The 56,229-nt window shown below is 42.6% G+C and overlaps 3 protein-coding genes across 5 annotated transcripts; 2 read left to right on the top strand and 1 right to left on the bottom strand.

Annotated features, from left to right (window-relative positions):
• Positions 1–10,611: 10,611 nt before the first annotated feature.
• Positions 10,612–13,103, bottom strand: LOC129775089 (uncharacterized). The gene is made up of 3 exons (XM_055779345.1): positions 12,973–13,103; positions 11,215–12,878; positions 10,612–11,152 (listed from the first exon to the last, which is right to left on the bottom strand). Exons 2-3 carry the CDS (start codon positions 12,824–12,826, stop codon positions 11,028–11,030), a joined length of 1,737 nt encoding a protein of 578 aa, XP_055635320.1. The 5' UTR covers positions 12,827–12,878; positions 12,973–13,103; the 3' UTR covers positions 10,612–11,027.
• Positions 13,104–24,622: 11,519 nt separating this feature from the next.
• LOC129775090 (DET1 homolog) lies at positions 24,623–26,883 on the top strand. The gene is made up of 2 exons (XM_055779347.1): positions 24,623–25,132; positions 25,191–26,883. Exons 1-2 carry the CDS (start codon positions 24,707–24,709, stop codon positions 26,478–26,480), a joined length of 1,716 nt encoding a protein of 571 aa, XP_055635322.1. The 5' UTR covers positions 24,623–24,706; the 3' UTR covers positions 26,481–26,883.
• Positions 26,884–28,941: 2,058 nt separating this feature from the next.
• LOC129775085 (DNA helicase MCM9-like) lies at positions 28,942–43,983 on the top strand. 3 transcript variants are annotated; one of them, XM_055779335.1, is made up of 5 exons: positions 28,942–31,352; positions 31,420–31,536; positions 31,598–32,078; positions 32,142–33,210; positions 41,905–43,983. In XM_055779335.1, exons 2-5 carry the CDS (start codon positions 31,445–31,447, stop codon positions 43,422–43,424), a joined length of 3,162 nt encoding a protein of 1,053 aa, XP_055635310.1. In that variant the 5' UTR covers positions 28,942–31,352; positions 31,420–31,444; the 3' UTR covers positions 43,425–43,983. The 3 variants fall into 3 exon arrangements, with proteins under 3 accessions (XP_055635310.1, XP_055635309.1, XP_055635308.1); XM_055779334.1 differs by having other exon boundaries at positions 31,417–31,536; XM_055779333.1 differs by lacking the exon at positions 28,942–31,352 and having other exon boundaries at positions 31,367–31,536.
• Positions 43,984–56,229: the final 12,246 nt, after the last annotated feature.

The following is a 56,229-nucleotide window of genomic DNA, read 5'->3' as shown; positions in this document are numbered from 1 at the left end:
CACTTTAACTGAGCTGTCGCCCTCTTCTGCCATCCCCGAGAGTGTCCAACCAAGCCGAGTTTTACAAGCAATCGGGTCGCCAAGTTGACCCTCTTTCAGTTTCAAGGCTGCGTTGTTGGAACCGATCAGGATTCCAGGAGAAACAGATTCATAGCTGTTTAAAGGTATTCCCTTCAAGTGGGAGTGCTGTTGAGCCAACTCTCCGAAATTCAAAGACTGCCTAGGAAGACCGAGATTCTTCACCGTATGGGTGTCGTTCAGCATGAACCTTGCCGAGAGGGATGCACCACCAATCTCTAGCGAAACTCGTTGTGAATTGGGTTCATAGCGGGTGACGTTGCCTGTCCAACTCATGCACAGTGGTAGATCTTCACCGTCGTCGATTCCCAAACGTTTCGCTACCCAGTTTTCCACAAGAGTAACGTTCGACCCATCGTCAAGGAACGCGAAAGTCTCCACCGACCTTTCCTTCCAGAACAAACGCACAGGAAGAAATTTGAACAGAACTGATTGCTTTGGGTTGTGGTATGCGTTCACCTTCTCAATGTTCTCGGTTGCAGCCCCTGCTAGTTTGGATTCTTTCCTTGCTGTTTTGTCCTGCTTGTAAAGCACCGCGTGCAGCAGTAGGTGATGACGCATACGACAGCATTCCACTCCACAGGTTGATTGTAATTTACACGGCCTACGACCATGCTTACCGAGACACGTGCGACAGAGATGGTTGTCCAGCACGAGCTTCCAACGACGTTCTGGATCAATCTTCTTGAAGATCGCGCAATCCTTCACCTTGTGCTGGGGGTCCTCGCACGCAAAGCAGAGTACCTTCGAAGCTAACTCCTGTTTCGGCTGCTGACCCTTTTTTGATGAGCCCTCCGCTGAATGAGCGTTGATGTAGTTCCTTTCCCTTGTCTTTTCACTTTTGTTTACCTTGGATGATCTGGTGTCAGCCAACACGATGACGTCAGACGCTGCTACAACAAGAGTGGACAAGTACGCCGAGAATGTACGAAGATCAACTGCGGGAAAGTTCCGCTTGTACAACGCCTAATCCAAACGAAGCTGCGCCGGTATTTTCTCAACCAATTACTGCAGCAATACCGGATTGCACATATGTGCCACTTGGCCCGCCGCGTCCAGGTGGTCGCAGAGATTCTGCACGGCCATCCCGAATGTTATTAATATTTCTAATCTATCCGGCTTTGGAGCCGGTACCTCCCGTACTTTATTTAGCAAATTATGAATAATCAGCTCAGGGCGTCCGAAAAGCATATATAAAGTGGACAGCACCTGAGGCACGCATGCCGGTAGAAGCAACCGACTCTTGACTGCTTCGTACGCCTTACCTTGCAGAGCCCGCTGGAGTCTCGCCAAATTCTCCACGTCAGTATAGCCGCAAGCCGTAGAGGAGTTGAGGTACGCACTGCAGAACAGTGGTCAGTCCTCCGAGTCCCCTCTGAACGGCCATGCCTGGCATGGAATGTGACGTCATAACCTTGCTCCTGGGAATCGCTTCTTGGTTTACATACTGTTCGATTCCACCCGACACTAGACCTGACGGCATGCAACTTTAGGGTACTTCTGGAGGGACGAACGACGAACAGAAGGTGTCGCGGTCATCTGGGCAGCTGTCATGCCAGCGCTATAGGCGGGAGTAAACGGTTGATGAAGCGAAACATTCGCGGCCGTTCCGGATCTTGGTGTAGAGGTCCCGTAGCAAGATGTAATGGGAGGTGCCGCTGCCACCACAGGCTGAGCGAGTGACAGGTTCGATAGCCGATTATCCACTCTTCCCATCCATTCTTCTACCCGTTCAATACCGGAATCTTCGACGATTGTCGTCATCGTTGTCAGGTCCACTTCCTCGCTTCGTATAATCTTTCCTATCGCATTCGAGATCGCCCAGGCCAAATGCTGCTTCTTCCTCTCCAACTCCATTTGATGCTGCATTTCCATTTCTCGCTCCAGAATATCCTGCTGTTCTTGCAACAGTAGAAGCCATACCATTATAGAAACATTTCTCATACCCAAAAACCCTCACATCTCTAATTGTGCTTGATTAGTTCTCGAGTTAAGCAGAAGTTTGTGTTTCGTTTGTATGGTAGTCCATCTTAGAGAGGGGGAGGAGTGTATTTACCATAGAAACGTTTCGTGCCCCGTAAAACCTACACATGCCAAATTTGGCTCCATTTGCCTGATTAGTTTTCAAATTATGCAGAAATTTGTGTTCCATTTGTATGACAACCCACCCTTAGAGAGCGGGAGGAGTATCTAACCACCATAGAATCATTTATTGCAACCTAAAACCTCCACATGCTAAATTTGGTTCCATTTGCTTGATTAATTCTTGAGTAATGATGAAATTTGAGTTTCATTTGTATGGCAGCCCACTTTTAGAGAGGGGGGTGGAGAGTCTAACCAGCATAGAAACATTTATTGCACTCTAAAACCTCCACATGCCAAATTTGGTTTCATTTGCTTGATTAATTCTCGAGTACTGTCGAAATTTATGTTTCATTTGTATGGCAGCCCCCCCTTAGAGAGGGGGGTGGAGTATCTAACCACCATAGAAACATTTATTGCACCCTAAAACCTCAATATACCTAATTTGGTTTCATTAGCTTGATTAACAGCCTTATTCTGTATTCCGACGGATTTTCATTTCGTTCGAAACCGTTATTTCGTTCGAGTTAAAGTTTCCCAATCGCTATTTCGAACGTTTCACCCATTCAATGTTCGAAGGTAAGCAGATCGAACGAAATGCAAAAACAACTCGAACGTAATACAGAATGGAATTTTATTAAGTCGTTCGAAATATTTCGAATCGATCGAAATACAGAATAGGGGTGTAATTCTCGTCTAATGTAGAAATTTGCGTTTCATTTGTATGGCAGCTCCCCCTAAGAGAGGGGGAGGAATATCTAACCACCGTGAAAACATTTATTGCACCCTAAAACTTCCACATGCCAAAATTAGTTTAATTTGCTCGATAAATTCTCGAGTAATGCAGACATTCGTGTTTCATTTGTATGGCAGACCAGCTGATATTTTGACTAAGCCTGTATCATGAGAGGCTATGTGAGCCGATGAAATTATTAATAGTGATCGGAAAAAAAATCGGTAGTGTGTCACATCAAATTGCATCACGGAAAAAACGCTGTAGAAATTGAATTTTTAGGAATTATATCTTCAGCTTTCGCTTATAATCAGTGTTGGGAACATGGACATCCCTAACAACCGGTATCAACATCAACACTGCTGAGCTCACTGGTGGCAGCTAAGCTGTCACCCGTAGATGCGCGCAACAGCATAATAGAGAGTGCAAGTCCGTCATCGTTCAATGTAGATAGTATGTTTTTAGTCCGTTCAGTAATATAGTTTTAATTTGTTATGTTTACGTCCGTCGTGTTTTATTTGTACTTCATGTACACGGCCACCCCGAAACCGCGAACGTAAAAGTGGCGACGAGGAAAACGGAAACAAATTGAGAACATTTTGCGCGAGTGAGTGAGGGTTTTTCACTATAGGGAAGAAGAGGAAAATTACCGACGACGGTATGTTTTCGCCCGAGAGTGACCTGCAACAACAGTCAGTGTCGGGAAATGGATTGCAACAGGATCCAGCAGTGCAAAATCAGCAACAGCAGCCGCAGCTACCGACATTCATTCGTCCACAGATGTTTCCGCCAACACAACCTCAACCTAACCTCCCGCAACAGCAGCAGCAACAACAACAAAATTTCACGTCGATCGATCCAACGATGTTGCAATTTTTGCAACAAATGCAACAGCAAATGCAGCAGCAGATGCAACAGTCATTGCAACAGCAGATGCAGCAACAGTTTCAAGCGCAGGTACAGCAGCAGCAAGCATTTTTGAAGCAGCAAGAGCAGATGTTTCGAGCGGTGATGTCGGCCATCAATGTTCAGGTGCCGACGAACCCGGAGCAGATACTTGATTCGCTGGCGAGCAATATCATCGAATTCCGGTACGATCCGGATCAACACATCACATTTGCTGGATGGTACGTGCGATACCAGGATTTGTTTGCGAAAGATGCCGTTCGACTCGACGATGAAGCAAAGGTGAGATTGTTGCTGAGAAAACTGGGGCCGTCAGAGCACGAGCGATATACCAGCTATATCCTACCGAAAAGCCCCAACGAAGTGAAGTTCGACGACACGGTGAGTAAGCTGAAGAATTTATTCGGCATCCCAGAATCCGTGATCAGCAAACGGTATCGGTGCTTGCAAGTCACGAAGCAAGCCACCGAAGACTACAAAACGTTCGCATGCCGGGTGAACAAGCTGTGTGTCGAATTTGAACTGGGGAAGCTTTCGGAGGACCAGTTCAAATGCATCGTGTTTGTATGTGGACTGAAGGCAGAAAGCGATGCGGAAGTCAGGACCAGGTTGCTGAGCAGAATCGAGGAGCGGAACGACATTACGTTGGAGCAGATTTCCGATGAATGTCAACGTCTTCTGAACCTTAGGCACGATACGGCGATGATAGAGGCAGCGTCTTCGTCAACAGCAGTGCAGGCAGTTAGACGAAAGCAGTTCGATGGGAAGCATTCCCGCGCAGGACGGGGATCGCCAGAGTCAAGATCTTCAAATCAGCGGGGTGCCGGTCCAGCAGCGCCTTGTTGGAACTGTGGTGCAATGCATTATTCGAGAGACTGTCCTTTCATCAGACATCGGTGCAAAGATTGCGGTCAAGTGGGCCACAAAGATGGGTACTGCGCTAGTGCCAAGAAGGTGAAGTCTCCAGGCAAGCGCCACCCATCCAAGCTGATGGTAACGAGAAGTGTGCAAGTAAATCCCCAGTGTTTCGTCCGAAGCGACCAGTGGCTTATGCCATGTGCAACACAGTCGACACAGAGTTGGATCGACTTGAACGAGCCAACATCATTACACCGGTCGATTTCTCGGAGTGGGCAGCCCCAATCGTCGTTGTTCGCAAGGCAAGTGGCGCGATCCGTATATGTGGGGACTACTCTACAGGCCTCAATGACGCTCTGCAGCCGCATCAGTACCCACTTCCTCTGCCGCAAGACATTTTCGCTAGGCTGGCGAACTGCAACGCCTACAGCCAGATCGACCTCTCAGATGCGTTCTTGCAGGTGGAGGTGGACGAAAGTTGTCGCGAGTTGCTCACAATCAACACACATCGAGGTCTTTATCGGTACAATAGGCTTCCACCAGGTGTCAAGGCGGCACCTGGAGATTTTCAGCAGCTCGTAGATACGATGCTGGCTGGACTAAGCTGCACGTCTGGTTATCTCGACGATGTTCTCGTTGGCGGGGTCGACGAAGCGGATCATTGGCGCAATCTTCAAGCCGTCCTTCGTCGAATCCAGGAGTTCGGATTCACCATTAAAGCGGAAAAGTGCTCGTTCGGTCAACATCAGATCAAATATCTGGGACATCTCATCGACGGGCAAGGTCTGCGTCCGGATCCGGCAAAAGTCGAAGCAATCTGCAACATGCCGGCCCCAAAAGATGTCACTGGAGTTCGATCGTTTCTGGGAGCGATAAATTACTACGGGAAGTTCGTCCCGAGTATGCGTACGCTGCGATATCCGCTAGATGACCTCCTAAAAACCGACAAAAAGTTCGTCTGGTCAGCGAAGTGCGACAAGGCCTTCTCCACGTTCATGCAGATTCTCACCTCAGATTTGCTTCTGACGCACTATAACCCACAACGCGAGATAGTGGTAGCAGCGGATGCGTCATCGGTTGGAGTTGGAGCGACCATCAGCCACAAGTTTCCAGATGGGTCGATGAAAGTAGTTCAACACGCTTCCAAAGCACTAACAGCCGCTGAACAAGCCTACAGTCAGCCAGATCGTGAAGGACTGGCGATTATCTTCGCTGTTACCAAGTTCCACAAGATGTTGTTTGGTCGGAAGTTCACACTGCAAACCGATCACGCTCCACTTCTTCGGATCTTCGGTTCGAAAAACGGCATCCCAGTTTACACGGCAAACCGGCTACAACGCTGGGCACTCCAGTTACTGTTATACGACTTCAATATCGTCTACATAAACACAACGAAATTTGGTAACGCCGATATTCTGTCACGGTTGATCAATCAACACGTCAAGCCGGAAGAAGATTTTGTAGTAGCCAGCATCATAACTGAAAACGACGTAAGATCAATTGCATTAGATGCAGTTACCGCTCTTCCTCTCAATTTCAGAACAATACAGCACGCCACCCGTTCCGATCCTGTTCTTAGCAAGGTCTATCGTTTCGTCCAGCAAGGATGGCCGCAGTCAAAAACGGCCATTCGAGATCGTTCACTTCAGCAGTTCTTCGATCGGAGTGGTTCACTGTCTACGGTTCAAGGGTGCGTGATGTTTGCTGAACGTTTAGTGATCCCGAGCGAGTTTCGGGCGCGTTGCCTACAACATCTTCATCGAGGTCATCCTGGCATCCAGCGCATGAAGGCGATCGCGCGCAGCTTCGTCTACTGGCCGTCGATCGATTCGGATATCGCTGCGCATGTCAAAGCGTGTCGTAACTGCGCAGCTGCAGCCAAGAGTCCACCCAAAATACCGCCGCTGTCGTGGCCCAAGTCAACGCATCCGTGGCAGCGCGTTCACATTGACTACGCAGGGCCTATCGAAGGAGACTATTTCTTGCTCAGCGTCGATTCATACTCCAAGTGGGTCGAAATCATCAGAACGAAGTCGATCACAGCATCTGCAACGACCGGAATTCTACAAAATCTCTTCGCTCGCCTCGGTATGCCAGAAACGCTTGTAAGCGACAACGGTACGCAATTCACTAGTGCCGAGTTTGAACAGTTTTGTCTTGAGAACGGTGTCGACCACGTGACAACCGCACCGTTTCATCCGCAATCCGACGGGCAAGCTGAACGGTTCGTAGACACATTCAAGCGAGCGATCAAGAAGATTCGAGAGAGAAGAGGACCAATCCATAACGCTTTGGATATTTTTCTGATGACTTATCGAACAACACCAAACGTGTCAGCACCAGAAGGCAAATCTCCGTCCGAAGTTATGTTTGGGCGCAGAATTCGTACCAGTTTGGACTTACTTCGTCCACCAGCTGTTCGGGAAACAATTGGTGAAACTGTTCCGAGGTCGTTCAAGAAAGGTGATGCGATCTACGCCAAGGTGCACTCCAAGAACTCATGGAGATGGGCACCAGGGGTCATTCTAGAGCGGGTTGGACAGGTGATGTTCAACGCCGAACAGAATCTGGCGCCAAAACTTCTAGCTCGATGCCTTCCAAGGTAGATACATGTCAGCTGCCTCTGGACATCTTGCTGCGAGCATGGAACCTGCACAAGCCGAGCCAATCACAATCAACGGGTCCGTCTACACCACCAGTACCATTGCCGCAAGCCGCGCCGGTTGCATCAACGCCGTCCATGCTCACAACTCCGGCTGAACATTCAACACCATTGAAGAGCTTGCCATCCACGCCAACTTCACCAAGCTTAGTCTGGGTTACACCAGAATCAACAACAGATAGTCGTCAGCCTTCTTCCACCATGCCTACATTCAAATCTGTAGTTCCTTTGTCCCCTGCAACGACTGCTCTATCATCCAGACCTACTGAAGTGGAAACAACTGTACAGGTACCTCGTCGCTCTTCACGTCTGCGAAGACCGCCGATAAGGTTTGACCCGTACCAGCTGTATTAAGAGGGGAGATGTTGGGAACATGGACATCCCTAACAACCGGTATCAACATCAACACTGCTGAGCTCACTGGTGGCAGCTAAGCTGTCACCCGTAGATGCGCGCAACAGCATAATGTGCGATTCACATAGCACGTTACGGAGAAGAACGTCTACGTTCCGTCAACGTCTCCACCAATTCACACATGCAGTCAATGCTTCCACCAGCACCGTCACGTCAAATGCCAAACGAATGATTTATTTAATTTTATTCATGGTGTCGCCATCTACAACAATTTTAAATTGCAATGTCCTCTTTCAAATCAGTATGCCTAGAATCAGTTCTAAATTTTGAAAAATTCAATGAGAAACATTGAATTCAATTTCATGCTTAAACCCCGTAGTCCGACCCTTATGCAATAATAATAATAAATAGAATAATTCTTTCAACTAGTCGCGAATGATTTTCACTCCGAAATTTGGAGCTATGAGATATGTTGGCATAAAAAGTACAGTAAGTTACTTATAAAGCGATATGCTGAGGTACCACTCAGTGTCGCATTGGAGTCGGTTTTGACCAGTAATTGGACATTTGCGACTGGTGGCGACTATCAATGTGGGGCCATAATTTGGGCCCCGAACTCAATGTTTACAAAAATGTCCAACTAGACTTAAAAATGTCTAATTAAACGTGTTGCATCATAGATCTGTTCAATTAGCTTAATGTCGATGTAGATGTAAATTACTGTATAACCAAATCAAAACAAAAGCCGAGACACAAAGCCCAGACAAAAACCAAACGAGCCGTCCGTCTCCGTCAATTATTCTTTTCTACAAACCCTGCCGGTCGTTTTCGTTGAACGTATGCTGACGGGTCGTTACGTTGCTGGTGTATGTGAATGTTTTCATGAGAATTGCATGGTAGAATCATTGACGTATCGTGACGTGACGGGACGTGAACGTGACGTGTATGTTGTATGTGAATCGCACTTAATAGAGAGTGCAAGTCCGTCATCGTTCAATGTAGATAGTATGTTTTTAGTCCGTTCAGTAATATAGTTTTAATTTGTTATGTTTACGTCCGTCGTGTTTTATTTGTACATCTTGTACACGGCCACCCCGAAACCGCGAACGTAAAAATCAGATAAGAGTGTATAGATCACGTTGGCCATGCTTCACTGTCAATTTTTCGTAAATTTGCAAAAATGTCGTCGAACGAAAAAGAGCGTCGTGAATTAATCCTGTGCACTCATTTCGAGAATCCGGAGTTGTCACATCGGGACATCGGTAAGATGCTGGGAATCGTCCAATCCACGGTCAGCAGAGTACTAAAACGATACTTCGAGAACCTAACCATCGACCGAAAGGATGATCCGGATGCTCCGTCAGTGAAAAAGATCACAAGCGCGTAGTTAAGCAGTTTAGACGTGATCCGAGAAGTTCGGTCCGGGATGTCGCCAACAAGCTGAATTTGTCAAGTTCATTCGTCCAGCGGACCAAGCAGCGGGAGGACCTGCGTACATACAAGGTTCAGAAGGCTCCTAACCGCGACGAAAGGCAAAACATGGTGGGCAAGACGCGAGCCCGGAAGCTGTACACCGAAATGCTGACGAAGCCGCATTGCCTGGTAATGGACGACGAAACCTACGTCAAAGCGGACTTTCGTCAGCTGCCGGGCCTGTTGTTCTTCTCCGCAGAGGACAAATTCAGCGTTCCGGAGGAGATTCGCAAGCAGAAACTATCCAAGTTTGCCAAAAAGTACATGGTGTGGCAAGCGATCTGCTCTTGCGGAAAGCGGAGCGCCCCCTTCGTGATGCGGTCATCACGGTAAACGGGCAGGTTTACCTTAAGGAGTGCCTACAGAAGCGCTTACTACCACTATTGAAGCAGCACGAGGGCCCGACCATCTTCTGGCCGGATCTCGCTTCGTGCCACTATTCAAAGGACGTGTTGGAGTGGTACGAAGCCAACGGGGTCACCTTCGTGCCAATGAAAATGAACCCGCCCAACGCGCCGGAGCTTCGCCCAATAGAGAAATATTGGGCGATTATGAAGCAGGCCCTCCGGAAGAACCCAAAAGTTGTCTAATCGGAGGCAGACTTCAAGAGAAAATGGATTTCTGTTCAAAAAAAACTACAACCTGACGTTGTACAGAACCTTATGGACGGGGTAAAGAGGAAGGTGCGAGCATACGGGCTTGGGCTCGAAGTATGAATAAAAAGAAAATGCCAAAAGTTGTTTAATAGTTTTTATTTTACTGTCTAAAATTTTCAAAAGGATCGGTCAACTGGGAGAATTTCTACACCTTTTTTTCCGTGATGCAATTTGATGTGACACACCCTTTATTATTTCAGAAATTAAAAAAAAAATAGTCACAATTAAAGAAAATAGAAACTATAGATCAATAAATCTTGACAAGTACTCATCGTATTTGCGTATAAAAAAACAGTTCAGCGTCAAGGTCGAATAAATTATCAAGATTACCTTATACTTACATGTGAGAGAAAGGGAGGGGAGAGACATATAGAGAAAGAGAGAAAGAGACAGTTCCTTGAAAACTGAAAGTTTTCTGACCGTGACCTATCTTAAGTGTATCGTCGAGTGTATATTGAACAAGCTTAATTCAGCTAAAACATTTGTTACGGACAGATAACAAAAGAACAAAATATAAAAAGTAGAAAAATTCGTGAAGAATAAATTTACAACCAGGAGACCAAATGTTGGGTTGGAAACAATAAGTATAATTAAGGAACCAGCGTAAAATTAGGGGAATAAAAGCAATGACAAAGAAATGGATTTGCCAGTTTATTCTGGCTCGCTAATACAGACAACAAGAACATCGAAATTCGCAAATGCTTTGTCAAGGATAAAGTTTCCACGAATTCTTAAAGTTCAATGACCATTCGCCATCCGCCATCTTTGGTTATGGCGAACAATATCTCTAGCATTCAATCAAAAACTCATTCTCTGCAATTTATTTGAAAACAATTCAAAACAGTATTCGTACAACGAAAACAACTAATAAAAAATGATATGACAATAGTGTTTTATACATTAAAAATCTTGAAGATCTTTCAATAGCGGCGAATTTAAATGAATTCTTTTCACATAACTTCTCGTAACATTTATCGAATAAAAAAAACGTTCGATCGAGAGTTTGGAATTAATTGATGTCTGATTGTAGTGTGCGCCATAATTGATACTAGTTAAGGGTCAATTATCTGCACGTTTAAATATTTATAATTTGACGTGGAGTATTTAGTATTCATTTTTTTTCGATAATCCTTCATTGAACGATCAATTTTTCAAATATCTTCTATAATCGAGAGCGAATCTTTAGATGAAATTTATCATGAATCGCATAAAAAGGATGACTTAATCAATAATCACGTCCTCGTTCCGTCTTGTAATGACGATTTACTGGAGCAAATACTGCCGGTGAATAAATGCTTGAATTCCGACTTCGTCTCCAATATTCGTGTCTGACTGCCTCATGAGCAACATCTAAAAAAAAATTAACATTTGTCTCAGTCAGTATATCTATTATCTTTTAGGGATATGCTTACCCGGATGTTGCACATAAAATTTGTCGTAGGAAATTCGATAGTAGCTCTGACGATAAACTTTTCCAATTGTTTCAACGAGCTTTTGTAGATAGGACTGGTGACACTGACCCTCTAGGTGATAATGTAAATGGCCAACATTGAGCCCTTGATAACCGCATACCGTGCAAGTGAGTCGCGACGGAAGTCTAGATTCGTCCACTCTTATTGCGTAGATAACCGATTCATTGTACAAGTGTCGATCTGATAGGAGCGCCACAGCATCGTTTGTGCAGATTTTCATAAACGCGTAATGCACTGGTGGATCACGTCGGTTGTCCGTAGTGTACAATTGGAAATCCATAACATCACCGAATTCACGAAAATAAACCGTTGTTTCATCCACAAAAGGAGCCGTGCCATGGAAACCGACCAAAAGGACATTCATAGTGCGATAATGGTCATTACGAGAAGGCAATACCTTAGGCTCGGTTTGACGGTAATTCTGTGCTTGTACCGTATTATATCTACGTCGTTTATCAATACGTTCTGTTTCATACTCATCGATACGATCGAGACGACGTTTGGCGGTCCCAATCTTTCCGGGCCAATTTTTCTTAGTTAGAAGCGCAGTGGTGCGACCCTTATTATCTTCAATCTTTAATATTTTTCTATTTTCCTGACGACCGCGTGACTCTAGGGTAATTTTCAGTGGAGTCTTCTGGTCTACATTGAATGGCTTAGAGTGCATCTGCTGATATTTATTCAGTATATTCTTAGATCGGCTCATCGATTCGGCTTTTACCCTTATGGAATTTTGTTTGGATGGTGGGAATTCTCTAGTTTCATCGGCATTTATACGGTTTTGTTTGTTTCTGATGCATTTCTCATTATTTTCATTTTCCAGATTCGATGTTGATGATACATTAGGTCCTGATTTGCATTTTGCACTAGTACTGGAACCAACAGGCATTAATGTGATTGGTGAATTGTTCTTCATGTACGACTTGGAGTATGGAGGACCAGGAGGTGGCAGAGGCGGATTTCGTATTATTGATGAGGAATCCGGAACCGTTATGCATTCTATTGTTGGTTCGTTTAATATAACGTCCGATGTTGAGGAGACATTCTCCAGCGTTGGCATCTTTCTAGAAAAACTTTTCGGAGTGCTTTGGGCTCCTCGCTTTAAAACGTTTTCCATGTCGAAATTCATGAATGTTCGTCCCAGTGCAGATTCATTGCTTTCCAGGTTGCAACCTCTCACATCCAAAGCAGGAACTGTAGCATTTCCTTCATCATTCGCTTCGATCAACGCCATAAAACCTTTAACATCATCTACATCACTGTAATAATACGCTATGAATCGTGTATTATTCATGTCAATACCCGCGGGGAACCGATAAAAACCATTACGGTATCGAACATATTTGGTCTCAACTTCATTCATCGGATTAATGCATTTATATTTCATACCAAAACATGTTGCATAGTAACCACGCAAAGATTTTAAACTAAGAGTTTTGTCGGGTTCTAACAATATCCAATATCCAATCTCGGAATATTCAGACTCAGCCACATAAACGTAAAAATACTCCAACTCCTGGTAGTGTTGTAAAAGTTGTTGCTGTGCCATCATTGAACAAGACCGTTGTTGCCCATAGACACCTGCCTTTTTTACATTGAAATTGCTAGCCGTATATGGATTAGAGGTGAGGAAATAGATTAATCTATAGTCGAGCGAAATAAGCAAAACGCTAGAAGTAGTTAAAAGTTTTAACTTACGTTTTTAGCAGTATGACGCAGAAATTCACTGGTAACCGATGCCTTCTACCGCAACATCTTCAACTGCAACCTCAACCGAAAACCGAATTAAAATTTGTGGCTAATCGTCGGATTCACTGTCGGAATTGGACTGCAAACAAGGAAATTAAATTAGAAGGTGGATCGAAGTCTTATGCAATTTAATAGCGAATTCGTTTTTGTTCAGTTTCAACCCCAGTTCCAATCTAAAGGCTGATTTAGACGATGCCAGCCAGCGCTCTAGTTGAAGTATCCAGTGAATAGAGAACAGACACTCTGTTCAGGTTAGAGGCCAATTACTTGTTCGATACTGGTACAAGTAACTTGAACAGATTGTCTGTTCTCTGTTCACTGGATACTTCAACTAGAGCGCTGACTGGCATCGTTTAAATCATACTTAACTGCTGTCGAAACCTAAGTGGTGCGGACTCAATCCACTTCAGTTTCAAGTAAATTCATGCATTTTTTCAAGCGATTTCTTGCAAAAAAAAATTCAGACCACCAGAGATGCCAGATTTATTTGTAAATTCACAAACATATCTGTAAAATACTTTTTATTTTTGTTGCAGACTTTTTGAATATACAGTTGTTTACATTCAATGCAACATTTTTTTTTGTCGGTGTATAAATTCTTTATTTTTCCAGAAGTTAAAAAACAGTAATTACAAAATAATTATTCTAAACTTCGTTTCTCAGCTCGAATTCTAGTGAATCTACATCAATAGCATTATTACTGTGCATAATAAAGATGACGTATTTCAAAAACATTTTCAAAATTAGAGTTTTTGTTGTTGGTATATTCCTTAACTGAGGTCGTAACAAATCTGCTATCTCGAGTCTGCGCCATCCACCAAGCAGCACCGTTATTTTCCGTTGCAGTATTCTCCATGCTAGCTCTACTCGTACGCATTCGCTGAGTTTATGCTGCAAAGTTTCACAACTAGTGTTACAAAACGCACAATTTTCATCATCGGCTCTGTTCATACGGTACATCAGTTTTCTATGTTCGATTTTTTCGTTGATCAGCAAGAAAAGGGTACTTCGCTCACTCGAGTTCAGTTGTCGAGCCGTTATGTTCGTCCATATTTTTTTCCAGTCTGCCGCTGGATACTCACGAGAAACCTTTGGGATTTCCGTTTGTGCGATGAAATAGTTGTGAATAGTATCGGCGGAGGGATTTTGTTGGATATGTGGAGGGAGTGTAGGAAGATTAGAAAGGATGAATTTTAAACAAGGACAATCAGCGGGAGGGGTGGGATTTCTTTGGGTATAAAAGGACATATAAAAGGGAAGGGAAACGATATCACTCACATGTCGATTTAGCAGCAGCGCCTTACATTTGAAAGCTGGCAACTGTAGTTTCAAGCCGCCTGCTTCACTTCTCCGCGCCAGCTGTTGCATTGGAACTCGTGCTACGAATCCCCGCCATAAAAACGTTCCCATCGTCGCAGTTAGCTTTGCCACATGAACGGCAGTCGGTGTTAGAATGGATGCAAGGTACCAAATTTTGGACGTGATGAATGTGTTCAGTAGTATTACTTTCTGGTGCAAGGTGAGTGTTCGAAGTGAGTGAAGATAAACCAGTCGAGAGAATGTAGAAACAAGCGTATCCCAGTTTCATTTGTTCATCAGCCGTATGGAGTTAGCGAAAGTCACTCCCAAAATGCGGACTGTGTTTTCGTTCGGCAACCACGGCATGGTGAGTGGCATGACGTCAGTATAGCCCACTGATGTCGAGATAGATTTCTCCAGACTCAGCCTTGCTCCAGAGACACGTTCGAAATGCTGGAATGTTTCTCTTATCTGCTCCATTCTTGTTGCGCTCGTGCTGATTACGTACGCAACGATGAGGTCTGAATCACATATCTCCTCCAGCCGTCTAAGCAATGGGTTTAGATAGACGACGAAAAGGTGCATGGAGAGAGGATCTCCCTGGCGAACAGATCTCTCGATGAGGAATGCTATCGACAGACGCCCGTTTAGCAAAAGTCGAGAGGTAGACAAGTTTCCGATTTTGGCGAGTAGACGAACGAAACTCGGATTGAATCCGAGCGAGCACATGTTTTGGAAGAGAAAGGTCCGATCGACGACATCGAAAGCGTGACGGAGGTCGAATGATGCCAGTAAGCCACGTTGTTTACTTTTGATCAGCTGGGCGATACGATCTTTAAGCGCGAGAGTGGCCTGGAAAATATTCCGGCCGGAGTTTGAGGATTTTTGACTTTCGGTTAGCACATGGTGAGCACTCATCACGTTCTCTAGACGCTGCTTAAGAATGCGTGAGAGGATTTTATAGTCGGAGTTTAGTAACGAGATCGGTCTATACGAGTGCGCTGTTTGACCATTTCCCTTTTTCTTCACGAGGACGATAACACCATCAACAAATTCAGCCGTGAAGTTTCCCGACAGGGCTTCGTTTAAAACGAGAGTTAGCTCTCTCCAGATGATATCAAATGTTTTAAGGTAGTAACTGTGTGATGGTTGTTTTTTTCCTTCGCCGGTCGCCCAACTGGAACATTGATATAGGCTCACCCGAGATGTATGATTCGTTTATACGGATGAATGATTGCGTAATGTTGCGCTGAAGAGTCAACATTTTCGCTTTTACCCGATTTATAGTGGTGAGCATTGCAGGATTGTGGTAGTAGCCATCGTACGCTAGCCGTAGTTCTGTGTACAGACGTTGATGTTGATGATTGAAGTCGTCGAAAGCGTCCTTCGACTTCCAACGGAAAAATGATTTTATTTTAGGTTTAGCGTACGACAGCCACCACTGAATCCACGATGGGTAATGTCTACGCCGGCGGGTCCAGTATTGCCAGCGCACGTGGAACTCGTGGATGTTATCTGGTGTTAATAGGTGAGGACGGAGATACCAAAAGCCACGACCAGGTTCGCGACCTGATTGCGGGAGGCAGATTCGCGCCGTAACGGCTTTGTGATCAGTAAAGGAGCAAACGTGGGTGTTGGTTGTTCTCAACATGCTCTGTAGTCCACGGCTTACGTACATACGATCAAGGCGTGAAGATGAAGTTTGTGTAATATATGTATGACCGGGCACATTCGGGCAGAGGTGTTCCCAATCATCGTGGAGCTGCAGTTGTTGCACGGATGATAGAAGAGCGGGGCTGGGATTGTATCCAGTCGCATCACGCTGCCTTAACACACAGTTGAAATCACCTGCTATCAATGTGTGTTCTGTGTTATGACAGAGATAGTAAGCCAGAGTGTTGGTGAAGAAGCGCTCTCTCTCCGCTCGGAGGTTCGTACCAGAGGGAGCGTAAATACTGCAAATAGTCGTATTTTGCACCCGTAGCGCAATCAATCGTCCGTCTAAGCTTTTCTCGACATTTGAGAAACGCAGATGCTCTTTAAGCGCTATTGCCGTTCCTCTGCGTGAGTGATCCACGTTGCAAACGACGTTATAACCAGGCAAGAGAAGTTGTTCGTTCTCTACCTCTTGCAAGAGTGCGATGTCGATGTCCAAATTTCGTAGAAAAGTCCGTAGTGCGTTGAGTTTTGTCGAGTTGGTGATGGTGTTGATGTTGATCGTGGTAATGTTATAGTTCGTGAGAGACATTATATTTCGCTGTCCATCTCCTCGCCCATATCGTCAGCATAGTTCTGTCGTTGCTTCTTGCCTGGAGGACGACTACTATTCTTTCTCCGACTGCTTCCCGAAGCTGACGAGTTGTCTGTTTCATTTCCATCGTTGTTTTGACGTGTAACCATTCGGCTGATTGAACCTACCAACAGCGGTGGTGCCATAAGAGAGGTACTTTGTTCGGGAAGGTTTGTTTTCGCGGACAGCTTCAGAGCAGCGAGCGAAGGTTGGGTTGGGTTTTGTTGTTGAGTCGGTGGTTGTGTCTGTTGTCTACCTCTCTCAGCGGCGCTCGCTGTCGAAGGTGCGACAGACATGGTCTTCTGTTTCGATGAGGTAGGTTTCGGAGCAGAAGGTTGTGAACCCTTTTGCTTTGCTACATTGGCATATGTCTTCTGCACAAGTAGTTTCTTGTTTTGTACACAGGAGATGCCATTGTGTGCAAATTCACAGCAGTGGCGGCATGTCTGCAGCTGGCCGGGGTACGTCACATTCGTTGTTTGACCGTCGATGGTGATGTAGCTCTCAATATTGCGCTTTACCATCATGCGCGCAATACGAGCACCAGTCGGGCGTCCAGCGAAGCGATATTTGCTGTCCCAGAGTTGATCGGTGACCGAGAGTACCTCACCGTAGGCGCTGAGAAATTCAGCGATTTGTTCGTTTGTTATATCTTCGGATAGGTCTGTCAGCTTCACCTCTACAGCCCCGTCCTCCAATGTAATACGAAGTTTATATGTTTTACCGTCCACTTCTGTCTCATGCTTGTTGTCGTGCTCTGCCACTATTCTCTGCGCTAGTTCTAGACCGATGACCTTTACAAAGGCACAGCCAAGTGCTCTGCTTGGCTGGAGACGAAGGACTTGCTCATACGACAGGCCCAGCTCGGAAGCAACAAAGTCGTGAAGCTCCTCATATGAAGGCTTCCTCGGCACGTTCGCATAATCTATGCGAAACGTGTTTTCGCGTCGAACACTCATCGCGGCGATATTCGCGGCGGGAGAACTTCACGAAACAAAATAATGATGAAACCAATATATATAACAATCCGAGAATCGATCCGAAAATCCGAAAAATATAGCTGGCGTGTGACTTCTAGCAGGACAATACGTCTGTTCCGCTTAGAAGTTGAGCGCTGACTGATTCATCACAACAAAGATATTTGACTCACCGTATGACATTTTTCCATAGTTTTAATACATAAAAAGTTTTAATATTTAGTTTATATCAATACACATTACGTTAGACCAATTTGTTGAGTTATTCATCAACACTTTGCCGTTCGGCGTAAGCACAGTAGTTATATGTGCATACTAGCGCCTAACTGCCGGTGTCACCACAGTGGTTACGTGCGCAAAATTGGTCGCACCGCAGTGATGTCTGAGCATAGTATCGCTCAGTGGCTGACGACAGTACTTCAGCATCTTTTGCATTCTGTTGGTGTTTTGTTTTGTAACAATATCTTGTACACGTCAACGATTTATGATTTCATAAGTACTTTTGCCCTGACATCATTGCAGACGAAAGAGACGATATGATTCTTCACGATGAATGAAAAATTGCATTCATTTTCTATACATACTATACATTAACTATACTATACTTCGAAATTCCATGTTAAAATAATCATAACTTTTGAACAACTGAACCGATTCAGATAATCGACATATCAAATTGAAGCCAATGATAGATCTTCTTTGAAAAAATATACATACTTTCGAAAAATGTGGATTTTCGCTTTAGTAATTATTGTGTTATCTTTCCATAGTTTTTTCGATTGAATATAAAGGGCGCTATATTTTTACATAATTTTGTTTGAAAGCTGAGGTTTTATACGTAATGTATTTCGAAAATAAATGAAGGGTTTTTTTAGTTTTTGAGTTATGGTTTTTCAAATTTAAGTTGTTTTCAGTATTCGTTCAATATTTATATGCAGCCAGACGAAATATATGCGGCTGGAATCGCAAGTGCAATAATGTTTTTAAATAAGACCAGTCCATTGGCTTCAATTTAATATGTCGATTAACCAAATCGGTCCAGTCGTTCAAAAGTTATGAATTTTTGAAAAAGTAATTTTTGGAAGAAAAGTCAAAAAAATGATTTATCGTACCATCGGTTCAATTTGAAAAATCATAACTCATAAATGAAAAAAATCACATTTCTGAGTTCTGGATATGTTATGTAAAAGACCTCAGTTTTCAAGAAAAAATTTAAAAAAAATATAGCGCCCTCTAGTCTGGAGCCATGAGAACATCAAAAATCAAATATAGTCAATAATTACAAAAACAAAATCCAATTTTTTTGCAAGTGTTTTTCTAAAAAATACCATTTAATTTTATTTAGTTTGATTTCGGATGACCAAATCGGTTCTGCAGTTCGAAAGTCATGAATTTTCGAAAAAGTTCTGAAAAAAAACAAAATGAATGAGTTTTTCGGACCACCCTAAAATATTGATTAGCACCATAATGAAAAAATGGAAAAATACGGGTCAAATATTTTGCGATAAAGGACAAATCTACCACTTTTCACGAAAATCTGGAAATAAATATACAGCCATTCCATGTGAATGCGATATAGTGGTTCTCAAGGGGCAAAATGATTTTTCGTATCACCGGTTAACTTTGAAAAACCATATCTCAAAAACGAAAAAAGAAGCATCTATGAAATCGAGATATGTCATGTAAAACATCCTCAGCTTTCAAGAAAAATATAAAAAATATAGCGCCAATGAAAACAATAAAAAACAACTACAATCGATAATTACGAAAATGATTTTTTTTGCTAGCTCAATATTTTTCAATAAAAAGCTAGCTCATTGGCTTCAATTATATATGCCGATAATCTAAACCTATTCAGTGGTTCTAAAGTTATGAATTTTTGAAAATGTCAATTTTGGGAAAAAGTAGGAAAAATGATATTTCGGACCACACTAAAATGGAAATGGTCACCCCAACGAAAAAATAAAAAATATGGGTCTAATGTTTTGCGATAAAGAACAAAACCATCACTTTTCATCGCAATCTGAGAACCACTATATCGGTTTGGCATGGATACAGCCGTTCCAAATATACAAAATATATAATACAAAATATATAATAATATACAAAAGACAATCTTACGTGCATCGCGATGTATAAAGTATTAATGAATCTGTGAAAAAGACATTTCTACAGATCCGCACTTTTACAGACATTTCCACATTTTCAATAGACTTTCACAAATTTTTACAGACCTTTTTTAAAAATCTTCTGGCAACTCTTCGTTCCACTTTTTATCGAATATTTTCAAATCGCAGGAGTAAACATTTACGTGACTGTGACTTCGTTTGTTTTTATTCCGTAAGGAAAAACATTATATTAGGGAAAGTGGACATTGGAAATGCGTTGCTCAGTGAAATGCTGCCCGAATACGAGTGAAAATGTTTGCGTAAGCTTTTATCGATTACCCTCGGAAACGATTTTAAAGACGTGCTGGGTCGATTTTTTGCGGAGACAACAAACTAGTTCCGAATAAGGGTTCCCGTATCTGTGGAGTAAGTACGATGTTTGAATTATTGAAAACCAAGTGTAGCAAACCTTTCATACATATTTTCAGGATCGTTTTGATAGAAATACATCGTTTCGTTTCAACTGGAAAGGAAACCTCGTGAAAAACTGTAATGCCTTCCCAACAATTAAACCGGCATTTGACTCGGAGGATTACGTTCATCATCAACAAGAAGTGCAGATTGCTTTATCGTTATATTCATCATCAGCACTAGCGGATCATAATTACGCGGATTCCATTCGGTCAGCTTCACTAGCAAGGCTGTTTTCACCAAAGTTAGAAAAAACATTTCACTTTTGCTATGTATTTATGTATCGAAATTCGTCAATGTCGAATTTTGCTCCCACATTGAAATCTTGGAGTGAACTAAGCGTTATTCGTATGTTGTTGATATCGTGTCAGGTTGTGATACCTTGCAATATGAGATGTTCTTTCATAGATGCAATGATCAATTAAACAATTGAAGGAAAATGTAGTTCATTCATTTTATAAGTTTAATTATTTTTGCCTTTGATAATAATACCTTTTTTATAGTGTTGCTTATCATAAGAAAAATAACACTCCTGATCGTTGGCTCTGTTTTAACATTTCAATTGGATCTTTTTTGACAGCCGTTTTGATTCAGTCCGCACTACCTAGGTCGAAACGTTTTTTTATTCACTCAGTTTCAACCTAGTTTCGCACTAGGTTCAACCCGAAAGCTGTTGGGTTCGCACTGATATGTTTCACGGGTTCGCACTCAGGTTCCCCAATACAACCATACTGAACTGTCAAGTTCCGAGTACTGTTTTGGATATTTAAAAATAAAAACTGTGAAAATGGAAATCCTGCTGCTTTTGCTTTTGTATTATTGGAATCTTAATCCAATTCGGATTCCGATTTTGAAGAGTCTATTCGCTTGGTCCATTTGATCTGACATAGAATAATTTACCTCCCAAGCTCTAATATCGCCACTAGACGTCGACACTGTGCATTTGTCATCGCAGATATAAACAAATCAGACTATGGGCCTGATTCTCAAATACACTTCACGATGGAAACAAAATGAAGTGTATCCGCTATGACAACGGTACGGTGTCGACATCTGGATACGAAATTATTTTCCCACTAAAACTTACTATAATATCAAATTATCTTCAGATAAAATTTTGGTATGAGATTATTATACCACATGAAGAAAACAACATTTTCCATTCACATTGAACACCAGTTTAATACGAAGAAGGTATTTTTCATTAATGATTTTTATTTGAAAAGTACTCATTCTGCCTGAAAACTCATTATTATCTTCGACACTCCACTAACTCGTGAAACGTAGTTCAATGGCGTGCCGTTTATTTCGTTTCCACCGTGAAGTGTATTCGAGAATCAGGCCCATACCGTTTCATGTCATGAAAATCTATAAAATAAAATTGTGTTGATATCAATACAATTATTATTGTTGCGTTCAATGGGTTTTTAGCAACTTTAACATTGGTTAAGAAAATTATATTGCAGAGCTCGGAACACTGCCACAGCTGCTTCTGCTGCCAAAAATAGTAAACGGAAAAGTATTACAATCATCCGGAAAACTAATTTCGTATGCAGATGTCGACACCGTACCGCGAATATGTTTCGTTTCGTTTCCACCGTGAAGTGTATTCGAGAATCAGGCCCTATGACTCAGGAATAACATTTTATTGAGTAGTTTTTATAGCTGTTTCGATGATGTTGTCTGGCATCAGTGTCAAAAAAATAACGGAAAATTGAAAAATGAAAATTTAACTTTCAGAGCACTAGCTCGAATTTCCCGACGGAGATGAAAAAATGAGCACCATTGTGGCAGCCATTTGTGGCTTCCTTCCACCTTCACCTTAAACGAATGAAATCTCGCGTAACTTTTGAAAAGGTCCTATGTAACAAATGTAAACAAATCGAGTTAATGGATGCACACTATCAGTTTTCAATCATTAAATGTATTGTAAAAACAATTGTTCAAGTATCTATCCTCTTCATCTTTTGATCACCGATACAAAAAATGTCCAATGTACAAATTCGGATTTTCAGGTGTACACAGACACCTGAAAGAATCTATCAGACTGATATTCACCCCTGTTCCAGGACCCGATCGGATTTGAAGTTAGCACGAACTGAATTTGGGCCTGATAATGTCGTAGAGAGTAAATTGACTAACTTGGATGAATTATTTTGATTACAAATGAAACGGATATTCGGTATCCGGCCTATCCGGCCAATATTTGCTATTCGGCTGGAATACTAAAGAAAAAAAACAATAATTTCTTAGTCATCGATTTTGTTAGCAATGGGTTTTTTTTCCTGAAGACGACGTTGACTATTATTTCCTTTGCCATTTCAGAACTTGCAATTTTTGTTATTTCTTCAAACGGTGTCAGAAGCCTGACTCACTGCTTCACTTTTGTGTCGTCAAATTAGTGGGTTTGTAGCTCCCTATGATAGTTTTGATAAAGTACCCTCTTTCAGATTATCATCCATGATGTTGTTTAGTCTTAAATTAAAATAATTAATTGATGTTATTTGTTTATTTAAATAAGTAGTGCAGTAGAGCCCCGATAATCCGTGAAATAGATTGACAAGCTCACCGTAGATAGCATTCGTGGATAACGGAATAAAAGACTTATAAGTGGTGCAAACTCGTAAAACAAATATTTTAACATCAAAAGTATGTTTTATCAATACAGAAATCATTAACCTACCCGTACACAACAGTTGTCAGATAATATGAAAAACTTGATTAAAACAAATAGCAAGAGCCTACCACTAGCTGACAAATTCCGGAAGGCCTATTATATTAATATGTAACTCACCTTCACAGATAATCGCACAGAGGTTCCATTTTCTTACTCTTACCAGGCCAGTTTTAACATTATTTCAATATATCCACAAAAATCTTATCAGAATGAATGTTCTTACTGAAATTTTTTTCTCAAGATTCTTTGCGAAAATCTTTAGCACTATTGCTGTAGTCTTAGAGCCCCCGTAGACTGCAGACTTTTTACCGGCCGATAGTTTGTAGTTTGGTAAGCTTCTTAATCAGTACAAAAGACTTATTTCGGCTTATGATGTAGGTGACTCGAGAGACCATCCTGGAGGAACCCAAATTGTTCATCATGGGAGACACTATTTTCATCCGCAAAGAAAAAATATTCGGCTTTGAGTTGATTCTTCAAATTTCAAAATAAATTTGAATATGTTTGTTCCTTGAACACTGTTCGAACTTAGTTCGAAACTCCTTGAATCGGTCTTGTTTATGACAGATCAAAGCTGGAATTTATTGCATTTAGTTTAGTAACAATTTGTTTTCAAATTTTATAATAAAACTTACAATTATAGTTTCGTTCTAAAGTTCCTTGCAGATGCCGCTCAAATAACGACGGATTATTTTTCAAACCTAGTTTGAGTTTAGTTTTGATTTAATTATATGAGTTTGGATGAATATAATAATATTTGAATTACTCACTTTTTTTTTATCCCATTTATTTATTAGACTCATTAGCATTTAGCTGTAACAGAGCCGGGTTTAATCGTGTACATGTACATATGTTTATGTTTCTATGAATTGTGAATTACACAGTAGTTAGTAGTAGCCATTTAGGCGTTAAGTTATCTGTTCCATTACATTATGGTAAAATACACAGTAGTAGCCATTTAGGCGTAAGGGTATTCTTTCTGTTCATCCATTGTTCAGCAGACCGAACAGCGGAGACAGTTGATATTGATCATTGTTGAGTTATTTATAGAACAGCAGCCCGATGTTTCTTGCAGAGCAGAGCACTTGTGTGGATGAATCGATCTTTGTTCCACCGTGGATCGATTTCCATCGCTGATGATGCTTGCGTGGACGTAGTTATTCTATAACAACACAAAGATGATCAATTGAGGGCCCTGAGTTTGAACTCATGATCGATCGCTTGGTAAGCGAACGCGTAACCAAGTGGCTACGAAGACCCCCAATTACTCACTATCAGCTTTTTAATAATCGAATTGAATTCTCGATTCTCCTGCTGCTATTCAATTTTCTATTGCTGTAAGTTAAGTTTGATTTATACATTGAATAGTGTAATAAATTTTATAATGATTACTTACAGCGATTTCAAATAATTAATCTACTTAATAAAAAATCTCTACGAAAACCTCTATATAATTTACTTCCAACTTCTTTTGACTTTGATTTCGAATACCTATTCTTTCTCTACTCCAACTTTTCTTTTGTTTTTCAAATTCCATTTGTTTACTTTCCTCCTTTTGTTTTGTTTACACCGCAGAACATATAGCTCCCGAAGTAGTCTGCGATCACTTAGTAAACATTCCTAATTTTCAGCGGCGGGATTTTTGCGCTCAGTGCAGTGTTCCCAGCAAACACGTTTGATTCACACCTTCATGTAATATTCTTTTGCTTTTCATGGGATGAGTGCATTCGATCACTTCAGCTAACCCTCTAGTGCTATCACTACAGTTTATTGTTTTGATTACAAACATGCGGACCCTTCACTTACTTTGACCGAATTTGGTGCGTGCGAACATTAAGTCTTATTTTTTTTCATTAAAGTTATGAATTTTTCTGCCGCTCCAAACATCGCCCGCGATGATCCGGCTAGTTTTGTTTGTGCGGAAAGTATTAAATTTCGTAAACTCCGACCACAGAACATTGTACATCGTCTACGCAACCGAGAGATGGGTTTCACCGTTAAACATCCTCAGCATTCGGCGCGCGAGTTCTATCAGAATGTTTACCCTAATGTGACGGTTATGCATGTTGAGAAACCGGCTTGTTATTTACGGAAATTTAGTCCGGACGGCAAATACTTGATAGCATTCTCGTGCGATCAAACTTCCCTGGAAATCTATACATACCATGGGTGTTCTGCGGCAGCTGTGTTATTCGATCGATGTGAGGACACAGAACTAATAGAACGATGTGGGGAAGAAAGTGAAAATTATGATATTCGAAGGTACATCTTTGAGAAATTGTTTAAGGTAAGAATTAATATCTCATTTTGAATTATCAGTATTGTAATCCTTCAATTCTGGCCAGCTCAAACACGTCGTCAGCATGGACGACAACGAGAAGCAGCTGAATCGCGAATGCAGTTTATTCACTAATGATGGCAAATATGTCATTGTTGGATCGGCTTTGTTCATACCTGAGGAGAATCGACCACACTTCTATGAACTGTATACGAACAATGAGGCTATAAAGCCTACGGCTAGTTGTCCACTTGAAGATTACACATTGTACATTGTGGATATCAAGAATGGCTATATTTCGGATTCGAAGGATTTCAAAGTGGATAAAATTATGCTATCGCATAATCAAGGAGTTTATCTGTACAACGATACGCTAGCGGTGCTCTCGATTCAGCATCAGACTATTCATATATTCTCGATTGCCGAAGGGACGTTCATCATAGAACGAGCAATCGGAAGATTTTGCTGCCCTGATGAGAGCTACTTGTATAATCTAGGCACAGCAGGAACAGAAGCAACGGCAAACATGCGTGCCTTTAGAGAGCCAACAATCAACAGTTTGAAGCACAAAATTTTGATTTTCCTCTTCCGACATGCACAGGCAAAAGTGGAAAGCGGGGAGGACCGTCATGCTCTACGCACGTTTTATCGTCGATTTGATGAATATAAAAATCTCCGCATGTGGAAAATGCAATTACTGGACGACGATCATTTGCTTATCAAATATGCGAATGAGGATGTTGTTACACTAAAAACGATGGAACCAAACCACACCAATTGTGTGTTCGTGTTTTATAATATCTGGAAGAATAAAGTCATAGGAATCTATGGAGGTCAATCGCCGGAGCTGCTTTATCTGTATGAGAACTTTTGCGACTACTTTCGCAACGCTAATCTAGCATATCAGACGCAGTTCACGTGTTCCCCTAGTAATAATATTTATAGTAATCTAATTCATCAGCGCTTCAAGCAAACAATGATCGGCGCTCGAGGTGGAGGTGTTCAGGAAGCTACCAAACGTATTCTTGCACAGCTACCAATCAGTGCCCAAAGCTACAGCAGTTCTCCATATCTTGATCTCGGTCTTTTTAGTTACGACGACAAATGGGTATCGGCAATGGAACGTCCGAAGGCGTGTGCCGAGTTTCCCATCCGATTCTTTGCCCGCGATTCGAGCCTACTTAAGTTCAAAATTTATGCCGGAGCACAGCTTCTGCCGACAAGTTCAAACTCTCGACGGCTGGTGGCCTTCACTTTTCATCCAACGGAACCGTTTGCAATCAGCGTCCAACGAATCAACGCCGAGTATATCGCAAACTTCCACATTCGAATCGCACAAGTGCGAATACAGCGGTGATTCACCAAAACGAGGCGTGAATTACATCTAGTTTAGTAAAGTTTTATAATATCTGTTAAGATACTTGAATAAGACATGACTGACATTAGCCACCTGTTTAACTCTCTGCTTTCTGATGCTACATCCCACGAAGAGATTGATTCTTTTTCACAATATTGTTTCGTCTATAGTTCTCCAACTCCGTGCCGCACCGATTCTTGCCAAATCCCGCTCCACCTGGCCCAACAACCTCGCTCTTTGAGCTCCTCTTCTTGTCCCCATTGAATTCGATGCGAACACCATCTTTGCGGGACTGCTATCCGACTATCTTGCAACATTCCTTGGCGATTTTTCTACATACTCAGTTTCTCTGTACATTGACACAAGTGATTATGAGTCCTCTTCGAACAACTTCGAACATGCTTCGTGTCCATAGAGGACAGCCAGTCGAATCAAAGCTTCATACATGATACTCAACGTACGGTTTTAGTTTGTTGGACCTTAGGGATTTCGGCAGCCTATAGTAGTCACGACTTCCGTTGACCATGCGTCTATACGGTTGTTGTAGCTGACGGTTCTCCTTAAGGCGACATTCCATCTATTCGATTTGATACATGCTGCAAGTCAAGTAAACAACAATGGATATTAGATTTGCGCAATTTTTCATTTCGTTTCCACCAGATATTTTGTTATTTCATTATTGTGGTGAATCATGGTAATCGTCAATAAATAACGTAGTTGCTCCAATATTGTCGTACACGTCGCCCGACCAATTATGTCGTAAAAAGATACACACCAATAAGCAAGAACCATTGACTTGTAGCATGTAGCAAGTCGAATAGATGGAATACTGCCTTTATTGTTCATCGTTGCCTGGATCAATCTTTTCTACTTTCGATCATACGGTATAAGGCATGATGTCGACGCCAACCTCTCTCAGTTTCTATTCTGTTTTCGCATTTTCGTATGACAATTGTCATGCTTGAATATAACGCAAACAAGCGCATAATAAATATGAAGCGCAACAGGCGCATTTGCATACGAATGTAATCACTGCCAGCAAAAAGGGACTATGTGTTTCTCCTTTCCGTCTTTCCTTAGCTTCCAAAGTCAAGCGCGCCAGAGTTTTATGACTCAACCCAAGCGAGAATTGATCGAAATAAATAGAACGCTAAGCGATAGGACGCTGGGCGTAGAAATAATATTTTATTGCTAGCAATAAGGTAAGACCCAAGGCGAGAGCGCTGTATGGGCCACCCGAGAGGTGATAAGAATTGTTTTCTTAGGTCTAGCGCTTCATCGCATGAGCGTGAAGAGCAGAGAAGAAATAGGACGCTAAACGCATGTGTTTTAGCGATAGGTGGTATATAATTCTTCTTCTTCTTTCTTGGATGGCACTAACGTTCCAGTGGAACTTTTGCCTTCTCAACGTAGCATTACTTGCGTCATTTTTATTAGTAATACTTGGTTGAGATTTCTATGCCGAATAACACGCCTTAAATGCACTCTGGAGTGGCAAGCTCTGGAATACGCGTGACCACAGTGCAACCCGGAAGAATTTTCTTTAATGAAAAATCCCCCGGCCAGAACGGGAATCGAACCCGAACCCCCGGCATGATAGTGTGGGACGCTAACCACTCGGCCACGGGAGCACCGGTATATAATTTATGACGCACAAATTTAGTATTAGGGCAATAAGCCATAGAGCAGCGCATAATAACGCGCTAAGCGAAGGAAAGGCGTAGATGGAAATAATCATGCATGTTTGTTTGGGACCCTACGCTAGGGATGCCAGGTGATTTTTTCAAATGTCTTCACATGGTACGTAAAAATGTCTTAGTTTCCCTGGTTTTCAGCCACGTTTTGATCAACGATCGGCACCTCTCTGATATCATCGGCCATCTGTGAACCTTTCTGTGCGGATGCATGAATATATGTGGGTAGCACTGCAGATTACCGACAGCTTTATGGCATCCGCCTCAGTATATAAACCCCGGTTATGGCGCCTCCCTTGGCAACGCTTTCACACAATTACGCTCGTGTGATACTGTTGTGTTCACTTTGGATACAGTGTGTACAAACGGTTGACGATAAACGTCATCAAAAGAGTGACATTAAGAAACGCTTGTTAACGCATAGGAGGTGATTTATAAATAAACATTGAACGAGTTAGGCAGAACGTTGTCGACCATAGAGATAACAACTTGTGTTTCTCTCCATCTACTCTGTGCCCTTATTCATTTCAGTTCGTTGACCCAGGCCAGAGTTCAGTGAACTCTTTTTATAAAACATAGTCCGAACTTTGTTTATTTTAGGGACGACGAGTAAAAAGAAGAGCCACTACGCGAGTGCAAAAAGTGCTAGTGGTAATAAAAAAAGCATAGTCGCTATTGCTATTGTTGCTGCCGCTCTAGTTGTTTCGTTGGCGAGACGCGTCCATACATTCCGTGACGCTTTCTGAGAAGATCTTTTGCAACCGCTAAGGGAAATCAGGTTGCGAGGACATTTTTCCTTTTCCTGGTGCATTTTCCTCCCTGGTACTGAGGCCAAAGCGAAGCGGTCTATGCTGGTACGCTGGGAGCTTCTGAATCCGGATAATACCATCGAACGTGTATAGCACGATGATTGGACGTAAAGGGTACTCGTTGGAAGTGTACAGGTGGCCGCTCATCGCACGCAGCTACGGAAAACCAATGACGAGCGACCACAGAGGCCGAACGTGTTTGTCGTTAGTCGGGATGTGGAACCCGAGCAGGAAGTTCAGAACATCGAGATGGAAGTCAATAATGATGATAATGAGAGCGAATGAGCTTGGCGAATGTTAAACTGTTGGCGATGGTTAAACTGCGTTCTAAACTACCTGTCATCAATAACACAAGACATTAGCGCTCACCACGGTATCACAAACGATGACTGCAGGAGCCGAACGTTGCTGACATCTCTGTCGGGAAAAAAGCACCGCATGGAAGAGAAAGAGTGAGGAGATGGAGCTGCTCTATCGTTCTGGAGAATCGCGGGAGTTCTTCAAGAAACTAAACGCTTCGCAAAAAAGGCTTTGTGCTGCGGGCCGAAATGTGCAGGCATCCTGACGAACAGCACTAGGATGAACACCTGAACAGTGCGCAGGCAGGAGACCAGGATGGCGTTAATGAGGACTACACCGGTGCAGTGAACAACGATGACGTACCGCCCCCGACAACGAGTGATGTTAAGGAGGTTATTAACCAGCTAAAGGACCACAAAGCAGCTAGTAAGGATACACTCGCAGCGGGGCTCTTTAAGAGGATTGGCGGAGCGGAGCTCACGATCCTAAATGGTGCCTTTCAAATTCTTTCGTCCGTTTTTGTCATCAAATGCTAATAGTAAACAAATTTGTGGGAGTTTATCAGATCGGATTCATGTGCGGTTGCTTGACGATGGACTATTTTTTTACACTGCGGCAGATCCTCCAAAAGTTCCGCGAGGATTAGGTCCCTAAGTTGATAACAACTGACAACAACAACAGCCGTGAAACTCGAAAACGCATAGTTAATGGGAGTCGTATTTACTATGGGCTCCGCAAGTCCTTGACAACTCCGACCTCGCACGAGGTGTACCATATACAAACCTCCGTGGGTCCCAGGAGAGCCTCACTCTTGCAAAAGAGGCTATCGTTGGTGTAGTTTCTGTCAAACGTGCTTCCAAGACTTTGGAATCCCCAGGTCTACATAACAGATTCACGTTTTGTGAAAGATGGTAAGCTCGAAACTAGGACCTAGATTCCATTGAATTTGTAATTGAATTGTGGTGTAATTTGAGGTGCCGCATGATAAATTTGCCTAATATGAAATTCCTTTCTTTTCCATATTCCATATTCACCGGAGCTTGCTCCGACCATATCTCCGGAATCAGTTGAGCGATTCGAACTATATTCGAAAGCGACATCTAGAATTAGAATACCTTCCATTTGGCGATTGCCACATTCAAACTGGTACAGCAGGTGTCAAGTATATTTACTGACACATTGAGGGTGCTGGTGTTACCCCCATGGGGTTCCGGTTTCACCCGCACTGGTTGGTGAACTCTGTTTTTATGTCAGCTTCGAAAATTGACCATTACTTGCAAAATTGCCGTTCAAAAGCACTGATATTTCTTATATCTCATGGAAAATAATCTAGACAATGATTCTGTGAGAGAAACATAACAATATGTGCCATCAGATCTCGCAAAACAATACTTTCCCTTATGAGGCCGGGCTTGCCCCCAGTTCCCTTATGGGTTTCTGAAAATGTACGCAAATATCGACAAAATAGACGATTTAACTATTCTTTGAAATTGTAGAGAAGTTTTTTGTACGGTTCGAGTTCAAACGGTTCCGAGTTCCAGACGTACTTGAGATCCATGCAGAAGCGTATAGCGCTCGTAAGCGAACGCGAGACTACCAACACGACTCATACGTGCCACAAACGTAGCGCGGTGGAGCGCATATTGAGTCGCAGTTTGGTGTAAATAACATGTCACTAGCATTCAATGACTGATTAACACAGAGTTGCGCGATATATTTATTTACTAACACAATAACCCGACCAGTACAGCCATACAGTGTCAAACCCACGGCTCTATATGATTGTTCACCAACACAACTACCACAACCGGCATGACCAGCACGAGAAACTGTGGTTCAGCCACAGCGTCGCGTGAGTCGTGTCTCACGAGCGCTCCACCATCTCGCGTCATTTGGCCAATTTGCGCCGTTCTATCTGTTTTCATTAGCCACAAAAACAAGCGCTATATCGCGCCAAGTTACTCGCGCTATATGCGTCTCAATTTGCGCCTTGCCTGATGCTGTTCTTGTTGAAATCGCCTACGAGCAAAATGATGTTTCGAACACCCAGACATATACCGCTATGCAACGTAAATAAACAACAGAGGACGAAACACGAACATCAAAACATAATATCGCATTCCATGATTTTAGAAGATATTCAACCCAAATTTGAAACGCTATGGAGCAATACCTGAAACAGTATTGTGATGAAGAAATTACAAACTTACTGAACAATGCGGATGATTTGGTACACGTTTCGGTGAACGTCAGGTGAGTGTGGTAAAGAAAAAGATATAGCCGTTATATATTATTCTCAATTGAACATTTATAGCCTTGCCCACCTTCAGCGGAAGCAACCAACCCTATATGAAGCAATTCTACAATGCAGCCGCGATGAGCAACCAAGATGGGATGCGTGTCTTTTGAACGCTCAAAAATCTCTGGTAGAAGGTAACATGTTTCTCGATCCAGGCTTTCAGATCAAACAGAACTGCCACGTTCGATTCGTTAACATGCCTCAAACGGCGGCAGAGGCGGTGAAAAGAACACCCTTCCCTAGCAACGATAATGTCGGTCAGTTTATGCAGATCAAAGGCAGCGTAATTCGTATGACCCAAGCGCGGTTTCTTGAGTTCAAGCGCGAGTATGTGTGCAGCCGTTGCAAGATGGAATTCCGTATCGAGGCGGAGTACGAAAAGAACTATGTGTTCGATCCACCTAGATCATGCCCATTGGCCACTCAGACGGGTTGCAAGGGGATTCCCCATCAGAAGAGTGCCCAACCGCAGGCGGATTACTGTCGGGATTTTCAAGTAATGTGCCCTACTTTGGACAAATCAGTTTTAAAGATTAACATTGTGGTTTAACGTTCCTAGGAAATAAGAATTCAGGAGCTTATGAGTGAACGCAATGTTCCCGCATCGCTTGTGGTTACCCTGGAGAATGATCTGGTGGATAGTTGCCAACCAGGTGATTGTGTGTCAGTGGTTGGACGGATTGAACGTCGCTGGGGTCCACTGCAGCCAGGAAAAATAACTGAAGTCACTGTGGCCATGAGCGCAAACAGTGTGTCGAAAGATGAAAACAAGATGAATTTGGGAAAGGATCTACCAGAGCATCTGGTATTCGTGCGAGCCGAGTGGCAGAACACGATTAAAGAGATCGGTGAGCTGGGAGCGCGGGATTTACTCGTGCAATCGATCTGTCCTGGTATTCATGGAATGTATCCGGTGAAGCTAGCGATTGCGATTTCGTTAGCCAGCTGTACAGAGCGAATGTTAGGATGTGGGGCAAATGTACGAAACCATTCGCACCTGCTGTTGGTGGGTGATCCTGGTTTAGCAAAATCCAGACTGCTGAAAAGTGCAGTTGAGATATCAGCTCGATCCATTTTTACCACCGGAATGGGATGTTCCGCAGCTGGATTAACTGCCGCCGCCGTCAAAGAAGACGGAGAATGGCAACTGGAAGCTGGGGCGTTGGTTTTAGCCGACGGAGGCGTATGCTGTATCGATGAGTTCAATCTCATGCGCGAACAGGATAAGACTTCGATTCACGAAGCGATGGAACAACAAACGGTCAGTATGGCGAAAGCAGGATTAGTCTGTAAACTAAGCACCAGATGTGTGGTTTTAGCGGCCACCAATCCGAGAAATCTTTTCTCCCTTACCGAAATGGTTGAGAATGAAAGTGCAAATTTAGGCGTTGGAGGACCACTGCTTAGTCGATTCGATTTGGTGCTAACTTTGGGCGATACTCGAGATTGCGAATGGGACATCCATGTGGCCAACCACATTTTGACACAATCAATGGAAGAAGAAGCACAAGAGGCATTCGAGGAAGTTCCGTCTGGGGGATATTGGACTTTGGAACGATTGAAAACTCATTTTTTGGCTATCAAAGATATCAATCCAAAAGTCTCCGATGATGCCAATGCTATACTGGGTGAGTGAATTTTGATTCGGGTTGAGCTCATTCTACTTATTGAGCAATTCCACGCCAAATAAGTCGACCGCTGACCCGACCTTCTACGATTTTTTTTAAACTTGGTACTTATGATGAAAGCTTCCTACAAACACAATTTTCATTATCATGTGACCAATTTAAATCACGTCTGTTTTTTTAAGAGGGCGTAATCGAAATCATCGATCTTTCTTTCAAAAAATCGTAACTCAAAATCCAGATGTCTGATTAAAATATGATGTTCAACAAAGTTGTTGGAAAATCAATGAACTATTTATGAAAAACTAGCTGACCCGGCAAACTTCGTCCCGCCCAAAATTTGTGTTTTTATATCAATACCTTCAAACATCCACGTTTTCTTACTATGAGCAAGTTCATGGGTCCAATCGCAGAACTGTTCATTGATTGATCTTCTAATTGACCCCGTTGAATTCACCTTTTACTATAAAATTCCTAGTATTTCTAACAAAACTGTTTCATTCCTATGGCAGACCCTCCCTCTTCAGAAAGGTAGGAGGAGTGTGAAATGTTTCTTGCTCCCTAAAACCTTCACATGCCAAATGTGGTTCAGTTTGCTTGATTAGTTCTTGAATTATGCAGAAATGTATGCTTCATTTGTAGGGCAGTAACAACCATTTGCTTGAATAATTCTCGAGTAATGCAGAAATTTGTTTTTCATTTGTATGGCAGCCCCCCCTTAGAGAGGGGGGCGGGGTGTCTAACCACCATAGAAACATTTATTGCACCCTAAAACCTTTAGATGCTTAATTTAGTTTCATTTGCTTGATGGATTCTCGAGTAATGCAGAAATTTGTGTTTCATTTGTATGGCAGTCCCCCCTTAGAGAGGGGGGTGGAGAGTCTTACCACCATAGAATCATTTATTGCACCCTAAAACCTCCATATTGTGGAACGAAGTGGATCGGAATACAAAACCACGAAAGAAAAAAACAAGCTTAATAGTTTAACTTTTATTAGCGACCGTTTCACTTGAGAATTAATCTTCGAATGATAATGAAAGAACACACGTTTTTACACATTTTGTTCATAACGGTTGGCAATACTTTGGCTCCGCTGTAAGATGTTGCTGCGCAGTCATGAATAACGAGGGGCGCACTGATAATTATAACACATATGCCAAATTTCGTTTCATTTGCTTGAATAATTTTCGAGTAATGCAGAAATTTGTGTTTCATTTGTATGGCAGCCCCCCTTTAGAGAGGGGGGAGGGGTCTCAAACTATCACGAAAACCTTCCCCGGCCCCAAAAACCTCTACATACCAATTTTCATGTTGATCGGTACAGTAGTTTCCGAGTCCATAAGAATCAGATGAACAGACAGACAGACAGAAATCCATTTTTATATATATAGACAACATCTTAAATGTACTGTTGAAAAATCCTTCTCAAAAATTGAATTTAATATTAAAAACTTTTATATCTCAAAACACCTCCCTTCGATATTTTTTTTGTATATTGTATATTTTTGTATATTTTCAATTTTTTTGTAAACCCCTTTCAATTTAACAAAGTTTGACGTACAGTGGTGCTGTGGTAAACTCGCCTAAACGGAGATATTAATTTTTGAAAATATATGAAATTTCAATACCTTGTAAAATTGTAACAATTTAAGAAAAGTAATATAAAAAATGAAATCTACATACGATTCAACATGAAAAACTATATATAACGTTTTGTCCTGGGACCAACCGTTCTCGAGAAATAACCATTTTTTTATAGTGAAAACGATGTCAGTGAAATTTCTATACGATGTCGGAACATTTATTTGTTTTTTTGTTTTATTTTTTGTTATTTCCATCGAAAATTCTTTCACATACCCTTTATATTTGCGAAGAAAAAGCAATAGATACAAAACTATGAACGACTTTCATTTATTTGAACTATGATTATTTATATCTATTCAACATTGCGCTAGAGGGTGAGACGAGCGGCATTCAACTTGCGAGGTACGATTTTCAATAAATCCTGTAAATTCATCTGCTTCGGTGATGACGTAGACATTGTCGGCAGAACATTTGAGACGATAGCCTTGTGTAATGTTCACACCAGACTTAAGCACGAAGCAGAGATAATTGGACTGAAAATCAATGCGTCTAAAATTAAATCCATGCTGGCTTCCGGATCCGAGCACGACAGGACCCGATTAGATAGTTCGAGGTAGTGGACCAATTTGTCTACATTGGCTCAATGGAAACGTCTGACAATGATACCAGCCGCGATTTCCCGAGACGCATTATCAAAGGGAGTTATACCTACTATGGTACGAAACGCTCATAAGACCGGTTGTCCTCTACGGGCACGAAACATGGACAATACTGGAAGAGGACCTGCGAGCACTCGGAGTCTTTGAACGACGGGTGTTAAGAACCATCTTCGGCGGTGTACAGGAGGACGGCGTATGGAAGGATGAACCACGACTTCACGCAACTCACCGGCGAACCCAGTATCCAGAAAGTGATCAAAGCTGGAAGGATACGCTGGGCAGGACATGTTGCAAGAATACCGGACAACTATCCTGCAAAAATGGTGTTCATCGGGAATCCGGCTGGTACGAGACGACAAGGAGCGCAACGAGCAAGGTGGTTAGACCAAGTGGAGCATGACATGGTGAGCACGGGTTGTCCGCGGAATTGGAGAGAGGTAGCCATGAACCAAGTTAGTTGGAGAAAAATTGTGAATCAGGCCATATTGTGAAGACTACAAACGGATGTATTGTGCACTGGGAATTATTCCAATGATAGCTCTGAACCTCATCTTGTAAAACGAAAGTATAATTTTCGGAATAATCACATATTATTATAACTTCTTCCGCCAAACATTGTTCTCTTGTTTTTGAAAATCTTGCTTGTCCATTTTTAATGAAATCGTGATGTATCAACTTATCAATTTTCTTGATGAAACATGAGCAAAATTCTTCTGAAGAAATTTTATTCAATTCAATTTTACATCTATCAGTTGACACCCACTGCTCAAAAGCCACCCCTATAATTTTTTTTATTCAATTGAACTTGAAAGTTTTCTTTTCGAATTACGATTACAATTCACACAAATACTATATCCTGGTGCAGAATTTATTGGAGTTTTCAAAACTGCCTTTCGATTTGTGGTGCGATGGTTGTTTATTGAATTATTCATCATCAAAGTGAAGGGGTAATTTTGCATTAAAACTGAAATACCTCAGTATGGGAAGGTCCTACAGGAACGTTTAAGGAACCAAATGAAAGCTGGTTGATAAAGTAAATTGGATTTGCTGTTGATTTGGTTAGCAAAAAATTGTGTTAATCCAGAATATTCTTGAAAATACAAAGAAAAATCGATTTTTCATTTCTTCCCAATATTGTTGCCCACTTCACCTACACACACCAACACAAAAATATTGTAATACCTTTTATCGGGTGTATATCGAAAATGAACAGTCTTGGGATAAGAACCTTTGAATAGTTATTCATGCAAAATTGCGTGTAGAATCGGTTTTTTTTCGTTACTTTTCTTGTAAACCTAAAATTTTACAAAGTACTGAAATTTCATAACGGCACCACTAGTACATAAAACTTTGTTAAATTAGAAGGGCTTTCTAATAAAAATATACAAAAAAGTATCGAAGGGAGGGTGTTTTGAGATATAAACGTTTTAAATATTAAATTCAATTTTTGAGTAAGATTTTTTAACAGTGCATTTGAAATGTTATTTTTCCTAAATAGTTCATTGATTTTCCAACAACTTTTTTTTTTTTTATTTAAGTCATTTATTTTTACAGGCTCAGTTACATAGGTTTAAAGGAGCCGAACTCTTAGCTATACTTTTATTAGTATATATCAACATGTTTCCTTAAATCTAGGGTTAATAAAGTAGGAAACCGATTACTCGCGGTCGACTCGAGATTAGAAGGGTGACATAGTTTCTTTTGGAAAAGGAGGGGATATAAGGATATTGTACAATGTTCACACTCGCATTCACACTCGCATTCACACTCACGCTCATCATACTCAATTCTTAAATCTATTATTATATCTATTATGTATATACATTTCAGCTTATTCTATAGTTAGTCAGAAGGGAAACAGTCGCTCGCGAAGGAAAAAAAAGGAGAGGATAAGGGTGTACGGACAATCACACACGAAGATCGATAGTTTTAAGGAAAACATATATTAGGGACATGTAATCGAGGTCTAACCGAGCCAACACATCTCTCACCGGTACATTGGGCTGTCTACCTCGGGTCCGAAGGGAGTTTTCTAAATTCGATCTGGCAACAAGATACACCTCGCACGACCAAACAACGTGCTCGATGTCGTGGTAACCTTGGCCACAAACACAGAGATTGCTACTGGCAAGATTGAAACGAAAGAGTAGCGCATCTAACGAACAGTGATTGGACATGAGTCGGGAGAAGGTGCGAATAAAGTTCCGACTCAAGTCCAGACTTTTGAACCACGGTTTGAGGCTAACCTTAGGGGAAATTGAGTGAAACCACCGGCCCAATTCATCTTCATTCCATTTACGTTGCCAATTAGCGATGGTATTTTTACGGACTGAAGAATAAAATTCATTGAAGGCGATTTGACGCTGATAAATGTCGCCCTCAATCGCACCTACCTTTGCTAATGAGTCAGCCCTCTCATTACCCGGAATTGAGCAATGTGAAGGGACCCAGACAAAGGTAATGACATAACAGTGTCTGGATAAAGCACTCAAAATTTCTCGTATTCTCTCAAGGAAGTACGGCGAGTGCTTTTCCGGCCTCACTGAACGGATAGCTTCGACAGAGCTAAGACTATCCGTTACAATGTAATAGTGTTCAACAGGTCGTGAGACGACGCAGTCCAGCGCCCAGTGTATCGCTGCCAATTCAGCAATATACACTGAGCAAGGATTCTGAAGACTGTGTGAGGTGCTAAAAAATTCGTTGAACACTCCAAATCCTGTGGACTCATTCATAGAGGACCCATCAGTAAAGTACATATTATCACAATTGATATCCCCATACTTTGCATCGAAGATCGTTGGAACGATCCTCGATCGTTGGTAATCTTAATATCCATGGATATCTTGCTTCATGGACAGATCAAAATGCACAGAGGAATTGATGTAGTCAGGAAAACAAACACGGTTGGGAATATACGAAGAAGGATCAACCTGCATGGAGATGAATTCATGATATGAACTCATGAATCCGGAGTGAAAATTTAGCTCGATCAGCTGCTCAAAATTTCCGATCACCAATGGATTCATAACCTTACACCGGATGAAGAACCGAAGAGATAATAAATTGAAGCGATCTTTTAGTGGGAGTAGGCCTGCCAAAACCTCGAGACTCATGGTATGCGTTGAGGGCATACATCCCAACGCGATACGGAGACAAAGATACTGAATTCGCTCGAGTTTAATGAGGTGTGTTTTGGCAGCTGATTGAAAACAGAAACTGCCATACTCCATCACTGAGAGAATAGTTGTTCGATACAACATTATAAGATCTTCGGGATGGGCTCCCCACCAGGTGCCGGTAATTGTACGGAGAAAGTTTATTCTTTGTTGGCATTTTTTACTCAGATACCTAATATGGGCCCCCAAGTACATTTGGAGTCGAAGGTTTACCCAAAAGTTGAAGCTTTGGTTTTGCTGGTCTATGCTTCCTAGAAAAAACCACCATCTCTGTTTTCTCCGTGGAGAATTCGATCCCTAGCCCAATGGCCCAGTTTGAAAAATTGTTCAAAGTATCTTGTAAGGGTCCTTGCAGGTCGGATTCGTTAGATCCTACGACAGACACCACTCCATCATCTGCAAGTTGTCTTAGGCTGCAATTTTGTGTAAGGCAATTGTCAATGTCGCTTACATAGAAGTTGTACAAAAGGGGGCTTAAACATGAGCCCTGGGGGGGACCCATGTAAGAGAACCGACTTACTGCCGAATCTCCGTGAGAAAAGTTCAAATGTTTCTCACAAAGCATGTTATATAACATATTATTCAATAGAGGCGGCAGACCCCGAGAATGTAATTTGTCTGACAAAACCTCTATTGAAACAGAATCAAAGGCCCCCTTTATGTCCAAGAATACTGAAGCCATTTGTTTTTTTTCGGCGTAAGCCATTTGAATTTCTGAAGAAAGCAACGCAAGACAATCATTCGTCCCCTTGCCTCTGCGGAACCCATATTGTGTATCTGAGAGTAGGCCATTCGTTTCAACCCATCGATCAAGGCGAAACAAGATCATTTTCTCCAACAATTTCCGTATACAAGACAGCATTGCTATTGGGCGGTACGAATTGAAGTCGGACGCGGGTTTTCCGGGTTTTTGAATAGCTATAACTCGTACTTGTCTCCAATCATCTGGAACAATATTATGCTCCAGGAACCGATTGAATAAATTCAACAAGCGATGTTTCGCCACATCTGGGAGGTTTTTCAGCAAGTTGAACTTAATTCTATCCGATCCCGGAGCAGAATTGTTACATGAAAGGAGAGCAAGAGAGAATTCTACCATCGAAAACTCGGAATCAAGATCGCACCTATCTTGTGAAATATCTCGAACAATTTTTTGTACGGGAACGGAATCGGGACAAACCTTCCGTGCAAAATTCAAAATCCATCGATGTGAATATTCCTCGCTTTCATTCGTTGGAGAGCGATTTCTCATGTTTCGAGCCACTTTCCATAATTTTTTCATTGACGTTTCTCGTGACAAACCTCCCACGAAATTTCGCCAATTAGCACGTTTTTTCCCTTTGATCAAATTTTTGAACTGATTCTCAAGGGCTAAATACGTTTGAAAATTTTCAGGGGTTCCACGTTTTCGAAAAGCTTTAAATGCATTTGATTCATCCTGATAAACTTGGAACATTGGCTATCCCACCATGGATTGGGAGGCCTTCGACGAATAGTGGAACCTGGGATGGGTTTCGTTTGAGCGCGAACCGCGCTGTTTCCAACAACTTTGTCGAACATCATATTTTAATCAGACATCTGGATTTCTAGTTACAATTTTTTGAAAGAAAGACCAATTATTTCGATATAAGTCATATGATAATGAATATTATAGGGGAACCCGGGGCAAGAGTGCCATACGGGGCAAGAGTGCCCATCTGATTATTTTGCCTATTTCCATCTTTTACAATTATTTAACTACAGAACTTTGTTTTATACAGATACTGCATACATCTCACATATTATCAGCCAGAACCTTAAATGTGTTTTATTGAAAAACAGATAAATACTAACTGAGCTTCTTACAACTGCAATCTATATAAGAACGCACAGGCGCAAACTAACGAAATACCCTCAGTTTCTATATGTTTGCATGACTCCACTCATAAATACAAATAGAATAATCATTTTTCTTCAACTTACTGTATGAACTAATTTAAATCGTATGCATTTATTTCAATCAAAAATAAATTTGTTATCTCTCAACTTCCGGGGCAAAAGGAGCCATTATTACCGGGGTAAAAATGCCATAGTCGTAACCTCGAATTCGATCTGTCAAACGCAAATAGTGTAATCGTGGTTGTGTTTGTTGTGGCCATGGATTGTAAATATGAACAGATTTCGTTCCGAAACCAGTGGCAGATGGAAACTATGGTTGTTGCCGTACATTCTGTAAATCATGGAGACGAGCTGCGGAGGAATATATGCCCAGAAGAACATTGGCCAAATATGTGCAGAAGTTAGGCCGTTTTGAAACTGTGTTTTCTAAACAACAGAAGGAGTAACTCGTGAGTCACATCCTTAATATGCAGAAGTTATTTTATGGGCTGACAACACACGACATCCCGAACCTAGGGTATAAAATCGCAGAGTGAAATAATTTAGATCACTTTTTCGAAAAAACGTCCAAATTGGCCGGAGAAGATTGGCTTGTCGGTTTTCGTGAACGCCACCAGAACTTGAGTTTGCGTTCTTTGGAACCACCGTGAATTTCACAGTGCTTTTTTCATCAAAAATTATGGGCCTGATTCTCGAATATACTACGAATACACTTCACGGTGGAAATGGAATGAAACGTATTCGCGATGACAACGGTACGGAGTCGACATCTGGATACGAGATTAGTTTCGCACTAAATTTATCATTATAATATCAAATTATCTTCAGATGAAATTATTACATCACAAGAAGAAACAAAGTTTTCCACTCACATTGAATAACAGTTTGATACGAAGAAGTTAATTTTCATTAATTATTTTTTATTTGAAAAGTGCTCATTCTGCCTGAAAACTCATCATTATCTTCGACACTTCATTAACTCGTAAAACGTAGTACAATGGCGTGCCGTTTATTTCGTTTCCACCGTGGAGTGTATTCGAGAATCAGGCCTTCTATTTTCATAAGATTGGTACTCTTGCCCCGTCGGGGTGGCACTCTTGCCCCGTACAGGAAAAATACAAGCCAAAAACATCATTTTTGTAAATGAAACATTTTCATAGTAAACATAACTTTTGAACAATTTGATGCATAGCTACACCTAAATAGGAGTATAAATGAACAAACCAGCTAAAAAAAAAAATGGAAATATAACAAAAAAGCATTCAAAAACGCGTATTAGCTTAAGATGGCACTCTTGCCCCGGGTTCTCCTAAGTACCAAGTTTAAAACAAAATCGGAGAAGGTCGGGTCAAAATTTGCTATTTTTTGTCTGATTTGGCTCTATTATTATTTACAGCTAGTTACTACAAGCTTTGCCGCTCGGACGCAGCTCGTGATCCATCCCGTACTACGGTTCGTCTGCTGGATAGTTTGGTGCGATTGTCCCAAGCCCATGCTCGTTTAGTGTTCCGCGAAGAGGTCACAGCGTTGGATGCGATAACGGTAATTCGACTAATGGAATCCAGCTGGGGTTTCGGAAAAGTGATCCAACCAATGGATTTGATTCGTTCGATGCCTCCACTGGAACCCAGCCGAAAGGAAATTGCCCATTTATTGCAACAACTGCGAATGGATAGGATAACGGACGGGATTGAGGTATCCCGAGTCGACAGTGGTAAGATGGAACAATACCGGAGAGAGTTAGCCAAAAAGCCCCAAGAGACGAATTTTGGCAACAAGTGGGATGAAATCCTAACACAGCAGAAAACTACACCTGACGGAGAATTGGAAGGAAGTGAAACCACCTTAAAGAGAAAACATCTGGAAGCAGGGGAGCTCTATTCGAAATATTCCTTTACACAAAGACAAAAGAATCATGTGAAAAAAATGAAAAAAGATATACCTAAAGACCTACAAAATATGAATGATATAAACATGAACGATCGTGAGAATGCCAAACCAAATGCGACGACATCGGATCCAATACAGAATGCAAGAGAAGACATAAACAATCAGCAACTGGATTGTATATTGAGTAGTTTGCGAAAGAATTTTGTGTCGGAATTATACAAAGCTACTCAACCGTCGAGTTCAAGCAACGTTTTGACCGAATCAGCTCTTGGGAGTGGCAAGTTAGATACAAGATTCCCATCGGCTTTCAGGAGATCCCAAGTGGCTCGTGAACAGTCGTTTCGATTGATGCTCGATGTCAGTTGCCTTGTGGAGGATCTCGACGACGATGCTGGATTAAACGAACAAATAAATTCGACTTCAACCAGAAAGAATCAACATTTTTCCGAAACTGAAAGAGAAAACCATTTGACTCCACCTACCCTGGAAAACGCGGAAAAAGGTGAGAACAATGATTTTTCTAAGTTCAGCTTTAAGAGGAAAGTTGCAAAAGATGTTTCGGAATCCTCGAAAGCGACAACGACAAACGCCATAACTGAAAAGAAAGAAGAATCTCGTTATCGATTTGAATCAAGGCGTAAAACTGAAACTAGCCAAAATAAGTCTACTTCCAATACAGTGAAAACAAGTGATGGAACGCGTAATCCAATAAACCCGTCTCTGTCTGATGATGATAGCTTCGATTCCACGTTCGGTACAGAGGATAACATTTTCTCTCGTAGCGAAAAGTGCGCACCAGCTGCTACGGTTTCTGGTGACCAGCCTGTATCCGAACAAACGCGTAATAAATTGCAGAGATTCCAATACGTTCCCAAGGATGTAGGTGCAACTGTAGCTGAGGAATGTGTAGGAAAAGAGCAGGATGATAGCGCTTATGAGTCTCAACGCCAAGGGTTTTCCAGCACACTAGGGGAATGTCCTGATTTAGATGCCGAATTAGAATATTTAGATAACATGAATTTTTAGTTCGTAAAATAAATTTGTGATCTTTTCCAAAAACATAGTTTGTTATGAAAAATGAAACGAAAAAAAGGCTTAAGCATAATTGTTAGAAATTATATGCGTTTTCTTCATTCTAACACGCTGATCCCCGTATCGGTCCCTAGGGACTGACGTTGAGTTTTTCGTTAGAAAAAAGTTGATCACTGGGACTGACATGAACAAAATTAGAAAATAATAAAAAAAATGTTTGTTTTCAGATTTCGATATGTAACTATTTTCTAGTCGAATTTTGGACTATTTTTTATACAATAAATATCTTCGGGACTGAATGGAAAGCGCAGCAAAAACAAACCGCGGCTCAACGTGTTAAATGTTGCTTCTTTTGCTCCATTCGGTTTAGAAATATGGAGAACTCAAACCGGTCAAACCCAGCAGGTTAAACCTTTCAGGATCATAAGTAGTCCAAGACTAAATATGCCAATACAACGCAATATTTTAGCTATTGTGGGTTTGAAGTAAGAGAATATCACCAGAAAAAACATAGCAGGGTGTAAAGGTTTCCTATAATTTCATAAAAGTAAATGAACGAAGAGTTAGGTTTATTATATCGGTATTTTACTTATTGCTTTGTAATACAAAAAAACATAATAAAAAATATCGGAAAAGTAAAATAAATAGTTAGCTGTGGTATTGTACGGAACAATTTCGTTTACTTGTGAAGCACAAGTGGACATTGCACATAACACATTTCTTATGTGGTCTTTGTTAAGTCAGACCGAACTATGTTTGACATTTCTATGTTTTTATTCGTTCAGAAACACATTTGCTGCTTTGGACATACGTTTTATTTCGACATTCAGTAAAAAATATCGATTCAATTGATAACGATTTTTTTTAGAAGGGAAAAATATTTCCTTTGGGCGTGAAAGCCCTTTCCCGTACAACATCGAGTCTCACTCGTGATGTACTTGCATAATATAGGGCGCTAGGACCGTTCTTGTAGAACGCTCAGCAGAATAGTGAAATCACTTGATATGTGACGTATTAAATAATACGGGAAGGGGTTAACTTATGTGTGACTGTTTTTTTTTTCTTTTTGGCAGACTTATCTCACTTCTTAACTAGGCGAACCTAGCCAGAATTTTCACCTGCCCCCGGGCTTCTGAATGCCAAAGGGGGACTAGGCTCTGCGGAATGCACGTATCTGCATGCTCGTGCTGTTTTAGCCCTGACCGAGGAATTGTCGGACAATCGCGCAGGTGCTAAGGATGACCGACTTTTGGATGCCGGCCAATTCTTTCTCGATGTTCAACACCTTTAGCGCTTCCAGAAGTGTCTTCGGGATAATTCCAGTTCCAGAGAGAACGACTGGAACAATTCTTGGGACCTCCCTTAGCCCCCACAGTTCTTTGAGCTCCACGGCCAATGGTCGGTACTTGCAGATTTTGCGACCGTGGGTCTCCTCCAGATTCTGGTTCAGTGGAATAGCGACATCGATGATGGTGACTTTGCGGTCGCTCTTGTCGTAAACCATTATATCTGGGCGGTTGTGGTGGATAGAGAGGTCGGTCAGAACAGTGCGATCCCAGTACAGCTTGAAACGGTCATTTTCCAGGACAGGTGCAGGCAGGTACCGGTAGTTTGGTACGTTGTCTTCCAGCAGAGCACATTGGAGCGCCAGTTGTCGATGAACAATACGGGCCACGTTGTTGTGGCGCTCGGTGTAGGCTGCGTTGGCCAAAACGGGACAGCCTCCCATAATGTGCTCTATGTTTTCACCTGGTTGATGACACATCCGGCAAATGTCATCAACGTCTTGATGCCAGACGTACCGCCTGCAGTTTCTCGTCGGCATTATCCTGTCCTGGATGGCTATCATGTCGGCTTCTACTACTGAAGAGAGTTCACCACGCGTTAGCCACAGATTAGATGCGGCCTTGTCGACGTGTGGCCGGTCCAGTTGATGGGGGTGGGCACCATGCACTGCCTTCTGCTTCCAAGCTGCAATCTTCTCCTCCACTGTCTGCAGATTGCAGTTTAGTTGGTACTCCGCTTGCGCCAAGTGCAGAGCGCTGTATCCTCTGTCAGCGGCGCAGACAGCCCGGTATAGCGCGTTTTGGTTGGCGCGTTCTGCGAAGTACTCGCGCAGTTGTCGTACCTGTGCAACACACAGTGCAGAAATGTCGACGATTCCAAGTCCCCCTTCTTTGCGTGGTAGTGAAACTCTCTCCAGTGCCGATTGAGGATGGTGCATTCCGGCCTCTTTGAATGCTTTCCTCATCCTCCTCTCAAGGTCCTCTAGATCAGTTTTGCTCCATTTGACTACACCAAAACTGAAGGTCAGCAGGGGAACCGCGAATGTGTTGATCGCGCGTACCTTGTTCCCCGCGTCGAGGAAAGTCCTCAGGACACAGTTCACTCGACTCAAGAACTTGTCTCGCAGCTCCGTCTTGATGTCGGAGTGGCGAATCCCGGTGAGCTGTCGGAATCCAAGGTATTCATAGGATTCGCCACGAACCATGTCTTGTATAAACTCGCCGTCATAGACCTCGTAGCCTCCGGATTCGGTAAGTTGTCCCTTCAGCAGGTGGACACAGCGGCACTTGTCGAGGCCGAACTCCATGCAGATGTCCCTGCTTATATCTTCGACAACCCGGATAGCTACACCTAGACGCTGACGTGAATCAGCGTAGACCTTGAGATCGTCCATGTAAAAGGTATGGGTCACTTCTTCGTTGGCGCCGTCCCCATACCTTAACTTATAGCCATGACCGTTCCTATTGAGCGTCCTACTGAGGGGGTTCAGTGCCAGACAAAACCAAAGCGGGCTGAAAGAGTCGCCTTGGAATATCCCCCTCTTTATCTGCAGCGTTCTAGACTGCAACACATTTTCCCCATCACTAAGGTACAGAGACGTACTCCACTGCCTCATCGCATGCTGCAGGAACCTAACGACGACGGGATCAATTTTGTAGAGCTCCAATACCCGGACGAGAAACGAGTGAGGTATGGAGTCATAAGCCTTCCTGTAATCGATATAGGCCATGCTTAGGTTCCGCTGGTTATAAACCGCCTGGCCGACTATGGCTGCGTCGATGATGGCCTAGTCTTTGCAGCCATGCGTATTTTTTCTGCATCCTTTCTGCTCTTCTGCGATGATATGGTGTTGTTCGCAGTGGAAACTTTGGCGGTTATGATGCTGCTTAATATCTTGTACAGACTCGATAGGCACGTTATCGGCCTGTACTTTGATGGGTTCAATGTGTTGCTGTCTTTCGGGAGGAGGAATGTGACGCCACGGGTGGCGAATTCAGGGAGGTTGTGTGGGTCACGTAGCACCTTGTTGAAGCACTCAGCTATCTTTTGATGTGCGACGGTCAGCTTCTTGTGCCAGAAGTTCTGAACACCATCGGGGCCCGGTGCTGCCCAGTTCCTCAGGTACCGCGAGGCTTCGCGGACATCGTTTTCTTCGACGATGATAGCTGGCATCTCTCCAATTTCACCACAACTCTCCTCCTCCCGTCTTAACCACATTTGCCCGTCGCGATGTTGTACTGGGGTCTCCCAAATACCAGCCCAGAAGTTCGTCACATCGCTAATATCTGGCAAACATTCGCGGTAGTCGGGCTTCTCGTCGCTAATGTGGTCGTAGAACGCTTTTTCGTTATCTCTGAACATCCGATTTTGTTCCTGGCGCTTTGCAGAGTCAGAGTAACGTTTCAGCCGTTTAGTTAGGACGCTCAATTGCTGTACCAGTGTGTCGAGTTTTTCCGTCAGCTGGTGAGCTCCCAGCTGGCGAAGTTCAGTAGGCCGCACGATCACAGCAACTTGGCGACATAATTTCGCCGATCTGCTGCCTCTTTTGTACGCCATCAGTCTTCCAATTGCGGCGCGCTTGTTTAGGATCCGTTGCTCCAATCTCCTTCGCCATGGAGGCTCACGCCTTTCACGGAGATGTTGGAGCAGGCCGCCTCTTGGCCTAATACGGTATCCTAAACTTTTGGCGGTCGCCACAGCAGCACAGTAAACTTTCAGTTGCAGCTCCTCCATGTTCTCAGCATCAACCAAGTGCAGCGGAAGAACGTGCTCGTTCATGAGCTTTACTGCACTTGTCAGCCTGCGGGAATGCTGCAACTTCGGGATCCTGGGGCGCGACAATGGGTCTGTGTCGCGGAACTGTGAGATCGCCTCGTCGTAGTGGAAGACCAGATCGCGTAGTAGTTGTTGATCTGGCTGTGGGTCTTCCGGCTCAGGGGGTTGTAGTACTGTGGCCTCCACTGGTGCTGATTCGCGTGCCCCACTCGCGAATGAATTGCTCAGCCGTACTGAACTTCGTCTCGACACATCGCTTGCTCTGTTGTTCCTGGAGCTTATTTCTCTCTGCACCTGCTGCTTGATCTCGTCGATTTGCGTTTGGGAGAGCATGTTGTTGCGTACTATCGCTCTACGCCTCGCGTTCATCGCGTTCTGATCAAGCCTCCCGACGAACTCTGGATACGCTTCCTCGAACATTGTTAGTATTCGAGGGCGACCGCTCATGTCCGTCTCCAAAGCAGTGCAGGCGCGGATCACGAATTCATTCATTTCGTGTGTCCACATGATCCGGCGCCTAGTGGTACCCACAAGTGTGGACGACTGTCGTCTGGCAGTAGCAACACGTCTCGTGGGCACAGCGTTTCTTGGGTGATGTCGATGGCTGCTGTTTCCGTGTGGCTGTAGCACTTCGGGTTGAACCCGGCTGGTGGCCCGCTCTTGCACATCGCCCTCCAGCCGCTGGCCGCTCGCTCTTACGCCCGTTCCAGGACCAGCTCCAGTTCGGGGACCCTCCTCGGGTGATCGCATTCTAATTACTCTTCGTGATCGTAGCTCCATTTTATTGGGTGTATCTCCTTTGCCCGGGAGACAGCGGGTTGGCAAGGCCTCCATGACCCGGGAGGCCTTCCCCGGGAGAGATATAGCGCTCTGACTCGCTCGCACCCCCTCACTTAGCCACTTTCGACACCCGTTCTCGGAGCCAAGACCAGGTGTGTGTTTCCAGTTCACGCCCGATCTACAAATGTCGTCATATGATCTTCGTGGAGGCGTGAGATAGGAACATTTGAGACCAACAGGCAGGCTCCTACCCTATGTTGATCCCCATTTGAGAACTTATTCCATTTCATTTTTTTTCCTTTTTTTTTTAAATAAAATATAACTTTTGTTTCAAAAATATAAAAGAGTATTTATATCAAAAAAATTAATTTTCGCATCTTAAGTAGAATGCAAGTGCGCCAACATCAATTCTTCCGTTAATTTCATTAACATAATTGATGAACAGAATTAAAATTTTCAATATTTGACTTCGTTTGGTGGTTGCTATGTTCAGTAGTGCTGGTCGCATTAGTTCTTCGAAAGAAAGACGTTGCCATCCCTCGAGTATTCCTGTTATTCTCTGTTGTACGTAAGCCCAAGCAGGTGCTACCCGGAAACAGTCACTAAATTTGTGTTGCAACGTTTCAATCGCAGTATTACAGTGCAGACAGTGTTCATCATTCGCTCTTTGAATCCTTTTCATTAATTGCCTATGTTCTGTCTTCTCATTTACGAACAGATACAAACTGCTTCGCTGGCTCGACGATAGTTGTTTCGTTAGAATATTCTTCCAAACTCTTTTCCAATTTGTTCCCGGATTTCTCCGTTCAACACGAGGTGTTTCTGTTCGCTCCAGAAAGATTCGGTGGATTTGTTCACTAGATGGATTCGCTCTAACAAGTGGGGGGAGAAGGGGGATTTGTTGGGAAACTATCTGTTCGTAGAGGTGAACGTGTGAGACACATTTTAGTGTGTTAGCTCGTTTTAGTACGCTAATTTCGAAAAATTACCGTCGGGATAAAACTAAGCGCGAGGTTGCGTTGATTTACATCGTTTCACGCCTCACTTGCACCGCCACAATTGGGTACACGGCCCTTAACCGGAGATGCCAGCACCCGCCACCAGATGTCATTGGCATGAGCGGCAAATATTAGGATAGGTCCGAAAATGGGAATTCGAACCTGAACCTGGGATCATAAGGGTAATGACCGGCTCGAGAGGTCGAGGACCAGGATTGCAAAGGTATAAAGGGGACTTTAAAAGTAACCTTTGAGCTGGATGGTCGACTTTAGAGAAGAAAAGAGTTTCGCGCGTCCAAAAAGCAATCGTTTGCGCGGACAACAATTGCTATGAGAATTTTTTCGAAGAGCGAAAAAGATTATCCGCAAACGACGAATAAAGCTTGGAGAACCGTCCCTTCTACAACCGGAACATAGAGTAGTCGCAACCCAGCTTTCAGGTGAGTGTAGTTTGAGGAATTGGGTGGTAAGGCAACGTAGCCAAACGCGAGGTTTGTCCTCACGCAAATAATGAAGCGTATGCCGATCCTGAGGCATTTTTGACGTAGGATTACGTCTTTCGGGAACATATGGGGATACAAATTGAAAAACGAAAATCGATCGCATCGTGAAAAATGTCCAATTTCAAACGCTTATTGCTGAGTCATTTCATGATGGATTGGTGAGATTTTTGCATCAAACGATTTCGGCACTATATAACAATTTTTCACCTTGAATAAAATAATATTTATCATGTAATTAACTATCGAACAATTGAAAAATTTCAACCCTATCATAACAGAAAAAAACAATTCTGATTGGTCGAAATTGACGACACATGCAGCGGGTGCCTAACAGAGACATCAAAACCAAGTTGCCTAGGGGAAATCTGCATTGCAAATACATAAAAGTAGGGGGAGCTTTTGCTCCCACCGAAATGTGTTCCCTAACAGAGACATCAAAACAAAGCTGCCTGGGTGTTGTTAGTCCAATTAAAATTCGCATTGGGTTGAATAATCACTCAGAAAGTAAAAATTATAAAAGAAAATTACCTTTTCATTTCAAATATGTTTTCTCTATATTAAAACAACATGTTTTTACTGATGAGAAAAATTGATAATTGTGTTCGGTATTGGTAATTATCTTATATTACAGCTTTTTTTTTCTCTTTATTTCATCCATACATAACACAGGAGGCATCTCGTTTAGGATCACAGAGGGCGGTTTTCATCATATCTCGTTCCACTTCGGTATCTTTCATCTGATACGCACCATCCAACGACTGTTTACCATCCTTATATCATCATCCCTCGGTGAACACTGGTGGAGTGAACAAACAATACCGAACAACCGAACAAAACGGCTCTTTTGGGGGCCACCAGAACATTATCAAAGAGTTTAACGATGTAATTTTTCAAATATATCCAAAATCAACAGATAGACTAACGGAATCCTACGTCAACTATGCGGTCGTGTCTCGGAAACAACCCTCCTGTGACTTTTTGAGGGAGTTTCGTACGTGCCACTGAGCACCGAAACCCTCACTTACATATGTATGTTTTTGAGAACAAATCTGTAGCTAACGCGTGATGAGCTGTCTTCAATAAAAGAAGCCGACATGATAGCTATCCAGAACCGGATCATGCCGTAAAAGGCAAATGCATTCCCAGATATTTTTTTAATGGCACTTGAAAGCATTGAGAGCTTTAAGTGCCGCTTGACTATCTGAGAAGATGCAAATATCAGCCTGTCTAGAATTTCTTTTAAGGCAGACATTCGTACATTCTAAAGGGTGTGTCACATCAAATTGCATAACGGAAAAAACGCTGTAGAAATTCGCCCAGTAGACTGATCCTTTTGAAAATTTTAGACAGTAAAATAAAAACTATTAAACAACTTTTGCCATTTTCTTTTTATTCATACTTCGAGCCCAAGCCCGTATGCTCGCACCTTCCTCTTTACCCCGTCCATAAGGTTCTGTACAACGTCAGGTTGTAGTTTTTTTTGAACAGAAATCCATTTTCTATTGAAGTCCGCCTCCGATTTGACAACTTTTGGGTTCTTCCGGAGGGCCTGCTTCATAATCGCCCAATATTTTTCTATTGGGCGAAGCTCCGGCGCGTTGGGCGGGTTCATTTCCTTTGGCACGAAGGTGACCCCGTTGGCTTCGTACCACTCCAACACGTCCTTTGAATAGTGGCACGAAGCGAGATCCGGCCAGAAGATGGTCGGGCCCTCGTGCTGCTGGTAGTAAGCGCTTCTGTAGGCACTCCTTAAGGTAAACCTGCCCGTTTACCGTGATGACCGCATCACGAAGGGGGCGCTCCGCTTTCCGCAAGAGCAGATCGCTTGCCACACCATGTACTTTTTGGCAAACTTGGATAGTTTCTGCTTGCGAATCTCCTCCGGAACGCTGAATTTGTCCTCTGCGGAGAAGAACAACAGGCCCGGCAGCTGACGAAAGTCCGCTTTGACGTAGGTTTCGTCGTCCATTACCAGGCAATGCGGCTTCGTCAGCATTTCGGTGTACAGCTTCCGGGCTCGCGTCTTCCCCACCATGTTTTGCCTTTCGTCGCGGTTAGGAGCCTTCTGAACCTTGTATGTACGCAGGCCCTCCCGCTGCTTAGTCCGCTGAACGAATGAACTTGACAAATTCAGCTTATTGGCGACATCCCGGACCGAACTTCTAAACTGCTTAACTACGCGCTTGTGATCTTTTTCACTGACGGAGCATCCATTTTTGCCGTTCTTCACCTTCCGGTCGATGGTTAGGTTCTCGAAGTATCGTTTTAGTACTCTGCTGACCGTGGATTGGACGATTCCCAGCATCTTACCGATGTCCCGATGTGACAACTCCGGATTCTCGAAATGAGTGCGCAGGATTAATTCAAGACGCTCTTTTTCGTTCGACGACATTTTTCCAAATTTACGAAAAATTGACAGTGAAGCATGGCCAACGTGATCTATACACTCTTATCTGATTATAAGCGAAAGCTGAAGATATAATTCCTAAAAATTAAATTTCTACAGCGTTTTTTCCGTGATGCAATTTGATGTGACACACCCTTTATTATTGCAGCTACTTCTGCCTGTAAAACTGTTGGCCAGTTTCCCCTAGTTACAGTAAATTTTTATTCTTGGACGAAACACTCCAGCATCTGTTCTGTTACCCATTTTAGACCCATCGGTATAGAAAACAGAGAGGTGACATTCGCGTTGACGGCGGAATGGTGTCGACATCTGAATACGATATTAGTTTGTAGGAGGCCAACTATTCTCTATCAGATTAGTCGACCCTAAGGCAGTTTTAAATTGCTAAAATTTGTATGAAATTTTTTTCTTGGCGTTATTTACCTACTAGAAATACGTTGTTCTGACCCTAATTTAAACTATTTTCTATTAATTTTCAGATATTCTTACTAAAACTTACCATTATAATACAAAATTATCTTTAGACACACTTTGTGTATGATATTTTTTCACTACTTGCAAGCAAAAGTGATTTTCAATTACATAAAGTTATAATTTCGTTTGATAAAAATAATTTTCATTCATAATTTTTATTTTAAAAGCACGTTCATTCCTTCTGCAAACCCATATTGTCCTGCCTACTCCCCCATTTCGTAATCCGAAGCTCAATGCCGTCAAAGCGGATTGCGCATTTCGAAACGAACGATTTTGTTCGTTTTGATCAGTTTGACTTAGCTTTGTTCAGGAACGCAAAAGTTTTTCATTTCTCTACGAGACTAATTTTGCTCTAAATCTGAACACTGAAAATATTAACTTGAAAAAGATACATAATACTAAAACCAATTCGATTTGGGTTTAAATTTTCTCGAAACGAGTTACTCGTTTCGAAATGCGCAATGCCATCCCTGGATTGAACCATTACGAACATTGGGACCACCTTCATCCCATATTGAACGAGAATGTTCGATCACGATGTATGGAATGTCATAATTAGTCCTAGGTTCCATCCAATCACTGTTCATCTCTGAGGCTGGTCCAGAGGGTAAGAGATTCAGGATACTCAAGTGACCAGTTTTGTCCCCGTCTAATATTTTCTTATATCTTTTTTAGCTTTAGAGCGCTTTTCTTGGCTTTCAGCTGAACATGTTGACTCAAAGGTAACAGGGGAATTTATTTTTTTTATTCTTTATTTGGGCTGGCTGGTTCGCCTCTGTAGTGACGGCAGTAAATATTGCCGCAAGGTACAACAACTTACATAAAATGTACATAAAACATTAACGTAAAATGACTACATAGACTGGACCTTGAAATGACGACGAAAGAAGAACGCATTAAAACATTTTTAAATAAATTGATTAAAAAATACTAGTTTTGCTTGCTGGACCAGATGGTAAGGATGTCCTCGGACCATGGCTCCAGGCCAGTGGAGAGGAAGCCGTACCGTTGAAGATTCCGAGAAGTTCTTATTCCCCTTCATCGTGGAGAGGAAGGAACAAGGATCTTCGTGGCTGATCCATTGTTCACGCGGTAGACTCTGAAGAATAGTTCGGCATCTTTTAAGTAGCAGAAAAGCGCTGCTACTTTCGCTGGTTCGTCGTATAAGATATCTCGCACGCTCCCGCTGATTCCATAAAGATTTCGCAGATCGTCGTATGTTGGGCAACCACACAGGAAATGTTCGACAGAGTTGTGGATTTGGCAGTGATCGCAGAATAGTCGGTATCCTCCTTTGAAGCCGTGCGAAACCGAGCAATGACCGGTCCTCAGACATACGTTGTTCTCGCATCCATTCTACGTCCTCGAACCCTGCAATCGAACCCTTTACCTTTCTGAGGAACAGCCCTCTCTCTGCCAGCCACCTTTCAGACCAAAAGGAGCGGAAAGATTGGTGATCCACAACTTCGTGTCGTCAAGCGGCACCTCTCGAGTGAAAAACGGTCTGGTGTGACCGATACCGGCAAATCGATCGGCCGCTTCATTCCCTGCGATGCCGCTGTGTCCGGGAACCCACATGAGCACAGTGTCGGGCAATAGATACATCCTGACGGCCTGTACCCATGGGTGTTTGGACCTAGCCGCACCGATGGCATCAATGGCACTTGCCGAATCGGAGACGACCAGCAGCGGCTTAGAGGACGGGATTGTGTTTGCCTCTAAAATGCCGGCCACCTCGGCCGAGTAGACCTGGCAGATGTCCGCCACTTTTTTGCTGGAAATCAGTCTGTTATTACCGTCGCTTACCCCAAATCCAACTCCTGATGGTCCTTTTGAGCCGTCCGTATACCTGATTTCATGGAGGCGGTATTTTTCTGCTATGATGGCCTTGAAATGTTCTGGCAGACCAGCTGAGCTCACCCCGGCTCGGAAGTTGTTCCTGATACCGTTCTCCACTCCAATCGTTCGCCCCAAACCAGGATTGTTTTGCCACCGGGGGAAGGTTGGAATGCACCACCCGCTGCAGGACCGTATTGCTAAGGGCGGTCAGGTGGGTCTCCCCCCTACCGCTGGTTTTCGACAAAGAACTGGCAGTCCTAGATACGATGATTAGGTCGAAAGGGGGTTCCCCAATTTCAATGCAGACAGAGGCAGCTGGTAACAGGAGAAGGATAGCCTCCAATGCCTTTGTGTGCTTCTCATTGCTCCTGTTACAGCATCGCATGTCATTCGTTGGAGTTTGTTTAGCTGTTTTGTAGCTACAGTCTCCTTAGTACTTGGCCACCATACTGGTGAGGCATAGGTTATCCTAGGCCGCACAATGGCAGTGTAGGCCCACATAACCATTTTTGGTTTAAGACCCCATGTTCTGCCTATCATTTTAAAACATGCCCATAGGGCAATGTTGGCCTCACTGATAATTGCATCTAAGTGTGCGTTCCAGTTTAGTTTAACTTCTAGGATTACGCTGAATTTTATTTCCTCTCCTCCAAGATTTAGAGACTGCAAATGCTGTTTCTTCTTTTTGGTGAAAGGAACAACTGTTGTTTTTGAGGGATTTATGCTCAGACCTTCTGTGTACCACGTACCATTCTGACTAGATCGTCAGCAAAACCCGCGATTTCGAAACCGTTTGCCTCCAAACTTATCAGAAGGCCGTCAACCACCAGTAACCAGAAGAGAAGGTGATAGAACCCCTCCCTGTGGGCAACCTTTCGTTGCAATCAGAGATGTCGACGACCCGCCCAGTTCGAGGTGATTTGTCTATTTGTGAGCATGCCTTTGATCCATTCGTCTATGCAGTCATCGAAATGTCTTCTTCTCATAGCCTGTGCCATTGATACATAAGAAGCATTATCGAAAGCCCCTTCGATATCAAGAAAAGCACATAATGCAATTTATTTTGACGAAAGAGATTTTAAATTTTTGTCACAAGCGTGTGTAACGCTGTGACTGTGAATTTGCCTGATTGATAGGCATACTGATATTTAGATAAAGGGCATTTGGACATGAATACCGACATTATGTATTCATATAATACTTTTTCCATAGTTTTCAGCAGTATTGATGATAAACTAATTGGTCCGAATGCCTTTGTGAGTGATTTGTCACGTTTTCCCGTTTTTGGAATGAAAATTACTTTAACAAGTATCCATATAGAAGGAATGTGCTCTAGTAACAGACTTGTCTTAAAAATCTCGATTAAAGGTGGAATTAGTTTTGATTTTGAATCAGGGCTGGAAAATTCCATCTGTACCTACAGATTTGTAAGGTAGAAAGGATCTCACCGCGTTTACTACTCTGGCCCTCGTGAACAGCAACTATGTTTGCGACACCTTTTCCACTTTCAGGTCCTGTGAAGCGACCCTAATTCCTCCATATATGTATGTAGAGATGCTTGGAGAATACTCCACCAAACCATTTTTCATATTTCATTAAAGCACACTTGCGCTTTGTCGTCAAATTCCGAAAGTGCATCACCCTTGTCGAAAATCGAACACTTCTCTAATTACATTTTTGTTCAACTTATGTTGTTACCGAGTCTACATTTTTTTTACTGACATCAATTTTGTTTG

This window comes from Toxorhynchites rutilus, chromosome 3 (genome assembly GCF_029784135.1).
Source record: "Toxorhynchites rutilus septentrionalis strain SRP chromosome 3, ASM2978413v1, whole genome shotgun sequence".
In the NCBI taxonomy this organism is placed as follows: Eukaryota; Metazoa; Arthropoda; class Insecta; order Diptera; family Culicidae; genus Toxorhynchites; species Toxorhynchites rutilus.
The sequence above is the reverse complement of the archived record's forward strand: the minus strand, read 5'-3'. Positions and strand labels throughout refer to the sequence as shown.

Coding starts and splice junctions, on each gene's coding strand:
- LOC129775089 (XM_055779345.1), bottom strand. CDS start 12,826: ATGATGGCACAGCAACAACTTTTACAACACTACCAGGAGTTGGAGTAT. Junction 11,153..11,214: donor ATTTTATGTGCAACATCCGG/GTAAGCATATCC, acceptor ATTTTTTTTTAG/ATGTTGCTCATGAGGCAGTC.
- LOC129775090 (XM_055779347.1), top strand. CDS start 24,707: ATGAATTTTTCTGCCGCTCCAAACATCGCCCGCGATGATCCGGCTAGT. Junction 25,133..25,190: donor TCTTTGAGAAATTGTTTAAG/GTAAGAATTAAT, acceptor AATTCTGGCCAG/CTCAAACACGTCGTCAGCAT.
- LOC129775085 (XM_055779335.1), top strand. CDS start 31,445: ATGGAGCAATACCTGAAACAGTATTGTGATGAAGAAATTACAAACTTA. Junction 31,537..31,597: donor CACGTTTCGGTGAACGTCAG/GTGAGTGTGGTA, acceptor GAACATTTATAG/CCTTGCCCACCTTCAGCGGA. Junction 33,211..41,904: donor TGATGCCAATGCTATACTGG/GTGAGTGAATTT, acceptor TATTATTTACAG/CTAGTTACTACAAGCTTTGC.